General features: G+C 42.1%; 3 protein-coding genes across 8 annotated transcripts in view; 2 read left to right on the forward strand and 1 right to left on the reverse strand.

The window, feature by feature from the left end:
* LOC131006673 (uncharacterized) overlaps positions 1-2,149 on the forward strand; it is a 3,649-nt gene extending 1,500 nt beyond the window's left edge. The window contains exons 2-10 of one of the 6 annotated variants that reach the window (XM_057933836.1): positions 1-75; positions 154-220; positions 402-430; positions 515-723; positions 824-942; positions 1,017-1,112; positions 1,201-1,276; positions 1,346-1,499; positions 1,787-2,149. The exon at positions 1-75 is cut by the window's left edge and continues 399 nt beyond it. In XM_057933836.1, the coding sequence (XP_057789819.1) occupies positions 1-75; positions 154-220; positions 402-430; positions 515-723; positions 824-942; positions 1,017-1,112; positions 1,201-1,276; positions 1,346-1,499; positions 1,787-1,960 (999 nt within the window). In that variant the 3' untranslated portion in view covers positions 1,961-2,149. Of the gene's footprint in view, positions 76-153; positions 221-401; positions 431-514; positions 724-817; positions 943-1,016; positions 1,132-1,200; positions 1,281-1,345; positions 1,500-1,786 lie in introns of those variants that run through there. The other 5 variants (XM_057933835.1, XM_057933834.1, XM_057933840.1 and 2 more) reach the window with 5 other exon arrangements.
* A 23,673-nt stretch (positions 2,150-25,822) lies between these two features.
* LOC131026252 (uncharacterized) lies at positions 25,823-31,070 on the forward strand. Its single transcript, XM_057956087.1, has 8 exons — positions 25,823-26,364; positions 26,413-26,604; positions 26,647-27,059; positions 27,378-27,626; positions 27,981-28,612; positions 28,745-29,525; positions 29,658-30,362; positions 30,960-31,070. Exons 1-8 carry the CDS (start codon positions 25,866-25,868, stop codon positions 31,068-31,070), a joined length of 3,582 nt encoding a protein of 1,193 aa, XP_057812070.1. The 5' UTR covers positions 25,823-25,865.
* Positions 31,071-31,784: 714 nt separating this feature from the next.
* On the reverse strand, positions 31,785-37,672 carry LOC131026399 (uncharacterized). The gene is made up of 4 exons (XM_057956299.1): positions 37,371-37,672; positions 36,612-37,053; positions 36,131-36,569; positions 31,785-32,404 (listed from the first exon to the last, which is right to left on the reverse strand). Exons 1-4 carry the CDS (start codon positions 37,670-37,672, stop codon positions 31,785-31,787), a joined length of 1,803 nt encoding a protein of 600 aa, XP_057812282.1.
* Between the last annotated feature and the right edge of the window lie 34,417 nt (positions 37,673-72,089).

Raw genomic sequence — 72,089 nt, forward strand, 5'->3', positions numbered from 1 at the left:
CAACCTCGTTGTTCGCTCAAAGACTCTATTTTCTCCACTGCATTGGTGGCTAGGCCTGTCTGCATTGTAACTGGGGTATTTTTAGTGCATTTGAGTGTTGAAGATTATGGATTGTGCATATTCATTTAAATTATCGTGTCGTGTTCTTTGCAGGCCACTTCGGGCTTGGGTGCTGCTGCTGCTCATGCTCTCTCAAATGAGGGATTTTATGTTGTTCTAGGTAATCTCTCTATAATTTTCATCAAAGTCTATTTGGATGAATATCGGTAATTGCAGAGTTGGTATAGTCTGCATTTTTGCAAAAAGAATGCTTTGTTAGTTTATGTTTGAATTTGTATATCATATTGCCTTTTTTGGTAGTTTGCTATGAGTTGATTATGTGTTTATTCTCACACTCGCAGTTGGAAGATCTTCTGAGCTGTTATCTAAGGTGTATGCATCAGGCTATCCTTTTGTATGCGTCATAATCAGGCTTCTTTGTGATGTTTAATTGTCGAACCAATATGTGCTTCAGGCTATATCTGAGATCAAGAGTCGAAACCATGATGCTTGCCTGAAAGCCTTTGAGGTTAATTTGTCTTCCTTCGTGTCAATCCTTGAGTTCAAACACTCGCTTCAGCAATGGCTACAAGATTCAAACATGCATTCATCCGTTCAACTCCTGATAAACAATGCCGGGATCTTGGCAACATCGCGTAGGTTTACTTGTGAAGGATATGATGAGTTATTATTCCTCAAATTCTCCTCAATGACTAGCATAAGTGTAGCTTTCTTTGATATGATAGTCTAAGCTATAATTTTCTTCTGATTTTGTAAGTTGCAGGATGCTCGCTACGAATTACATTGGTGCATTTTGTCTCACCAAAGTTTTACTCCCCCTTCTTGAAAGCAGCCCGGTGCCTTGTCGCGTGGTCAATGTCACATCATTTACTCATCGAAATGGTAAGATCCTCGCAGGCGTAACCTTCACCCTAACAATGCATTTCTGTGGCTTCTTATCCTTTTTCTTCCCCCAGTTAGCTTCAGGCAGGCTGATAGGGAAACAATCTCTGGAAAATTCTTTATGAAATCAAAGGATTATCCGTATGCACGTATTTATGAGTATACTAAATGTGAGCATGCTATCTCATAGTAAGTCTGGAGTGCATTAATGTATTATTGGCTACTTCTATGCTAATTTCTCTCGTCATCCGTTAACAGTATGCATACTGCTCTTCTCATACGAGCTTCACCGAAAAGTTGGCCTAATGAAGAAATCTCAACATCTATCTATTGTGTAGGTATTAATTTTCTTTGCTTTCAGTATTCTTTCGGTGATTGTCTGATTTATTCCGTTTCCGGCAAGCGCTGCGGATCCTGGCGCCGTGCAAACGAACATCATGCGAGAAATTCCTTCACCTGTGTCAACAATGGCTTTTGCAGCAATGAAACTCTTAGGCGTACTTCAGTCCTCAAAAACCGGCGTAAGCGCTATTGTTGACGCGGCACTGGCCCCTCCGGTAAGTATTCAACGTCTTAAATTATGTCGCGTTACCTTTCTAGGAATCTGTTAATTAAGTAGTATAAAGCAAACAAGCAAGTATTGTACTTGCGTGTAGATTATGCAGTTTATGTTGTTATCTTAACTTATGACCTGAATTTTGGCGCTTTTTGCAAAAGATATGCCAAAGGTAACCCTGACTAATTGATGCCTTTCAACAATAAAGCGCTAAAGTTCAGAATATGAGATGAAAATAACCGTGAATGGTATCTCACTTGATTATTTCAAATTATTGCTTCTCTGTAGGATGTATCGGGGGTCTATTTTTTTGGAGGGAAAGGTCGAAGTTTGAATTCTTCTGCACTTTCGTATGATGCCAAGCTTGCAAAGGATCTTTGGGATGCTTCCTGCAACCTTTTTGAAGAAGAGCAGGTGGCTGCTCAACGAGACGGGAATTGTGCAGTTGGTAACGACGAGTAACCTTGAATCACTAGATTCTTTGAATGCTTGTGTTAACTTTCTATACCCGAAGAAGATAGAGTTTTATGATATCTGATATTGGCAGAGTGTTTGCATTCTTTTATGTTTTTGGTTGATTGCTGCAAAATGCATCAAACTTTGGAACACCTCTGCCATGTGATTCAACCATTTATAATATAAAGTTATGGACATCACTCTGTCACTGAAATTCACCAAAAGAAAAAGAAACACACGATGATGGAGGTCGTGCAAATAATTTATGTACCTTGCCATCAGATCAATAAGTTCAAAATCCCTTGGCTTCATACCCCATTTTGTGTCTATAAGAAGGCATACCCGCTTTAGACCAACAGGTGTCATGACATACTCTGTTACCTAAAAAGGATTTGGGACATAAAAAACGCAACAATTAGAAACTGAATGCAATCTACACCTTGACAACATATATCAAACAACGCAAAGAGTAATCACCAGCACATGAAACCCCTAAAGAAAGCTTAATCACCATAGTTGAACACGAAGAAGTTAATCTAGTTTATAGAGAAACGTATGCAACTTAAAATCTTTTGATTGCATATGAGGCATTCAACAAGAGATAAGTTTATTTTGATTATCATTTTTGCGAATGGACAAATGTAATGATAATGAATTTGTAACGTTAGATTTTCAAATCATATGGCTGATATTTACCTAGAGGAGGCGAATTTTTACCTAGGTTCAAATCCTGAAGGAAGCGGAAATTTTATCAATTAATTGAATACCGTTATTCAATCATTATAAGAAGTTTATGCAATACTATATACTAACTTATACATTATTTTCATTTCTTACAAAAAATAGCATTCTCACTATAACCTAACTCTCTCTCTCTCTCTCTCTCTCTCTCTCTCTCTCTATATATATATATATATATATATATATATATATATATATATATATATATAGGGTCAAGTTAAACAGAGAATTATTATATATTTCATTTTGAACAAGTCTATACATTTTACGAACAGATCAACATAACTAACGAACAGACGTATTTAGTAAAAAAAGAGAAAAACTCGCCACCAGCAGGATTCGAACCCGGGGCAAATTGTTGTTCATGCGGTACATTGATTTGTTCGTAAAAATTGTAGATCTGTTCGTTTTTATTTCACGAATTCTCTATTCTCTAAATATTTAGCATTCTCTGTTTAACTTTTCTCTCTCTCTCTCTCTCTCTCGCTATATATATATATATATATATATATATATATATATATATATATATATATATAGGGTTGAGTTCAACAGATCTATAGGGTTGAGTTCAACAGAGAATTATCTTTTTATTCATCATGAACAAATCTATATATTTTACGAACAGATCAACATAACTAATGAACAGACGTATTTAGTAAAAATATAGAAAAACTCGCCACCAGCAGGATTCGAACCCGGGGCAAATTGTTGTTCATGCCGTACATTGATCTGTTCATTAAAATTATAGATCTGTTCGTTTTTAATTTACGAATTCTCTATTCTCCACAATATTTAGCTTCTCTGTTGAACCCTTCTCTCTCTCTCTCTCTCTCTCTCTCTCTCTATATATATATATATATAGGGTTGAGTTCAACAGATCTATAGGGTTGAGTTCAACAGAGAATTATCTTTTTATTCATCATGAACAAATCTATATATTTTACGAACAGATCAACATAACTAATGAACAGACGTATTTAGTAAAAATATAGAAAAACTCGCCACCAGCAGGATTCGAACCCGGGGCAAATTGTTGTTCATGCCGTACATTGATCTGTTCATTAAAATTATAGATCTGTTCGTTTTTAATTTACGAATTCTCTATTCTCCACAATATTTAGCTTCTCTGTTGAACCCTTCTCTCTCTCTCTCTCTCTCTCTCTATATATATATATATATATATATATATATATATAATGTGTATTTATTTGGATGTAACTTTGTTTCCCATGTTCTAAATGCTTTCTCATTAAGACCTCACCTAGAAAACATCAAGCGAGGTAGGCATCAAACATTAACAAAAATTGATTTTTTTTTTAATATCACTTTATCCAAATTGGTCACTGATACAGATCAGTATTTAGTTATAGTTACTTAATTATATATTGTTTCTTTAATTTATTTAGTTATTTAGGCTTAAGTTATATAGGGCTAGAATAAAGTAATGGGTCAGGCTTTTGTATGGGCTTTAAGATATTTCTTGGGCCTCAAGTTTCTGTAGGTCTTTAAATAGTTATTAGTGAGTTAGGGTTAGGATTATCGTCGCAGTATTATTCTGAACAGCTTCTACTGTAGGCCTCGCAAGAGGAGTTCGGGACAGCGTTCTCGTTGTAGGCCTCTCGCAAGAGGAGGGTTACTCTCTGTTTTTCCTTGTTCAGTTTTTATTTCAATTTATTTTTCTTTCAGCTCTCCTGTTGTTTATCTCAAACCCTTCACTCTATCAATTGGTCCAACCTACCGGATCAAAAAAAAAAAATGATGGAGAAGACGATAGAGAAGGGTGTTGAGCCTGTTGACTCGAGCTTGACAACATTTGAGCGAATAATGGAGAAACTCAATCGCATTGAGGAGTTGCTGGCAATTCGATCAAGAAAAATGAAGCCCTCTCCCATTCCTTATAGCCAAGATAATGTCAAATCAGCCACACCGCATCCACCACTTGTTTCTGTGCTGACTCCACCGCATCCACCTTCTACTTCTATGATGACTCCACCACATCCACGTCCTATTTCCATAATGACTCCCCCACCTCCACCTCCTGTTTTAGCGACAAGTATGCCGCCTCAGCCGCCTGTTTCCCTGACGCCGCCTTTGCCTCTTGTTTTCATGACGACACCTACTTCTCTTATAGAGACAGTGGTCGTGGTGGCTTCTGCCCCTTCGAATATATACTTGTTGCGTCGCTCCCTACAAGAACTTCATCTCTTTCAAGGGTTGCTCCCCTCTAGGGCTGGTAAACCGGTTTCGGTTATCCGGTTAAAATCGTAACCGAACCAAAAAAACCGGTTATCGGTAAACTGATAATCAGTTTTTACCAGTTCGGTTCGGTCTTCGGTTACCATATTTCCCATTACCGGTTAAACCGATTAACCGGTTTATTTATTAAATTAATTAATAATTTTATATTTTATTATATTAGAATTAAAAAATCAGCCCATCTCTATTAAAAATTTGTCTAAGAATGCGGCCCAACTAGATAAAAAGGAAGCCTAATCAAAAGCCCAATTCTCTCTCACTCAATTCACGCTCAAACCTTTTCCTCATCTTTTCTCTCCCACGTTTCAAAGCTCACGGACAGAACAGTGTCTGCCTACCTCTGTCTCTCTCACGCCACACCAAAATCTGTCGCGCCACCGGGTGCTGGGAATTCCGGTGACTGGTCCATGTTGTTAGGCGCCACCGTCTTCTTCTTCTTCTTCTTTGCTTTCAAGCTCCTTTCTCAATTTCCCTAACTGAGCCCTAGTTCCCCTTCATCGCATATCGCCGCTGGCTTCACACAATCCGGCGAGGTTGATGCTCATCGGCCTGCACAGCGGCGGACTTGTTCTGTCGCGGCGAACACGCTTCCTTCTCTGAAGCGCCTCTCTTTTACTCTGGCTTGGACGCCAACGCACCGACGACTGGCGGGATCCGTCAAGTGAGGCTACGTGACGTCCTCGGCGTCGCGAACTCCGACGACGATGGCGGGCTGAAGGGAAAGGAGACGGTGGCTGCTTTCTAAAACTTTAATTTGAAAACCCTAGCTGCAGAAAGAGGTTGGGTTTGTGTACAGTTTGGGTTTGCAAGAGATTTGTTGGAATTAACCGGTTAATTCGGTTAACCGATTAACCGGTCCGGTTATCAATCGAACCGGTTAATCGGTTAATCGAACTGTAATTGTGTTCGGTTTTCGGTTATTAGTTCGACTGTAATTCGGTTTTGGTTAACCGGTAAAACCGGTTCGATTATAACCGAACCAGACCAATTACCAGCCCTACTCCCTTCTCTACAAAGACTCTTGCGCCAACAAGGATTTACGCCAGCTTTGCTCATCGAGATTGGAAGGAATTGAGTCAATTGACTAAGGAGTTTCTCACTACGATAAACTTAGGCAGAATATATAAAGCCTCTCCAGGGATCACGGTGCAGCAAGGGGAATATGAATTTCCTAATCAAATAGCTTGAAGACAGGGTAGATTTGGGATGTCTTTTGAAGTGCTTATAGCCTTGTCTTCAAAGAGCGAAGGAATTGATACATATCAGTATTTAGTTATAGTTAATTAGTTATGTATTGTTTTTTTTAATTTATTTAGTTATTTACGCTTAAGTTATTTAGGGCTAAAATTATGTAATGGATCATGCTTGTATGAGCTCTAAGATATTTCTTAGGCCTTAAGTTTCTATAGGTCTTTAAATAAGTTAATAGTGAGTTAGGGTTAGGGGATTATCACTGCAGTATTATTCTAAACAACTTCTGCTATAGGCCTCACAAGAGGAGTTCAAGATAACATTCTCGTTGTAGGTCTTACAAGAGGAGGATTACTCTGTTTTCTTTCATTATTTATTTCAATTTATTTCTTTGAATTCTCTGTTCTTCGCTTATCTCAATTCCTTCACTCTATCATACAACAAAACAAGAAAATAGAGAAGGTTGACGATGTCGAATATTATAATTCAATTAATAATATTAATCAAATTCTTGTCATGGTCATGCATACAATGATGTCTTAAAGAGGGCAAAGTGATACTATAAAAATAGAAGAAAAAGAGAAACTCACTGTAACAAAATTCAAGATCAATCACTGATGGATGGCTTACTAATGTTCACATAACTATCTCACGGGTCAAAATTATGATTATAGAAAACTCAACATCAGCAAATAAACGAGCAGAAATAATTAGGTGCGGGCGGCAACCGGTGGAGGCTGGCCTGGTTTAGGAAGGTCATCCTGTCAACATGGAAAAGCCAGGATATAAGCAATCAATACATACTTACAAGCCTAATTCAACAAAACAAAATTGCACTACTTCGTATAAACATGAGATTCAATTTCTGAACAAAAAGTGTTGAGAACTGCGTGCAAATTTTAATTTCTAATTGTGGGATCTCTATTGTTTTTCAGGAGCCATCTATCCCACTTGAAATCAAGAAGAACGTCCACATAAAAGACATAAGTTACTTTGTAACAAGAAAGTGCGCAGAAGCAGCAAGTTGGGACCAAACATAAGGATACTCATGCAACCAACAAAATACACATGAAAACATAAGAGACATGGACTTGAGAAAGGTAAAAATAAACAAAGCAGAATATGCTATTAGATATAGTATGGAAACTTACCCTTGGACGCCTGAAACGCGGTTTCTCTGTCAGTAACAGAACGAACCCTCACCACCTTCGAGTGAATGGCACATGAAACACAGTACATCATCTTCACGTACAACTTAGGAAGGGTGTATCAAACAAAAAAAATGCATTGCAACAACTGTCTTTAATTTATGGGTATTCTCAGAGAAAAAACCTGGGGATGTAATGACTTCGATAAGAACATTAAAGATCATAGAAAAGCTTACCGTCAAAAGCACAAGCTTCCTGGACATCCCTTACCGCTGCTTGCTCAACTATGTACGGAACCTCTTGATGGCCTTGTCCTAATATGTAGTTCAGAATAAATACCATTTCTCTTATCAGAATACATATTAATCAGTCTTTTAATAAACCAAAAGCGATGCATACACAGAACTTCATATGGATTATGGAATACAGCTTACTACACTCGATAAATCATTTGATAACTATTTTACTAATCGAATAGCATTAATGTGGGATAAGAATCTATTATAACGCCTGATGCATGCACATACTCACAAATATAGAAACCGAACTATGGATGTAAATCTATTTCAGAAGATTCTATGACCAAAAGCAAGGTGATTGAATTTCGTTGTTGTTCTACAATACTGGATACTTATAAAGACAAGTAAAGGAGCATCTCTATATCCTAATGTAACCATTTAATCTAGCTGAAAATCCATAACCAAAAATCATCAAGAAGATAATATACTACTGAAAGACATTATATGATTTTTGCATGAAAATTCAGATTCAATCAGCAAATATCTTATGGCATGCTCTATATAGTAGTTAATTCAACTCCGCAATCATCTGATGAAACTAATATCTCAACAATCAAATACACAAATTAAACACAACATTTACACAAATTCTCAACAGATTAGAAAATACCAATAACAAAAAAAAAAAAAAAACCTTCATAATAAAATTAGACAGCAACAATCTATTACACATTGTTTGCATACCGTAAAATAGGCTGACAAATACAAAAGCGAGACGCAAAACAAAGAACAATAATTCGAAAAATGAGAACCAATATATATATATATATATATATATATATATATAGGGAAGGGCTAAAATAAGAGCATTTCTTAAGATATAAAATAAGAATAATTTTTAGCCGTTAGATCATCAAGATCTACGGTTGATTCATAATTCTGTTGGATGGATTTATGGTCCTGAGTTCGAATCCCAAAGGTAGCAAAAATTTATTTTTCATAATTCATACCTTTATACAGCGAATTCATACGTGTTCTACATAAAATTCATACATTAAAAATTGCTCTTATTTCTTATTTTAAGATGTGCTCTCACAGTAGCCCACCCCTATATATATATATATATGTATATATATATATATATAGGGTGTGGTTCTAGAGAGAACTACATTATTGTGAGAACGTGAGAACCCTCAAATCTAATGCATTCACTGTAAAAGTTAATGCATTCGCTGTTAAAATTAATGAACTCAAAAAAATAAAAAAAATTGCTCCCTTCAGGATTCGAACCCAGGATCTGCATTCATCCAACAAGATGATACATCCACCGTAGATCTTGATAATCGAATGGCTGAAAATGGTTCTCCGTTCTTTTCTTATTTATGGTTCTTTCTTGAACCTCTCCCTATATATATATATATATATATATATATATATATATAATATTACCTTGGGGCAGCACTTTCCGCAGTTGGAGCAGCAGATGAATTTGACGTGGCCACGGCCATGCTTATTGCGTCCCCCGTTCCTTCTCTTAAATGTCTATAACAATGTTCAACAAATTATCAGTTTGAGGGTAAAAAACACAAATATAGTTACGGAATTTTGTGTATTTGATGAACAAAAATCTCTACCATCTTCAGCTAACTGATTTTGCTCCGTGGAAGCAGAGGCGCTTAGCTTGGATTTAGGGTTTAGTCCGTAGCGGAATAAGCAGAAGAACATGATAATTTATATGACTGACGTAGATTGGGCCTACTCCACTTCGGAAGGCCCAAAGACGCACGGGGTAAATCGATATAATTTTTTTATAAAGAATTAATTATATATTGGTTAATTATGTGTTGTGCTAAAATATAAAAATATATTACTCCCTCCGTCCCATTATTAATGGCACGTTTTCCTTTTTGGGTTGTCCCGTTATTGATGGCACGTTTCCTTTTTTAGAAAAAATAAGGGAGTGTTTAATGTTAATGAAATCCCTAATTAAAAGCCTAATTAAATGCTCTAACCCTCATTCCCTTTTACACTCTCTCTCTCCTCCGTCGCCCTCTCTCCTCCGCTGCCCTCTCTCTCTCTCCTCTGCTACCCTCCTGGCCGAACTCCTCCACCTCATTTTCCAGCACCTCCCCACCTCAACCGACGTCCTCCGCTTCCGCTCCATTCTCGCCACCTGGCGCGCCGCCGTCCCTCCTCCGCCCTCCTCTGTCGCGCGCTTCCCCGTCCTCCCCAATTCCGGGATCTCCGACACCAGCTGGGGCTTCTACCTCTCCAAACGCACAATCTATTCCCTCCAATCGCCGCTCCCCGATAAATCCTCATGGGTCATCAAAATATCTCGTCTCCACTCTCCCCTTTAATCTTCAGAAATTAGGGCTCCGGATCTGCGCCGCCTCCCCTTGTATCTGCAGAAATTAGAGCTCCGGATCTGAGCCGCTCCTGCTGTTCTCCATTGTTGATTCTTTGATTTTTCTTCCTTGAAAGATTTTTCTTTTTCGAAATATTAGTTTGAATCAATTGGACTGTTGATTTTCTGATTTTTCTTGTGTGAATCCACTGTTATTTGAAATGTCTGTAGATGGATTTGAGGTGGAAGGAGACGATGAGGGTGAAGGGAAGGTGGCGGCGCCGCCGGCCTCGCCGGTGATGAGAGCGCCGGCGGCGGCAGCAGCATGAATAAATTTTCTTTTGTTAACCATAATTAAAACTAATTAATTATAACATTAAAGATGTGGACCATCCAACTTACCTCCTAATATAACTATTCTTAATACCCGTGCCGAAAAGAAACGTGCCATTATTAACGGGACGGAGGGAGTATGTTATATTGTATGAAAATACATGATTTTTAATGAACCCAAAAATTGATCATAAAAAAATATTGTGTACATAAATAGGGGACTATAATGAAACAATATAATAAGAAATAAAAAACTAACAATTGTAATATTAACTAAAGCATGGTAATACATATTAGTACATTTATATTTATATTTTTAAGAATTTTTTTACAGACAACGTTCATTGTATTTTTTTTAAAGAACATTCATTATACTTGATATGTTATTATCATTTTTGTCACATGCTAAAATGTTCAACCAACTTCGACTTTTTACTCTCGAAACAACAACGTGGTCGGGTTTGGTTTGAATCTCAATAGCAAATTTAGGAAAAATAATGACATTGAAAAATCTGAAGAATGTGTTGAAAGCATAAAAAATGACTTAATAATTTTACACATAAGAATCATATTAATAGATTACAAAGCAAATATAACGCTAAGGTCCATTAATCGAGGCAATTGAGCCCATGTTTTATTACAATATTTTCTATCTTGGAGTGGACCATCGAGGTTGGTAGAACTGAGCCCCAAGGTTAGTGTAGAGATGACCACTAAGATTGTGGTAAGGCTAACCGCCAAGGTTGTACGAAGCTAAGCTCTAAAGTTGGCAGAGCTGACCGTCAAGGTTGATGTTTGGCAGAGCTAAAGGGCTAAAGTTGATGCGCTACTGAAACTTTTTTTTTTTGGGTCTTATTCTTTCGTCCTTGATTGAATTCCATAAGCCTTTACTTGATCTTTTTTTTATTCTTTCGTCCAAGTTTAATCCTTTGCCTTAATTCATACTCCCTCCGTCCACGAAATAAAGGCCTACTTGCCTTTTTGGGATGTCCACAAAAACAAGGCCTACCTATTTTTGGTAAGTTTTTATTCATATTTTAATTGGTGGGTCCCAATAATCAATACACTTTTTCTCCACTCAACTAATAAATAATACACTTTGTGGGTCCCTTTCTCCACTCAATCAATAAACAATACATTTTGTGGGACCCTTTCTCCACTCAACTAATAAAAATACACTTTTTGTTAAAACCCGTGTTTTGGCATGTAGGCCTTTATTTCGTGGACGGAGGGAGTAATTTTTATCTATTAGGCTTAACCTAAAAAGGGGAGCATAATATCATCCACATCAAATGTAAAGTTGACCATAAAATGAAATTGGAATGTCCTTCACATAGATTGTTATTGGCTCTTTGTTGATTGTCATGGCATCCGAAATAATAAGAGAAAATTGTCATCGTTCAAACGTGAATGCAAATCGTGGATCTAATTTAGCATAAACGAAGCAATAATTTATGCACGCACATTTTAGAAATAAATTCTAATTTGTTGATTTCCATATGCTGTTTAATTTTGAATAAGAAAATTTGTGGTGATATACAATTAACTAAGAATTGAGTTAGTATTAAAAATAATATATTGGATATATCATACTCCCTCCGTCCGCCAAAAGTATGGCACAATTACTATATTTGGCGTCCGCAAAAAGTATTCCACTTTCCTTTTTAAGCCATGGTCCCACCATCCACCTTTATATTTTATCCTTACAAACACTCTTTATTTACAAAAAACCCACCCCAAATTCAATCTCCACCACACATCTCAAAAAGTGGTGAGACCCTTTCTCCACTACATCAACATCATCACCAATTTTATTAATCTCCGTGCCCGGCCAAAGTGCCATACTTTTGGCGGACGGAGGGAGTAGTATTTTTTTTATTATAGATTTTTGTGTATGATATATGAACATCATTATAATATTTTTTTTCTATTTTCATACTCCTTTTAGTAATTCAATAGATTTGATATGGCAAAAATAATTAGAATTCACAAAATTAAGTAGAAACTTGGGTTAATTACGCCAAAACCATGAACTTTGGGTCCATTTCAAAAATTTCCATGATTTTTTTTATATATATAAAAATTCTCAGAATTTAATGTGTTGAACAATTTTTCCATGACTTTCAAGAATCCCCAAATTGAGTACTGACATGGCACCTTTTTAAGTGATCTGAAAAGTGACATGGCGTCGCCGACGGTGAACCAAAACAACGTTATTTAGTTCGGGTAAAACGACGTCGTTTTGAGCCCCAGCCATGCCTCCCAGCCGGAAAACTCACAAGACGTCACCGAGACCGCTCGCTTGGTGGTGGCAGCTTTGGGTCTGCTGCTCGCCGGAGTCAGAGACGGCCGGATTCAGCAAGAGAGAGGAGAGTTGGACTCGATTTCGAAGGGAAAATAAGACATTAGGGCTTTTTCAGTAATATCTGGTGATGGTGGTAGGGGACGGCGGCGGAGGTCCCTCTGCAATTGTTAAGCTCGCCGGAAATCGAGCAACAATGGCGGTGATTCCAGATTCGCGGAGCCCCAATCATGCCACTGCTCGATCTAGGAGGCGGCGGCCGTGGAAGGTCTGTGGGGGTGGTTGGGGGAAGAGGAAGACGGCGAATATGATGATGGACTATGGTGGTGGGGGAGGACAGTGAAGGGAGAGGTGTGGTGGGGGGGAGGCCAGCAGAAGGAGCGGCAGAGGGGGCCGGACAAGGCGGGGGAGGGCAGTGGAGGAAGGCGCCGGATATGAGGGGTTCAAGGGGAAGCACATTCAAGGGGACTTCGGCGGCAGCGGCGGTGTTCCGCCAAACCTGGAGGTGGGGGAAGGAAAGGGATTAATTTTATTTTATTTGATGTGGCCACGACCATGCTTATTGCGTCCCCGTTCCTTCGATTAAATGTCTATAACAATGTTCAACAAAAAAATTATCACTTTGAGGGGAAAAAATACAAATATAGTTACGAAATTTTGTGTATTTGATGAACAGAAATCTCTACCATCTTCGGCTAACTGATTTTGCTCCATGGATGCAGAGGCGCTTAGCTCGGATTCAGGGTTTAGTTCGTAAAAAGAAGAATGTGATAATTTATGACTGACGTCAGATTGGGCCTACTCTACTTCGGAAGGCCCAAAGTGTTTTTTTCTATTTTAACTAGTTTTACTAACTTGGGTGCGAAGAGCTTCATGGTGCAATTGAATTGCACCCGACCCAAACCCGGAATCGCACCAGCTTGATCCATATCCATAAAATTAAAAATGTTGAAATTAGGTATCGTCCCATTGAGTTGATTGGAGCTCAAATCAAGATGCGTCAACGTCGGCAATGTAACTAAGGATTTTGAAATCGGTCCAGATAGCGAATTCTACGCTAGAGAAATATTCTGCAAGGAGCTCTAGTCGCCAATGGTGGTCGGTATCGTTTCGTTGAGGGAATTGGAAAAGAGATTCAAATGCATGAGATTCTCGAGATGGGTGAGTGAAATGGGTATCTTTCCCTGAGTTGATTGGCGGATAAATCGACGAAGGTGAGGTTGGGATGCCCCGGAGAGAGATTGGTGTGAGAGAGAGTGACGGAATGCAAGAATTTCATGCCGCCGAGGATGACTGTGGGGCCGCTAGCGGTGACGCTGAAGCGCGACATGGTCAGGTCCAAACGCCGGTGAGTTTCTTGAGGCTGTTGATGCAGGTGAAACTGTGGAGATTCGAGGTGAGCTCGGCGGGGAATCTGATGGGCATGACGGGGCAAGTTCACGAAACTGGGTGAGTGAAATGGGTATCTCCGATGAAATTGGGAATTATTTTAAGTTTGTGTAAATAGTTTCTGGTGTTAGATCCACTAGGACTACTGTACAGTCTTCTCTCTCATTAAAGTATGGGTGAAGATCCTCTACATATTGCGCACTACACAACAGTTTTAGCATTTTCATGTTTTTCATTCTTCGTGTGTGTTTAGTGGAATAACACCTACTGTCGTCCACAAGCTGAAAACCGCCGGTTCCGGGCCTGAATCGGTGGTTACGGTTCACCGAAAAGGTGAACTATAATTGGCTCGTTTTTTTTTTCCAGACGGGCCGATTTTTTACTTGAACCGGCGGTTTCGGGCCGGGCAAAAAATCGGCGATTTTCGGGCTGAATCGACAGTTTTTAATTTTTTTAAAATATTTTTTTTATGAAATTAAACGACTAGTGTTGAAATTTTGAAATTACTTAATTTAAGATAAAAAAAATATATAATGAAGAAAAAACAATTCTAACATATTTACAATCAAAATAAGGCATAAAAATTCATATCTTTATTGAATTTTGTGTTAATATATATATATATATATATGTATATTACAATGATACAATCTTTAAAATTGAAATTTACAACATTGAATAAGTAAACTAACTAATTCACTATACTAATTCAAAAATAAAATTTTATTACAAGGGAAAAAATGAATAAAGGGTTTAAGCTCAATTTTAATATAAATATTACTCCCTCCGTCCCGTTATTAATGGCACGTTTCTTTTCGGCACGGAGATTAAGGAGAAGAAAATTAGGGAATAAAGGTGTATGGTCCACATGATTAGAATTGTGTTTAGGGATTGTTTATTATTTCTAATTTATCAATATATAAAAACATTTATTTCTTGATTCATTAAATAAATTTAAAATCTGTAATTAATTAATCATTTCTTAACATTAACGCTAATTTCACAAATTCACGAACTGGGAATTAGGAAGAACATGAACTAGGGTGAAAAATCAAAAAATCATGAACTCTGTGAAATTCACGAAATCAATACAAAACAGAATCAAAATACCAGAACAAAATTCACCAAGCAACAATAAAGATCCTAAAAATCAACAAATATTCACAATTCATGAAATTCAAGAAATCAACAAAAATCAAGAATAAGATTCCAGAAATTGTATGAAATCAAGAATAAGATTCCACAAAAATCATGAAATCGACGAAATCAAGAATAAGAATAAGAATCAGATCTGGAGCAGGTGGCGGAGGTGTGGAGGCGCGACGATGGAGCCGCTCAGATCTGGCGCCGCACTGGTGCTAGGGTTTCACTCGGTGACGAAGGAGGCGGCGGCGGCGTCACACTCAGACCACCGCTGGGCCGCTGATATGGTTTCCTCAGAGGGGTGGAGGCGCGACGATGGAGCCGCTCAGATCTCGGAGCCGGCGGCGGATGGAGCAAGCGCAGAGGTGTGGAGGCGGTGGAGGGTGGTGGTGGCGCTAGGCGGTGGAGGGTGGAGGCCGCGCTAGGGTTTAAGAGATGGTGGTGGAGGGATGAAGAAGAGGGTAGAGAGGGCAGGAGAAGGCGGCGGGTGGATGCGAAGTCGTCGCGCCGTCGCCGTGGAGGAGGAGGAGAGACGGAGTCACCGAGGAGAGGAGGAGAGACGGCGAGTGAAAGTAATTGGGAGAGAGAGAGTGTGTGTTAAGAGTGAGAGTATTTTTTTAAAGTGTTTAATTAGGCTTTTAATTAGGATTTTAATTAACATTAATCGATCCCTTATTTTTTCCAAAATAGGAAACGTGCCATCAATAACGGGACAGCCCAAAAAGGAAAACGTGCCATTATTAACGGGACGGAGGGAGTAAAATTGAGTGGCCTACGTATCTTCATTGAATAATGAAGAATTAAAATTCACGTAGTTCTCATACCTTAACTTACCTAGTCGAAGGCCTCGGCATCGAATCTACCGGACTCGGTGCTTTGGACCAATCATCAAGTAACATGGCGGCCTCCATGTTTCGAGGATCCGTTTTGCTTCTTCTTTCGTCCAAGATAAGTCCACCAAGGCTAAATGCAAGGTCGGAACCGTAAATAACTTTTTCGCCATGGTGGCGAGTATGGGAAATTCCTTCTTGTGTAAGTACAACCATTACAAGATGTCGAAATGATCATTAATTTCTTGCACCTTTAAAAGCAAATGTACTAGACAAATATATATCTAATTCGTTAGTAGTAAGACTCGTTTGTGTTTGCCAAAATAAATAGGTGGCTTGAGCAAAGTAGTTCGAAGTAAAAGTGCCTAAGGAGCCACTAAAAGATTGAGAACTATTACCTACATTTGAAGAGTATGATGGGTTTCATTGAAAATATTCTTGCTCATATTAACTAAATAAGGCCCTAATTGTGTTTTCTAATTCGGCATGCGGCAACTAATTCTGGAATGGAGGCGGTGTTGGTAGACGCATTATCAAATCCAACAAAAAATATTTTATTTAACAATCGATAATCATTCAAAATGGAAATAATCAATTGAGCAATATTGGTAGCATCATTTATTTCATTTAACTCTCTAAATGCAATTAAACGTTTTTGGATTAACCAACCTTTATCTACCCAATGATAAGTAACACCCATATAACAATTTTTTTTTAAAGAATCACTCCATATATCAGAACATATAGAATTTTTTTTATTTAAACGGCTAAAATATTTCATCAAATCACGTTTTTTTTTCTTCGATTTGTCTTCTTATTCTCCTAACCATAGTATTTCTACTAATTTTTTTAGCAACAGGGTTATAAGCATTTCTCATAGCATGTTCGAAAGTAATTTAATCCGTAAATTGGAAAAGGCAAATGCTCCATAGTAATAAATTGAGTCATTACTTCTTCAGCATTTGAATGATCATATTTCCATAAAACATTAGAACCCAACGTACCTTGTTGATTACCTTGTTGGGGATGTAGTTGAGTTTGAGTTGCGTGAATTCCAAACTCGGGGGGATGAGCCCTCTTCATGTGCTTTGAGAGTGTGTCATAACCTCTTCCCACTTGCCATTTGTAACTAGTCGTACAATAGTTACAATACGCCGTGAACCTCTCTAGAGTATTGGGAGCTTCATTTGGATATCTTGGTCTAGCAACTTTCCTGAAATGTTTAATAAAAATGTTAGGAGTAAGTGATTTACCCTTATCCTTACCCTTAGTCTTACCTTTACCTCTAGTCGAGATTTGCTCATCCACATTATGTTGTGCTTGGTCAACTTCCTCTTCAATCTCATGTTGGTGTTGCAAAGTCCGTGCATAAGCTTCACGGCGTGCAAAGTCCTCTTCTTGAATTTGTCGAGCATAATGTTCACCCATGAGATCGGCAGCCTCAAGGTGTGACAAGTGTGTTCATGAAACTTTTATCCTTGAGGATGTTGATGATGGAGTAGTTTGAGGATGGGTGGAAGTGCTACCAATATCTTCATTGGAGTCGACGTTGATAGACTTGCAAGATTACCAAGAGATCCAGACATGATAACAAATAAACAAGTAGAGATAATAGAGATAATAGAACAATAGAACAATAGAGCAATTTAGCAACAACAATTTAGCACATAAAGAATAAAGTAGAATTAGAAGTAGAAGAGAAGAGAGTAGAGAATTGTTAACACAATGAGATGGTTTTGAAGGTGGAAGAAGGGGGGTATATATCGATGAAAAATTTGAATTTGAATTTGAAATTTGAAAAAAAAATAAAAATCGGCCAATACTGTCGGTTTTGGGCCAAAACCGCCAGTAAACCGCCCAAAATCGGTGATTTTTGCCTGGAAGATCGTGCCTAGCCTGTCGCCTGCCGCCTCGTCTACCTTGCAGAACCGACGGTTAACCGCGAGCAAAGCCCGACGATTAACCGCCGGTTCCCGATTCCAAAAAGTTGGGCTCGTAACCGAACCGCCCTCTCTGTCGATTCTGGTTCCGGTTCAGGCCCCATTGTCAACGGGTCGGGCCAAAACTGTTGATCCCAGGCCGGTCCGGGTCAGAACCGTCGGGCCTGGTTCAAACTGGACACCTTTGTTGTGCACATCAGCACGTGATCCTAATCTGAATTGTATCTTTTTGTTGGAGTTTGCTAGTTGGAATATTCAGATTCAAATAATTAGATAAGATGAGTTGTAATAATATTTGAAAACACATTGATTGATTTTAGGTTTGATAGTATCATTTATTAATGCAGATGGTGCCATTTACTAAGAAAAATAGTGTCATTTTTAGATATATTAAAAATAAAGTTTACTAATAAAAATAGTGTCATTTATTAAGAAAAATAGTGTTATTTTTAAATATATTAAAAGTGCTGTTTACTAAGAAAAATAGTGTCATTTAAATAAATTAAAAGTATCATTTAAATATAAATGTAGTATAATTTATTAATGCATATAGTGTTATTTACTAAGAAAAATAGTGTCATTTTTAGATATATTAAAAGTGTCATTTACTAAGAAAAATAGTGTCATTTAGATATATTAAAAGTTTCATTTCTAATATAAATATAGTACTCCCTCCGTCCGCCAAAAGTGGGGCACTTTAGGTGGACACGAGATTTAATAAAATTGGTGATGATTTTGATGTAGTGGAGAAATGGTCCCACCACTTTATGAGATATGTGGTTGAGATTGAATTTGGAGTGGATTTTTTTGAAAATAAAGAGTGTTTATAAGGTTAAAATATTAAAGTGGATGGTGGGACCATCTATACTAATATTAAAGAAGAGATTTATGGGGGAACGTGTTTCCCGCCAAGAACAACATCCATTTATCCAGTGTATAATTGTTATAAGATCTGTCTGATTGAATATGAGCATGTCCGCATTTTCTGCTATTTAGTCTTTTTCTGTTTTACTTTTTGCATGTGAAATTGCAGTAAAAACTGTCATTATCTGTGGTATACAGCTGGAACAGCTGCATCAACTAATGTTGATACCAAAAAATCCCGCCTAAACTAACATTTGAAATTCAAATCAGCCACTTTTGGAGCCATTTTATTACCTATAAATATCACATTTCTAGGATCATTTTTTACAATGCAAACTTTCTTTCTGTAATCTTTGTTATTCTAATTCTTTTGTAAGTTTTATATGTTTTTGTGAGGTTCTTTCCTGCAAAATTTCTCTTGGTTATTCTTATTCTTTTTTATGTTTTTATGTGGTACTTTCCTTTTCTTGCTTTCTCTCGTTAATCTTGGTTATTCTAATTCTTTTGTATGTTTTTATGAATCTTGAATATTCTAATATTTATGAATTTTCTTGGCAGATCAACACTCAATCTTTCAATCTTTCAATGGAGCAAAGAACCTCAAATCTGCAAAAGCCACAAAAAAATTGTTTTAGTGTATATTCAAGATTTACAGAAAGTTGGCATCAAGAAGAAGAAATTTCATATCAATCCTGGTTTCCTCATGTTAATTTTTCCAAAAGCAATACATTATAATCACATGCAAATACATATATACATTTCGATAGGTTTCAAATTCAAAAATAGTGTATATTTGTAATCTACATCTTAATCTGTGGGAAATTTTGATAGAGGACTATGAAATCATTTTCATTAGTTTTTCACTTATTTGTCTCAAGAACATTATTGAACAAAAAAAATAGTTCATTATATATATATATTTATGTGGATGCTTTCTTTCATTTTCCAACCTATAGTGCTTTCAGCATGCGTTCCATAATTATGAAAAAAAAGTGTAAAATAGCCAAGTTAGAGAAACTATTTATGAATAGAATGGAAGAGAGGCGGGAAGAAGAAACGTGTGATGATGATACCAGATAAACAATGGCAGAGATGGCGAGACTGAGAATGCGTAGAAAAGGTGAAGGGTAGAAAAGGTGAAGGGAAAGGAGTGACGTGAGGGAGGGTACCATTAATCTGCAAGTTAACTCAAATTAGCTCCAAAACGACAGAAACCAAAATAAAAGACATATCACCAAGGCTACATAAGAGCACCAAAGAAACACCAGCTAAGAGTACACATATTTAGTTACATTGTAAGCCATTTGTGAAGATATCCATAGATCTAGCAAAATAATAACATAAACACAAAACATAAATAAACAACTCAAAAACGAAAAAACTAATACAGTATGCAAAAAAAATATCTTCCTCTGTAGTAACCCGCTCTTTTAATTTATTACAACCAGTAATGCAATAATTAATTATTGCATCTTTCATTGTTGATCTTTGATTAATTTCGACTTATGACTTTGAGTTATATAGTACTTGAAGCAGAGTTATTATTTTATTTCACGTGAGAAACCGCGATAAGGATTATTGAGCAGTCAATAATTATTATTTCAGATTATAACTGACTTAGCAAAGTCATGTTATTTAATTGTTACAATAGAAATATTATTATTATTATTATTATTATTATTATTATTATTATTATTATTATTATTATTATTATTATTATTATTATTCTTGCTTAAGTCGTGAATTTATTCCGAATTGTGAGGAAGATTAAATCTTCGGATTTAATTTAGATATTAGTTGTGTAAAAGAAAAGAAAGGAAATAGGAGAAGAAATAAAGGAAATAGGAGAAGAAAGAAAAGAAATAGGAGGAGAGAGAAAGAGATAGGAGGCGTGAGTTGTGTGCTAAAACAGCTCTGCCACAGCCGCCCCATTCCCCCAATCCCCTTCTCCCTACCTGTATCTATTCCTTGGCATGCTGCAAGCTACAAGCCAGCCGCCCCATTCCTCCAATCCCCTTCACTCTACACCTGCACCTATTCCTTAGCATACTCAAGTGTGCAGCCATCATCCTTTCTCTATTAGCTTCAACTTCAGCCAAAACACGCCATTCTCCCTCATTCTTCACTAAGGAGTTCGCTGAGGGACAGGAAGAGCTGCCCAGCTTCGGCCAGATCTTCAAGGTAAGTTTTGGCTTGAACGTTTCCACCTCCTGCCATAACCACCACCAGCATTTTTAAGACAACAACACCTGCTATTCTATTTCAGTTCCCAATCATCAATATCACAACAGCCAACCAACGTTTTCAAAGTATTATGCAATCTCAATCATTCAATTCAGCCCACATTCATACCATCATACATGATTAGATTTTAATGATAGATGACTTAAATATGGATAATGGACTTAGCAGCGTAGTACACTTTATAATGTAGAGCACCATTTACTTTTCTTTTGTGCGAGTGTTAGTATGATATCTATCTGATGTGGCTTTGCCAGTTATGTAATCGAATTCGGGTCCTGAACAGTTGATAGCTATCCTGCCAGTGTTAGTGTACACCAGTGACCATGAGTCATCTAGCGGGTTGGCCGGTCAAGCGACCGTGAGAGGTGGCCACCTCTCCGGCACGCAGCTTCAGATATGATAGATTATAAAAACTTAGACTGCAATCGAACTTTAAGAATCACAAATGAATTTAGTAAGCTTGGGCCTTTTAGCTAAAACTCCCTTGCTGTACTGTTTATGATGGCATGACAATTTACAGTTTTGAAGCATGTATTTTTATACTTAGGCATACGTGTCCACTGAGTACTTTTGTACTCAGCCCTGCATATATTTCTAAATGTGCAGGTTGAGCAGCTGGTGGTGGTGATGAAGTGACGAGCGGAATCCTTTTGTCTTATCCTTATGTATTAATGAACTCTGTGGATACATGTCTTCATACATGTAATCAGAACCTTATTCCGCTGCGTACTCAGAAGTTTTATGTTATTTTGGCCAAGTCGGAATTATCTGAACTTACTAGTTTATTTGAGTCAATACGACTAAACTTCCGTTATATTATAAATATTCCTTTTGTTAACAATGATTAAATACTATCCTTCTGATGAGGAGTAATATATCAGAGCAGAGGAATGATCTTGATCAGAGGAATGGACCTCGTCAGAGGAACGAATCTCGCCAGAGGAACGGATGTCGTCAGAGGAATGGTCTTCACCAGAGGGATGGCTCTTGCCAGAGAAGTCACCAAAGAACAGAAGGGTGATCTACCCATGCGCCAGAGCAGAGGAATCGCCCGCCTGCGAGCAAATTTACCATTATGCCCTTGACCACGCGGGGAGCATGTTCTTAGAAGCGAAATTACTATTTTACCCCTGGCATGTAATCTATAAATACCCATGCACACGCACTCTGTAAACTACGCTCTCTCTATTTTCAATACTATTGCAATTTATTCTCGTGCTCTCAGCAATTCAACTACTCTCACTCATTTTTCTCGATCAAACACTAGGTATAATTCACGATTCAACGATAATTCACCGATTAATTCCCCACCTGTTCATTTATAATTCACCACCTTCCTTGTTTAATTAACCCCCCTTTCTACCCCGCTTCTAATCTCCCTCCCTTAGTCACGGTTTCCCCGGCTTAATTATCCTTAATTAGGTCCGGTCGTGCCAGAGTGGTATCAGAGCAGTTCATTTGCTCTGAACCCTAGAGTTAACCCATTTTTCCAGTATGATCACTAGTATATATGAATCAGTCAACCAAAGCTCAACACTTCATCACATCGCTATGCTTAACCAGGAGGAAGAACAACAAAAGGTTTTCAAAAGACGAAAGCTTTATATTTCGCGCGAATGCGCAAATGTTTAACATCTTATTTATGTCTTTCATTGAGAAGATGACTCAATGAACTTAGATACGTTAGGGATGCATGATCACTATTGTGAGAAAAACAGTAGAAGCAACTAGCGGAAACACAATTACTTTTCACCACTGGTTAAAGTGAAGCTGCTGAAATAGAAATTTTATTGAAGAAGAAAGAAAGAAAAAACCTTGAAAGCACAGGCGCAAACAAGGAAAAGTCCCGAAAAACCAAACCGTGGAAAAGACCACAACGAACAAAAACAACAAAAAAAAAAATAGCCAAGAGAAACCGCAGAGCAAAGAAGCCGAACTCGAGCAAAAGCGAGCCGAGCTGCTCCTAAAGAGCAGAGCAGACTTCCTGGGCTGAGACTGGTCTCCGGTGCAGCGCTGACCGCTCAGAACAGATCAGGAATCCAGGACAGGGCTGTCATCCCAGGCAAACTGCCCGCCACCACCAGCGCAGAGCAGCACGTCGAACCCGAGCAGCTCCTCCATGTTTGGGATGAGAACTCGCGCGAGCAGCACGCCGAGAAGCCAGAAACCAGCAGACCTGCGAAAACCAACAACAACAAGAGAGAAAAGCCGACCGAGAGAAAAGAAAAAGTAGGAGACAAAGGAAAAGGAAAGGACGCCAAACAACTGCCAGTCAAGGTATAACCTAACCAACAGGCTCCCTCGAACCTCAACACTTCCACGGAGAAGAAGGATCCCGGAGAGGCACAACAACCAAACTGCAGCAATTGGGGGTAACCAAAGACTTCCCGCGCGGTTATCCATGCTCATAATGAAGAAACCATCAGAGGAGCAGAGACCAGCATCATACGTCAATTAAACAAACAAGAGAAGATATTAAGCCTATTGCAATGAAGACACTCCTGCTAGCATCAACCGGGCAAATCATGGCGAGTAAAGTTTGCCAAGAGGAAGCGACCAAAACCTTAGCCCCAAGCCAACTCAAGGACCTCAGGACAAAAGAGTCCAGGTCAACACCCAGAACAAGCACAAACCAGTGACCCCCTGGGAGCCCAACAAGACCAAGGGAGTGAAAAAGGCAAGAAAAGACTCGAAAGGAAGAAGTCATCACCCCTGACCGGCAGAACAAGAACAAATAAAAACAAACAAAAGAGGCGGGTGATGCAGTTCAGAGTAGAGGTCAGGATGCAGAGCAGAGCCGAATTTCAGAGGCTGCACAGAGTGAAGATCCGGTGCACGTGCCCGTTGGTCCAGTGACGAGAGCTAGGGCCAGGACGTTCAAAGCCAATTTAATGAACTTGGTGGAGGAAATCTGGAGGCAAGAGCTGAAAAGGCCAATTGGAGAAGGACCGACGGATCAGAGTTCAAAGGTGGTAAACTTTATTGCTTACCGAGTTGAACCACCAGAGAAGTCTCGATTCCTCTGGCTTTGCCAGAACAGCGGAATCATGCCGCCCAGAGAAGACTCGATCCCTCTGGCCTTGCCAGAGCAGCGGAATCGTTACCCCCGGGAAGAAGCGACTGGGCAGAGAACTCACGTTGAGTCTGCTCGAGCAGAGAACTCAAGTGGAGTCTGCCCGAGCAGAAAACTCAACTGGAGTCTGCCCGAGCAGAGAACTCACGTTGAGTCTGCCCGAGCAGAAAACTCAAATGGAGTCTACCCGAGCAGAGAACTCACGTTGAGTCTGCCCGAGCAGAGAACTCAAGTGGAGTCTGCCCGAGCAGAGAACTCAAGTGGAGTCTGCCCGAGCAGAGAAACCCGCCAGAGAAGACTTGATTCCTCTGGCTTTGCCAGAGCAGACTCGATTCCAATGCACTTTTCAGAGGAGTCCTCGCTGGGGATTCTTTTGACTTGTTGAACAAGTTCCGTTATTTCTTTAATTTCTGTTTATCGCCTTTTTACGTAGGGTTTCCCGTTCCCTATAAATAGGGCTGTTATGTGTTTGAAAAGGCAGACAATTTTGATATATGATATTTGTGAGTTTAATTCTCTCTCAAGTTTCGAATTCTTCTTGACTCAAACAAGGATTCAACCTATCGACGAATCGACGAGATCATCATCCCTCGCCGTGTGTCATTCAGCGTCTCCGAGTTACTGCGTCAAATGCACGTTGGGGTTTAGGGAATTGTTCGCCTAGATCATTTCGTGGTTTAGATTCAGGGGTTTTGAGACATTCCATCTTCTATCTGTCTTTAATTTGTTTGTCGTGCGTTTTCAGTCTTCCGCTTACAAATCATTTAGACCTGGTAATTTCCATATCGTTATATTATTGCTGGTGTTTGCCGGTGAAATCCTTAACTACCGGCGAAGATCATATCATCTGGTATCAGTTTTCCAGGTTTCGTAAGGGTTACGCTATCCATATTTTTACAAAAAAAAAACAAAACAAAACAGAGCATACTCAAAACGATCTGTCGAAAAAAAAAAAAAAAAAAAAACGAAAGCAGTACGCATTACATTTGTGTTTGCCCATCTCGGATTTTCTTGTCTTTTACCCCGTTGTGTTTTCTTCATTTTTTTTCCTTGGGTTCCATCGTTAGTTGTGGTATTTGCTTTTCTGCGCAGCACTAATTTTGGGTTCCAGTCTGCGTTTCAGAGTCTATCTTTTAGTTGTCGAGTCCTATCTTGTCTGTGTATTTTGCTGTGGTTCTTGTGGGACGTGACATCGAGTGCTCTCGTCGAGTGCGCTTGTTGATCTCGTTGTGCCGTTGGTTGGTGATTTCCCGTGATAGATTGAGGGATTTGATTCTTTGACAGAGAATTTGAGCGGAAAAAGGCAAGAGTGGTGAGATTCGTAGAGGGTAAAAGCCTTGAATTGTGTGGATACACGAGAGCTGAGTGATTTCATCTTGAGTAATACACGAGTGTTGGTGAGGTGGTGAGGTCCTTTCTTTCTTTTGTTGTTTCACTAACGTTTCTTGTTTTCTGTCCGTGTTGTTATGTCTAAGCAAGCTGAACAGGGTATAGACTTGAGTGATAGCCCTGTTATGGATCCTCAGTTTAAACTAGTGATGGAGGCTCTCCGCTCCGAGTTTGGCAGAATGCTACATTCCGAACTCGAGGGCGTGTATGACAAGATCGACTTGCTGGAACAATCTCATTCGCGTGTGCCCACTTTCACACGAGGAGGCAGACGCGGGCGAGGAGGCCGTGGTGGTGGAGACGGCCGATTCCACCGTCAGTATGAGGAGCATGTTGAGGATACCGAATTTGAGAATGAGGACGACGATGGAAGAGCGTGGCAGGACAATAATCTAGGCAACATCAAGATGAACATTCCTCCTTTCCAAGGGAAGAATGATCCCGAATTGTATCTTGATTGGGAGAGAAAGGTGGAGCTTATGTTCGATTGCCACTCCTATTCAGAGCTCAAGAAGGTGAAGTTGGCAGCGGTTGAGTTCTCAGATTATGCACTTGTTTGGTGGGATCAACTGGTAACGAGTAGGAGAAGAAACAATGAGCCATCTATTCAATCTTGGCAGGAGATGAAGGCTGTGATGCGGAAACGTTTTGTGCCAACTCATTACTACCGAGAGCTTTTCAACAAGTTGCAGACCTTGCGGCAGGGCAGTCGGAGTGTGGATGAGTATTATAAGGAGATGGAGGTGGCCATGATTAGAGCCAATGTGGAGGAGGAGCGAGAGGCGACGATGGCAAGATTCTTAGCTGGTTTACATTGGGATATTCGTGATAAGGTGGAGTTGCAGCACTACGTTGAGTTGGAGGACATGGTCCACATGGCCATCAAGATCGAGACTCAACTCAAGCGGCGGAACAACACCAGCAGCAACCAGCGCCAGAGTCCGGGCAAGTGGAGGTCTTCGCAACCTGCTACTAATGGTTCTTCGTCCAGAGGGACCCCCTGGCCGAAGGATGCCCCGCCGAGAGAGGAGAAGAGGCAGTTAGTTCGGTCCCGACCAGAGGGATCCGGTGCAGCGAATCAGGGCAGTCCGGCCGTTGCCGATGGTCGCAATCGCGATAAGAAGTGTTTCAAGTGCCAAGGCTTCGGGCATATTATGAGTGACTGTCCGAACAGAAGACTCATGATCATGCGAGATGACGGCGAAGTTGTGACGGATGGTGATGACACCGATCCTGACATGCCGAAGTTGGAGGATATAGATAATGCCACTGATGAGGAGGAGTGTGAGGAGATTTTCGCGCCCAATGGACAACTTTTTGTTGCTCGGCGTGCTTTGAGTGTACAAACCCCACCCTCGGAGCGCGAGCAGAGGGAGAACCTTTTTCACACGAGATGTCTTGTTCAAGACAAGGTATGTAGTGTGATCATTGATGGTGGGAGTTGCACGAATGTGGCTAGTAGAGCCATGGTGGACAGATTGGGGCTGACCACGGAGAAGCACCCCAAGCCATATCGTTTGCAGTGGCTAAATGAGACTGGCATTATCAGAGTGACCAAGCAAGTGAAGGTCCCTTTTCGCATTGGGACGTATGAGGATGCGGTGGTGTGTGATGTGATCCCTATGCAAGCGAGCCACATCCTGTTGGGGCGCCCGTGGCAATTTGATCGCCGTGCAATTCATGATGGTTACACCAACAAATACTCATTTACCTACAAGCAGAAGAAGGTGTCGCTTGTTCCTCTTACTCCTACCCAAGTTTATGAGGATCAAGTGCAATTGCAAAGGGAGGCGGACAATCTGAAGTCCAAGGGGCAGCTTGTGGAGAAGAAGGAGCAGGGGCTGAACCATAAGTCCTTTCTGGCTACGGCTAGTGATTTGAAGTGGTGTGTTCAGGAGGAGAAGCCGATCTTGCTGTTGCGATATCAGGAGACTTTGCTTATGACTAACGATCTCTCTTCTCTACCCCCTTCTATTCGTGGTGTGTTGCAGGAATTTGATGATGTTTTTCCCGAAGATACACCTACCGGCTTACCACCACTCCGAGGGATTGAGCATCAGATTGACTTTGTGCCCGGTGCAATTTTGCCGAACAGACCAGCCTACCGCACCAACCCGGAGGAGACGAAGGAGTTGGAGAGACAAATTGGCGAGTTGTTGGCCAAAGGGCATGTAAGGGAAAGCCTGAGTCCTTGTGCGGTACCAGTTCTCCTTGTTCCAAAGAAGGACTCGTCGTGGAGGATGTGCTGTGATTGCCGAGCTATCAATAACATCACGGTAAAATATCGCCATCCCATTCCTCGTTTAGATGATATGCTCGATGAGTTACATGGTTCTTGTGTCTTTTCTAAGATCGATTTGCGTAGTGGATATCATCAGATTAGGATTAAGGAAGGTGATGAATGGAAAACTGCTTTTAAGACAAAACTTGGTTTGTATGAGTGGTTAGTTATGCCTTTTGGTTTGACTAATGCGCCTAGTACTTTCATGCGTCTTATGAATCATGTTTTGCGTGCTTTCATTGGCAGATTTGTGGTTGTTTACTTTGATGATAAGAAGTGCATTTTTGCTACGGACAAGCTTGTGTTCCTTGGTTTTGTTGTTAGTGCACAAGGTGTACAGGTTGATGAGGAGAAGATCCGAGCAATCCAAGAGTGGCCAACACCGAGGAACATTGCAGCAGTTCGAAGCTTTCATGGTCTTGCTAGCTTCTATAGGCGATTCGTGCCTCACTTCAGCAGTATTGCCGCACCTTTGACGGAAGTCATCAAGAAGAATGTGGAGTTTAAATGGGGCAAAGCGCAAGAGGATGCATTTCAGCAGTTAAAATACAAATTGACCCATGCCCCGGTATTATCTCTTCCAAATTTCTCCAAATCTTTTGAGATTGAATGTGATGCTTCTGGTGTTGGTATTGGTGCAGTGTTGATGCAAGAGAGACGTCCCATTGCGTATTTCAGCGAGAAGTTAAATGGGGCAACGTTGAGTTATCCAACGTATGATAAGGAGTTGTATGCATTGGTGAGAGCTTTGCAAACATGGCAGCACTACTTGTGGCCCAACGAGTTTGTCATTCACACGGACCATGAGTCGTTGAAACACTTGAAAGGCCAACACAAGTTGAACAAGCGACATGCGAGGTGGATGGAGTTCATTGAGACGTTTCCCTACGTCATCAAATACAAGCAAGGTAAAGAGAATGTTGTGGCTGATGCACTTTCTCGAAGGTATGCCTTGATTTCTACCTTAGATGCTAAGTTACTTGGCTTTGAGTGCATCAAGAGTTTGTATGCGAGTGATGCTGATTTTGGTGAGATTTATATAGCATGTGCGAGAGCTGCTAGTGGAGAGTATTTTAGGCATGATGATTTTCTTTTTAGGAAGAATAAGTTATGTGTGCCTCAATGTTCTTTACGAGAGTTGTTATTGCTTGAGTCTCATGGTGGGGGTTTGATGGGACACTTTGGCATTGCTAAGACTTTGGCTGTTCTGCATGAACATTTCTTTTGGCCTCATATGAAACGTGATGTTGAGAAAATTTGTGGTCGATGTGTTACATGTAAACAAGCTAAATCTAGGGTAAGTCCCCATGGTTTGTATACACCATTGCCTATTCCTAACGCACCTTGGATTGATATTTCTATGGATTTTGTGTTAGGTTTGCCTAGGACTAAGCGTGGTCGAGATTCCATCTTTGTGGTTGTTGATCGATTTTCTAAGATGGCACATTTTATTCCTTGTCATAAATCTGATGATGCATCTCATGTGGCTGATCTATTCTTTAAAGAGATTGTTAGATTGCATGGTATGCCTAGGACTATTGTTTCTGATCGGGATTCCAAGTTCTTGAGTTATTTTTGGAAGACTTTGTGGTGTAAGTTGGGTACCAAACTTTTGTTTTCTACTACTTGTCATCCACAAACTGATGGTCAAACCGAGGTAGTGAATAGAACTTTGTCTACCTTACTTCGAGCTATTATTCAAAAGAACGTTAAGTCGTGGGAAGAGTGTCTTCCTCATGTGGAATTCGCTTATAACCGTGCTGTTCATTCTGCCACTAAGTTTTCTCCATTTGAAATCGCGTATGGATTTAACCCTTTAACACCTTTGGATTTGACTCCGTTACCCGAGATTGAGCAGGTTAACATGGATGGCCAGAACAGAGCTGACTTCGTGAAGAAGATCCATGAACGTGCCAGAGCCAACATTGAGCGCCGCACGCGGCAGTATGCTGAGCAAGCTAATCGGGGTCGTCGCAAAGTAGTGTTTGAGCCCGGTGATTGGGTTTGGCTAAACATGCGCAAGGAAAGATTTCCAGAGCAGAGGCGCTCCAAGTTACTCCCTCGGGGCGATGGTCCATTCCAAGTATTGGAACGGATCAATGATAATGCCTACAAACTCGATTTACCCGGTGAGTATAATGTGAGCGCTACATTCAATGTTACTGACTTAAGTCCCTTTGATGTAGGCGACGTTGTGGATTTGAGGACAAATCCTTTTCAAGAGAGGGGGAATGATGCAGTTCAGAGTAGAGGTCAGGATGCAGAGCAGAGCCGAATTTCAGAGGCTGCACAGAGTGAAGATCCGGTGCACGTGCCCGTTGGTCCAGTGACGAGAGCTAGGGCCAGGACGTTCAAAGCCAATTTAATGAACTTGGTGGAGGAAATCTGGAGGCAAGAGCTGAAAAGGCCAATTGGAGAAGGACCGACGGATCAGAGTTCAAAGGTGGTAAACTTTATTGCTTACCGAGTTGAACCACCAGAGAAGTCTCGATTCCTCTGGCTTTGCCAGAACAGCGGAATCATGCCGCCCAGAGAAGACTCGATCCCTCTGGCCTTGCCAGAGCAGCGGAATCGTTACCCCCGGGAAGAAGCGACTGGGCAGAGAACTCACGTTGAGTCTGCCCGAGCAGAGAACTCAAGTGGAGTCTGCCCGAGCAGAAAACTCAACTGGAGTCTGCCCGAGCAGAGAACTCACGTTGAGTCTGCCCGAGCAGAAAACTCAAATGGAGTCTACCCGAGCAGAGAACTCACGTTGAGTCTGCCCGAGCAGAGAACTCAAGTGGAGTCTGCCCGAGCAGAGAACTCAAGTGGAGTCTGCCCGAGCAGAGAAACCCGCCAGAGAAGACTTGATTCCTCTGGCTTTGCCAGAGCAGACTCGATTCCAATGCACTTTTCAGAGGAGTCCTCGCTGGGGATTCTTTTGACTTGTTGAACAAGTTCCGTTATTTCTTTAATTTTTGTTTATCGCCTTTTTACGTAGGGTTTCCCGTTCCCTATAAATAGGGCTGTTATGTGTTTGAAAAGGCAGACAATTTTGATATATGATATTTGTGAGTTTAATTCTCTCTCAAGTTTCGAATTCTTCTTGACTCAAACAAGGATTCAACCTATCGACGAATCGACGAGATCATCATCCCTCGCCGTGTGTCATTCAGCGTCTCCGAGTTACTGCGTCAAATGCACGTTGGGGTTTAGGGAATTGTTCGCCTAGATCATTTCGTGGTTTAGATTCAGGGGTTTTGAGACATTCCATCTTCTATCTGTCTTTAATTTGTTTGTCGTGCGTTTTCAGTCTTCCGCTTACAAATCATTTAGACCTGGTAATTTCCATATCGTTATATTATTGCTGGTGTTTGCCGGTGAAATCCTTAACTACCGGCGAAGATCATATCAGCGGGCGTGAACACCCCTGGAAAGCATAGCACCTCAAGTGACGATCCGAATATACGGCAGACTCCTCTTGTCATCCCGAACGAGCTGGTGAATCTCCGGGACCGCAAAATCCCAGTATCTTTCCTCCTTTACCGACGAAGCCAAGCAATCAGCAACTCGGTTCTCTTTCCTGAAGATGTGAGTGATGATAATATGAAAGCCAGCAATGGATAAAAAGAACCTTACGCCAACGGTTGAAGAACCTCCAAGGAACGGTGTCGGAACGAGAACGGAAAAGATCAACCAAGTAAGTGCAATCCGTTTCAATCCAGACATAGCCCCAACCATGGACAACAGTCTGCTCCAGAGCAATAATGAGAGCAAGAAGCTCAGCCTCGAAAGGCCAACCACGACCAGCTGAGAAGTGGAAGCAACCCAAAACACAAGAAGAGTCTCTGATGACCCCACCCGCATGAAGGAGAGGAGGAGAGCCATGAACGGAGCCATCGATGTTGATTTTACGCCACGGGACCGGAGGAGTGATCCAGAACACAAAGACATAGGAGATCGGCCGACGAGGTCTGCCAGGCACCCCCAAACCATGGAGGATCAACAGCTTCTCAACCGAGTTAGCCATCTCACCTAAACAGAAACGAGAGGACTCCAAAATAAAAGCTTTGATCTGAATCGACATAGCCACAACAGAAATCGGAGCCTCATCAAACACAGCTCTGTTACGAACATTTCAGATGCTCCAAACGGCAGACATAACCCCAACCCTCCAAAGATTATCCACCTGCTTGCTAGCCGGCCTCTTCATGGCCCAAAGGATCAAACTCCCAATATCGTGAATCAACGGAGCGTCAACACCGAACCAGAGGAAAAGATAGTGCCAGGCATGTCTAGCGATATCACAATCCCAGAAGAGGTGATCAATATCCTCATCCGCATTCCGGCAAAGGGGGCACCAGCTTGGACCAATGAAGCCAGAATGACGCAGCGAGCTGGCTGTAGAGAGACGCCCCAGAATCACGCACCAAGTCACAATGGAACGGCGCGTCGGGATGAACGGAGCCCAGATCCAATTGCCCCAATCAACCAAAGGAAAGCTGGGGCGGACATGATCCAAAGCGAGTGCGGCAGAAACTTCTCCAAAGTGAGAATGAATCCAAGCCCGATGATCCTCCCCATCACCAATAGGAACCGACACGATATCAAAAGCGAGGTCCGGGAAAGTCTGCAAGAAGTCCAGAGTAAAATGCCAAGAACCATCAAAGAAATAATTCGAGATAGGCTGCATGAGAGTCTGATAAACATTAGCAGGAATCCCGATTCTGTCCACCAGCCGATACCCTAACCAGTTATCTAGACAAAAAAGAATGGTGGAACCAGAACCAATAGAACAGTGAATGTCTCTGACATGTCGCAGCCCGCCGCCTAGCCAGTGATAGCATAGACCGGGTATCGATACGACTAAAATAAACGAAGGGAAATAAGACTTGAAACTAATCTCATCATTGTGCGGAAGCAGAAAATAACTCATAAGGACTTCAATGATGTAACATTCTTTCTATATTATAACATCGGCATTTCTATATAAGTCAAGCGTTGGAGCATTTTTAACATATACAACAGTCATAGCTCAAAATATACAGAGTTGCACAACAAAAGGTGATCGAACTATATGTGTGGAGACATATAGCCGAGAGTGTATTTCCTAAGTAAGTCAGAACATCATCAAAAACGTCAAGCTGCCTCAAAGGCGAAAAAGACTTCAAAAGGTGGTCTCTCGAAACAACGATTCCCCGCCAACACCACGCCATCCTCCGTCCATGCTTAACCTGCACATTTAGAAATATATGCAGGGCGTGAGTACATAATACTCAGTGGACAGGCGCCGAAAGACAAGAAAAGTGCTCTTAGAGCTATATGATTGAAGCTTGCCATAACATCAGCAATACACAGAAAATTAAGTTAACGTCAAAGAGGCTGTGTATACAGTTTTCATAATCAAACATCATATAAAAGTGTCTGCAGACAAATAATCAACAAGTATGTACCGCATCTACAAATTATCATCATCAAGGTACTGAGAAGTAGGCCTCCTTCTCAAGCACCGTGACCGGCCGACCCGAAGACGGCTCACAGTCACCTCTGTGTACACAACCCCGCTTGTGGCAGGATCCGAATTCGTCTCATCAGTAGAGGGTAACACACAAGTTCATCATTAGAAATATTGGCAAGTCAAACAGTTCATAAGCATCATTTTAACTCAACATTTGATAAGCTCATAACATCAATAATTCGTTTTAGAAAACTCGGTAATTTCATACTCATCATATTCTCAACATACTGCCCACCTGTAGGAACTTGGCGTAGTGCAGGTGGTACCTCGGAAAGATCTTTACTTACGTCTTCGGCTGGTCTCTGTAGTTGTATCGTCGGAGTAGTGCATGTAACAAGTGAGGAATTAGTTAGAAACTTCCTCACAAAAAGCTCAACCTTAACCTCATAAAAACACTCTTCGCTCTATGACCAAACTCTAATCTTAATCTCAACCTAACTCTTAAAGGCTAGACTAAGTACAATTTAACACATAAGCATGCACAAACACTTAAGCATATAACAAGTAAGAAACATAAGTTGACTCAGAGACCAGAGCAGAGGAATGCTCAGAGTCAGAGTGGAAAAACTCAGCAGAGCAGAGTGAAATAGCTCGGCGGAACAGTGGAGCGAAACTCGCCAGGGCAGAGGAATCAACTTGCCCGGCAGCGAAAACAGGAACTCTCTGGCGGAGCAGCGAAGAAACGCCAGAGGAATGGCGAACTCTCTGTTGCCAGAGGAATCAAATGTCAGGGGAAACGACGTCAGAGAAATCAATCATCAGAGAAGTCAGACGTCAGAGGAATCGACGTCGGAGAAGTCATGAACTCTCTGGCAGAGCAGAGGAGAAATGCCAGAGGAAAGGCGAACTCTCTGTCGCCAGAGGACTCAATCGTCAGAGGAGTCGAATATCAGAGGACTCAATCGTCAGAGGAGTCGAATATCAGAGGAAACAAACTCCAGAGGAATCACGCTCAGAGGAATCGAACTCCAGAGAAGTCAATTATCAGAGGGATCGATCATCAGAGGGATCGATCGCTTGCGGAGAAATGGACTCGCTGTCAGAGCAGCGGGGGAAAAAAATGGCTCCTCTAGCATGCCAGCGGGGAACCGAATCCTCTGTCATTGCCAGCGGGAAAAACGACTTCTCTGGCAGAACAAGGCTCAAGGCGGAACAATGCAACCAAGAGCAACTTCGAAAACTTGTCAACTCATTCATTCCCATAAATCATCAAACACTCAAAAACATCAAAACTTAGCGTGCATCAACATAACTCACTCAAGAACTCTATAACTCTAAAATCATCGAAAACACGTAAATCACTTCATACCTTCATGCTTATCATCAGAACATCATTCATAATATAAATTTACAGATTTTTCCCAAAATCACATATCAAACTCTTTTGTAAAAACTCTTATCTCCAGACTCAGTTTTGTAAAACTCATGCTCAAGTCTAAATTTTGTAAAACACATTATAACCACTTCAAAACATCACATAACATACAGAACAACACATATAACACATTTCTCATCTCTGTTTAAGAAAAGAAAGATTTTTACAGGGCATGAACCCAGTTTTTCGAAAGTGAAAAGAAAGGGAAGAAGGGGGAAGTTTCTCATGCTTAAAACATCTTAAAACTCACATAAATCACCACATACTTCTCACACAAGTCTGGACTCCAAAAACACAGAACACTTACGCAAAGAGTTTCAAGAAAAAGACGTCTCTTCTCGATTTCTTCCGGTTAGAGTTCAACAAATCTTCTTGAAACAAACGTGGAAAGTGTTTAATGCTCGATTTAGCGGAGTATTTGGTCTCAGTTGTGACTGGTGAAGCTTCAAGCTTAGTCTCCAATGGAGGAGAGAGAGAAAGATCGTGAGAGAGAGAAGAAGTTGAAGGGCTGAGACTGATGAGAAATGACGGAGAGAGAGAGAGACGCTTCGGTTTTAACAATATTCTTATCCCAAAGGATTAGAAGCATTAAATGCGTGAATAGTGAATTGTCTCTCCCTTAGCAGCAAGCCTAATCCGGCTAATTACCCACATGTGGGAAAAGATTAAAATATTGATTGTGAGTGTAGGGGTGTGCGACGGCAATTTAAATCGTATGCTAAGTTCGAAAATCATACAGACTCAAATAATCATAAATGCGCACATAACATATAAATCATATAACATCAAACAATTAACTCACATAATTTACCGCATTAAAACAGATCGTCTCTCGCCATTAATCTAATGGTCATCCTAGCTTAATCCTTTCTATAGAAATTCTCAATTACTACTTCAACTCTATCTCTCGTTCTTCATCTCAACTCGAAAACAAACATCTCCATCTCAATCTAGCATCATTCTCAATTATCATAACATCTCTATCTTACTCATATCACCATCCATCGATAACTTCCTCACGACTATAGTCCGTTAGTCTTTAACTCTCGATAGTATTTCGATACTATTGTAAGGTAACTAAATACGGGGTGTTACATGACAAGATCATGAATAGCAGCGCGGGTGCCCAGCCAGATCATGGAGGAGAACCAAGGGGAACGAGGACTCAAACAGGAGTCCAGATGACGCTGACGGAATAACTGAAAGCCTAAAGAATCTGAGGTAATCAGCAACCAACCCAAACGTAGCATGAAGCTCTGACTAATGTAAGTAAAGGACTTCACATTCAACCCTCCCTGATTCCTAGCAGCGCAGACTCTATTCCAAGCCACCGAAGATCTAGGCTTAGAAGTAGTGCAACCTGTCCAAATAAAAGACCGGCAGGCTCTATCAAGATCATGAAGCAGCTTAGCCGGCCACTTATAAATCAACATGCTATGGACCGCCGCACTCTGGATGACGAAAGTGACAAGGAAAATACGCCCCGCCATAGATAACTGCATGCCCTGCTATCTAGGAAAATGCGTAATAATGCGGTCACGAATGCAAGAAAGACGACCGGTGGAAGTACGACCCACAAAAATGGGGACACCTAGATAAACGAAAGGCAGAGATCTGATGGAGAACCCCAAATCCCGCTGCAGCCGACGCTTCAACTGAACAAGCACCCCTCTACCAAAGAAAATTGTGGATTTGGCTTTATTGCAGAATTGTCCTGAAACAGAAGCGTAGATCTGGAGAATAGAATCAATCATCCTGCAACTGCGCTTCGTAGCTTTACAAAACAAAAGGACATCATCAGCATACAGAAGATGAGAATGGAAGAGTAGGGAATGAGATATCCTCATTCGAGCAATAAAACCCCTGTCAGCAGCATCCAGGAGAAGGCGACTCAAGACTTCTTCAGCCAAACCAAACAAAACCGGCGTTAGAGGATCACCCTGGTGAACCCCGCGAGAGTAGCCGAAGAAACCATGTTGTTCCCCATTGAAGAGGATAGAAATTCGAGCCGATTGGAAGATAACTCTGATCTATTGCCGAAAAATCTGAGGGAAACCAAAACTGTGCAGAACAGTCTCCATGAAATCCCAGCTCAGAGTATCAAAAGCTTTCCTGATGTCCACTTTCAGGGCCATGTTCCTTCCCTGGATCGATCGCTCCATGCAATTAACCCCTTCAGAAGCAAGCAGAATACACTCCTGAATAGAGCGCCTAGAGATAAACCCCAACTGATTTGCTGAGATAATGACAGCCGCCACCATATTCAGGCGAGAGGCCAAAATCTTGGTAATGACTTTAAAGAAGAAATTTCCCAGCACAATAGGACGGAAATCAGAGACCAGCACAGCATCAGTCTTCTTGGAAAGAAGGCAAAGTAGATTGGAGTTGAGGCCATGAGGGAGATAGCCATGCGTGAAGAACCGACAGACAGCGGCAACAACATTCTTTCCCACTACCTCCCAAGAATGTTGGAAGAAAGCTCCGTTAAAACCGTCAGGGCCGGGGGCGCTATTCCTAACCACGGAGAAAACCACCGAACGAATATCATCTGCCGAAGGAATATCCGTGAGCAAAGCAGCTTGGGCCGGGGAGATCGAAGCAGGAATGTATCAGAAATCCACGATCTATCCACCGTCCCAAAAGTCGGCTCAGAAAAGAGATCCTCATAGAAGTGAATCACATGACCCGCCATGGTGGCCGGGTCCTCCGAGATAACCCCATCAATGCTAAGCTGCTTGATATTCTGCTTGGAACGATGCCATTTAACCATAGCATGAAAGAAGCCGGTGTTTCTATCCCTATCAGAAAGCCAAGAAACCCGACTTTGCTACCGCAAGTGCTCGGATTTGCGAAGAAGGACAGAGCCAATGCGAGCTTGCAAATTGACCTCCTGGTCAAACAGGTCGTCCGTGTAGCCCTTCTCATCAATACTCTCTTGAAGAGAGCTCAGATCCTGTTGAAGCTCGGCAAGAGCGACATTGTAATTCCCAAAGGTGTCCCTATTCCAAGTCTTGAGAATCGGCCAAAGGCGCTTCATCTTTTTCATCACCCTAACCATCGGGCAGAGACAGTCCAACGGCAAGGCCCAGGAAGCACGAACTTGATCCAGAAAACCCTCATGAGTACACCACATATTCAGAAACTAGAAACGATGGCCCATCGGGGTGGTGGCAGTGTCCAGGCATCTTAACAGAATGGGAGAGTGATCAGATCCCAGCCTAGGAAGAACCAGTGAAGACGCAGAGTACCAGAGATCCGCGAAGCCTTGGGAAAAAAGAGCCCTGTCAAGAACCGACTCAGTCAGGGAAGGAAACCTTCACCGATCAATCCAGGTGAAGAAAGGCCCCGAGGACTCTAGTTGAATCAGATCGTGATCATCAATGAAGGTGCGGAACTCACCACAGGGAGTAGAGGCCAGAACTCTGCGCCCCCGCCGCTCATGAGCCCCTAAAATAGAGTTAAAATCCCCGATCATGAGGAAAGGACCCACAGTGAAATGCTCAATGTCTAACCAGAGCTGACGGCGTTCCACATAGTCACAGGAGGCATGAGTGAAGGCCAGAGTGCAGACAATCCTGAGAATAGAGCATCTAATGACCACCACCTGAGTAGAGGAAAAAACCACCTCCGGAGTAAGAGAAGGATCAGCGAACACCCAGATATTGGAACGGCGTCTGCTCCAAGTATTCTGATGAACCGGTGCAAGATGTAAGAAACGCCAAAAAGAACTTGGAATCCCGAAAAATTGAGTCTTAAGCTCGAAAATGCCAAGGAAACACGGGCTATAGGTACGGCAATAGTGAGAAAGAAGAGGCATAGACGAAGAAATGCCTCTAATGTTCCAACAGAGAACATTCATTGTGAACTAAAATGAAGGCCATCCTCCTGAGGAGGATCAAAAAAATCATCAGAATCCTCATCTCCCCAACGTTTTGAGGAGGCACGGACCAAAACCTCGGTCATTCGCTGAAAAGCGTCAGACGGAGATGAGTCAATGGTAAACTTCTGGATAGAGGCACCAGCCAATTAAGCGTCTGAAACTCTTTTCAAGAACTCCGTCGGTTCAGGCGATCAGCCACGTTTGGCAACCATTCTGGAATTTAATGGCGAGGAAGACCTATCGCTCCTAGCACTCTGAATTTGAGGGCGAGGTGGCCGCGAAGCAAAAGTAAATTTCGGGTGAGGAGAATGCGGACCAAGGCTGCGGCCCGAACTCGTTGAGAGAGAACCAACCTGAAGAGTAGGAGCGCAGCTCTGATTTGCCTTGTTTAGCTCAGGCTTGAAGGAGTTAGCACTGTCGCTCTCTGAACGTCAAAACGATCTCTGCTGTGATCTTCAAAAGGGTGCTGCTGCTGGGACCCTCGAGAAGTGTTCACTCTTGGATCCGGGTTCAAACTGTACTGATCACACATCGTTCTCTGCTCAAGCGACCCAACCTCAATCTGGTCCGTCCCAATGACGGAAGCAACCTTGGTGTTTGAACGTGAGTCTCCCTGATCAGCCGCCTGACCCTGTTCATGCTCCTTGCGCCGCGCATCCAGCCGGCTCTGCTTATTCTCCGTCAGCTGATTCTGGCTATGCTCAACCATCCTTTTGTGCTCAGGCGTCTGGTTATGTTCAGTCGACTGAGCAGAAGTAGCATTGTTCTCGCCATCTTCTCGGTTCTGGCAAGACTCCCTATCTGCCACCACTCTAGAAACTGAGCTCAAGTTGTTCAGGTCGCCAACTTGCTGGACACAGACTTGAGTTTTCTCCGGCCTCTGAGAAGGGTTTTTGATTATGCTCATATCGTTTGGGCCCTTTCCCAACTCAGATTCCAAACCGTCCTCAAGGACCTCAAAAGCATTGAACGTGACAATGTCTGAAGAAACTGCTCTCGGGGAAAGTGAAGTTTTATCAGCATGATTCCCCGCCTCTAAGGGAACCTCCCCATTCATCCTTAGATCGTCAATTGTCTGGTCAAAATCACCCTTCTGAAGAGCAGTGTCCTCCGTAGTTCGAGACCGCCAAACCGAGCGGCTCCAAGTCCACCGGCGCCTAGCTCTATTCCTGCGACGCCGGCCTTGCCGACCAGTAACCTGTCCGGAATCCCTGTTAGGAGGGGGCGGCTCCGCATCAGTGGGATCAGCCTCCGGATTAATCTTCCGACAATTATCTGTAGAGTGGCCAAGAGAAGAGCAAACACAACAAAAATGAGGCATATCCTCATAACGAAACTCAATATCAAAAGTTCTTTCATCACATTTAACGTCAAGAAACGAAGGGTGTTCAAGAGCCACATTAAGTTCAACTAAGACCTGGCAAAGTTGCCAACGGACGCTCTAGCCAACAATCCGTTAATAAGTAAAAGAGTACCAACATGACGAGCAATACCAGTTAAGACCTCAGGATGCCAGAACTTGTTTAGCCCTATTTTCTGATGAATTTGTGGGTGTTTACGACTTATTTTAACTTTTATTTTGGTCTCTTTCACTCAAGAGTTGATTGATTTGAGCTTTTGTGCTAATTTTGTTGTCTCAGGATTTTATGCTCAAATTGATTGATATGTGGACAAAAAATAAAGTCAGAATTTAGTTGATTGGTCTTAAGAAGAATCGAAGTTCGTCTCGATACGAGTTCGTAGGCAAAAACGGATCCAAAATCTGACTTGAAACGAGGGAGAACGGACCAAAACAAAAACGCTGCGCATTGCAGTCTGTGAAAGGCATAGACGGCGGCGCCGTATCACGGCGGGCGCCGTCCACGGCGCCGCCGTCACTGGGCGGCAGTTACGTTTTTCCATTTTAAAGTCAATTTTTAGGGTTTTTGGAGGTATTCTCGACCCCAGCAGCCTCCTAGGCGATTTCCACTTGTTTTCTCTTAGTTTTAGAGTAGTTAAACCATCAACAAACATCTTTTGGCTTGTAGATTGAAGATCATGTTAGTTTTCATTACATCGGATTGAAGTTTCGGATTGTTCTCACTGTAAGAATTTAGTTTATGTTTTCTTTGGATTGAATGCTAGTTTATTCCCTTTGCGTAGATTATTGTTGCTTCGAGTTTACTTGATGAATTATTTGTCCTTTATTCTCGCCTAGATAATCGTTGTTTATGATTGATTGAATTATCTAATGCTTTCTAGATTGCTAGTTAGAACCCTAGGTTTATTAGTTCCCTGCGTTCTTAATCAGCTTCCTATTTTTCGCCTAGATAGATTTATATGCTTTATTTTAATTACGCATCAGTTAATCGGAGAGAGAGTGTCAGACCCAACCTTCTTATTAGAGTGTTTAGGTTTATTTCTTGTTTTCTATGCGTAGCATGATCAGAGCCCTGTTTAGCCTTCCTTGAGAGACGACTTGGGTTAGCTTATTACACTAGGACGACCTCGTACGATTGCGAGTCAATCCCTTAGGTGTTTTGGGTTGAGTCAAATTTTGGCGCCGTTGCCGGGGAAGGCTTTAGGCGTTTGGTTGTGCTACTTTGTTTTCCGTGTTTATTTTATTTTTATTTTTGCTCGGTTATTTTCTTTCTCCCACTGGTGCGTTTGATCTGTTTTGTTGAGTGTTGTGTTGCTAGGGAGTTAAAGTCTTAACAGGAATTTGGCATTCTACTTGACAACACTCACCGTGCACGCGAGGTGCTTGAAGCATAGGAGAGGGTACCGAGTCTCTTTTGTCTAGCGTTGGAGTTGAGAAGATGGCAGGAAGAAATTTGCAGTACATGGGGGATTTTACCCGGCCTGTCATAGAGGCCACGAACTCAGCTATTGTGCTCCCCACTGCAGTCAGGAATTACAACCTGAAGCCCAATGATTCAAGTTTGCTCCCCCTCTTCTATGGGCTGCCGAATGAAGATGCCCTACAGTTCAGAGACTTCTGCACCCAAGTGCAAACTTTTCCGCTGTTGGACCTCACAGAGGAGCAGATAAAGCTTAAGTGCCTCCCATATGCACTTAAGGATAGGGCGAGGACGTGGCTGCTATCTCTGCCGCCCAACTCCATAACCACTTGGGGAGAGGCGTGTGAGAAGTTCATGCTGAAGTACTACCCGAGTCACAAGACACAGGAGATCAGAGTTCAAATCATGAACTTCATCCAAGGAGCAGACGAGCCTTTTCATGAGGCCTGGGAGAGATTTCAAGAACTCCTCCGCCAGTGCCCGTAGCACCAACTGACCACTGTGATGTTGATGCAATTTTTCTATGATGGGCTGGTACAGACTGCTCAATTCATGGTGGACAGCACGGCAGGAGGTAACATCGCTAGGAAGACCGCCGACGAGCTTAAGGAGATTTTCAAAACCCTAGCTGAGAGCTCACAACATAAATCAGTCCGTGGAAAGAATGTTGAGGCCAGTGCAGTGGCACCCCAGTATGAGCTACGGAAGTAGGTGGCAGAAATTATGAGAGAGATGCAGCAGTTGAAGATGAGTAGGGTGGAACCACCTCGCACCCGTGAGCCTAATGTCGAGAGTTGTGGCATATGCGGCGAGTATGGCCATGGAACCAACGAGTGTCATAAAATGGGCGAGCATACCTATGAAAGAGGAGTAAAAGTCTTTGCTGCACAAGGGTATTCGAGTAGGCAACTCCAGGGTCACATGCAAGGACACGGGCAGAGTTCTCAATACTGTCAATTCCAGCAGCCTATGGGTTATCAGAACCAGCAGCAGTTCTACCCACCTCAGCAGCACCAACCTCCAGGCCCCTTATTTGAGGATCAGATGCAAGCTTTCATGCAAGCTAGCAAACAGGCGATGGAGGCTCAGAGTGCTACCATCAAGCGCCTCGAGACTACAGTGGGGCAACTAACAGGAGCCTTGAATCAGCTGCAGCAAGAACAGCCAACTGGGAAGTTCCCAAACCAGGGCAAACAACCGCATCAAGCTCATGCTGTAGCAGTAGTCAAGGAAAATGCCCCAATAACCATGGGGAAATGGAGAAGCAAAATAGTGGAAGCAATCAAGGCTACCCAATGCCCCAGTGAGCCACTGCCACCTGTCACTGTTGCACCAGACCAACCACCACCCAAGCAAGGAGATCCAGGTAGCTTTATTTTTGATATTAGCTTAGGTGGGGTTGAAAAGGTTTTTGAAATGCTTGATCTGGGCGCGGCAGTCAATTTGATGCCACTTGATATTTTTGAGAAATTGGGTAATAAAGAGCTGAAATGCACGAATATTAAGATAGAGCTAGCTGACGGCTCCATTAGCAGCCCACGAGGTCTTGTTGAGGATGTTGAGGTGGTTGTGAGGGGGATTAGGATCTTGGCTGATTTTGTTGTCCTGGATGTGGGAAAAGGGATTAGAGGCGAGAATGGGCATCTAGTGCTACTTGGCCGACCCTTTATGGCTACCACCCATACTCGCATCGATGTGGGTACGGGAACTGTAAGTATGGTAGGGGCAGGTAGAGCGGTAACATTCTCAGTTTTTGATAAAAAACCTACTACCCCCACTCCCTTAATTCAAATCTGCTCTTATGTTGAAACATTTGATGCTTTGGATGAGGATTGTATTGTGCAGGACTTCCTTAATAAGCTACAGGAAGAGGACGAGATCGTGGAAGAATTTCTTGCTAACTTGCAAGATGAAAGTGAGATTGAGAGAGAATTCCTGGATAAGCTACAAGAGGAAGATGATAAAGAGCAAGGCCTTCTGTGTGCCTTGCTACTGGAAGAGAAGCTAGATGAGGTTGGGTCACTAAATTTCGTTGGATGTGTGGATAGAGGGCCATCCCAGGATATGAGCATGGAGCACTCATTTGGAGGACCCGCAGCTGCAATTCAAGAAGATGAGTTTACAAGGGCGTTAAGGCAGCTGGAGCTTCAATCGGATTTTGGTTAAGGGACCTTCTTAGTCGGGCTGGCGACTTAAAAACTAGCGCTGTATGGGAGGCAACCCATGTTTTCTTGCTTATTCTGGTTTCGTTTTTCTGTCGTTTTGTTTGTGTTGTGTTTTGTTGCATCTGTTGTTTGGTGCAGGTTGTTGCGTTGGAGACTGCTTGTTCTTTGGATGAGAGAGAGGCAGATATCGTGGGACACTACAGACTCACCACTGGATCGGTATTTAGGGAAGTTTCCTCCTTCACCCCTCTTTTTGTTTGCACTGAGGACAGTGCCAGAGTTTAAGTGTGGGAGGGGGGGGGTGTTTGTTGGTAGTTGTGAATCCTGTGGGTGTCTTCTTGCTGTGTTCTTGGGCTTTCTTGTGTGGGGCGAATGGTCCCCTTGTCTTGATTTCTTGTTTATTTTTTAGTGCACCTCGCATGTTGATGGTGGTTCACTAGCGATTCTGGTTTGTGTTTTGAGTGGTTTGTTGTCCTTGTTCTTTGTGATTGAGTTGTTCCCAATTTGGTGTAAGTAGTTTAATGTTTGGATGCAACACCCTGATGAGCAACTCTTGATGTGTTTTGTTCGATAGAGGCTAGGGGGAGTGTTTTCATTGCAATTTCCTAATATCTTTCTCTGAGTTGAAATGTTTGGTTGGTTGTTGAGTTTTTGATAGCTCTGGGTCTCTGCTCCTCTAATGGCATCATTATGAGCATGGGAAACCACGTGAGAATATTTTGGATCTCCTCCAAAAGTGTCAATCTCGTGAATTACGGCCCATCTATTAAGAGCGAAAATAACTTGAACCAAAAAAAAAAAGAAGTGAAATGTGAAAAAAAATGAAAGAATGTGAAAAAGGAACGAGATATGATTATAAAGGAAATTGCATTAGGAAATTCACCCCTAGCGGAGAATTGGGTCTGATCGGATTGAGTTGTATCACCTTGTTGTTGCATTATAAACCTTAACTTTGAACACCTGATTGGGGACATTGATATCTTGGAAGACTTGGATTGGTTGGTGTTTTCGCTTGGTGAGTAGAATCGCTTGTGGATTTCCATTTTATGTTGTGACTGTTGCTTGAGGACAAGCAAGGATTTAAGTGTGGGGGGGTTGTTCAGCCCTATTTTGTGATGAATTTGTGGGTGTTTACGACTTATTTTGACTTTTATTTTGGTCTCTTTCACTCAAGAGTTTATTGATTTGAGCTTTTGTGCTAATTTTGTTGTCTCAGGATTTTATGCTCAAATTGATTGATATGTGGACAAAAAATAAAGTCCGAATTTAGTTGATTGGTCTCAAGGAGAATCGAAGTTCGTCTCGATACGAGTTCGTAGGCGAAAACGGATCCAAAATCCGACTTGAAACGAGGGAGAACGGACCAAAACAAAAACGCTGCGCATTGCAGTCTGCGAAAGGCATAGACGGCGGCGCCGTATCACGGCGGGCGCCGTCCACGGCGCCGCCGTCCGTACGGCGGCCGCCGTCACTGGGCGGCAGTTACGTTTTTCCATTTTAAAGTCAATTTTTAGGGTTTTTGGAGGTATTCTCGACCCCAGCAGCCTCCTAGGCGATTTCCACTTGTTTTCTCTTAGTTTTAGAGTAGTTAAACCATCAACAAACATCTTTTGGCTTGTAGATTGAAGATCATGTTAGTTTTCATTACATCGGATTGAAGTTTCGGATTGTTCTCACTGTAAGAATTTAGTTTATGTTTTCTTTGGATTGAATGCTAGTTTATTCCCTTTGCGTAGATTATTGTTGCTTCGAGTTTACTTGATGAATTATTTGTCCTTTATTCTCGCCTAGATAGTCGTTGTTTATGATTGATTGAATTATCTAATGCTTTCTAGATTGCTAGTTAGAACCCTAGGTTTATTAGTTCCCTGCGTTCTTAATCAGCTTCCTATTTTTCGCGTAGATAGATTTATATACTTTATTTTAATTACGCATTAGTTAATCGGAGAGAGAGTGTCAGACCCAACCTTCTTATTAGAGTGTTTAGGTTTATTTCTTGTTTTCTGTGCGTAGCATGATCAGAGCCCTGTTTAGCCTTCCTTGAGAGACGACTTGGGTTAGCTTATTACACTAGGACGACCTCGTACGATTGCTAGTCAATCCCTTAGGTGTTTTGGGTTGAGTCAGAACTCATGTGGTAAGTTGAAAATTCACACCCATACCTAAGCCAAGGAGGATTCCAGCTTGTGCGGATTGAAATTCGGAGTCCAAGCCTGAAGGAAGAGAGTTCCGGTACGAAGTCTCCAAGCGTTCTTAGCAAAAATAGTGGTAAAGTCAGTTTGTGTTGAGAATTTTAGCGTAAAATATCCCTTCCTGAGAGGGATAACTTCCCAGTTCGCCGACGACTTCCAAATGGTTGAGAGCTCTGAGTAGAGGTCGGCAGCGAACCTTGGTGCCTGACCTTTCTTGAGGAAAACCCAGCCATGAATGGCATGTTGAAAAGACTTAATTTGTCTTTGACGAAAGGCAGAAGAGAGAATGAGGCAGGGACGGTCTGCCACTAACGTCGGCTTCAACACCGCATAATCGTGGGCAGGGACATCGGCCGGACGATCAGTAGAGGACTTAAGGGATTCCGCAAACATTTTCCTATTATGAGGAAGACCTTGCGGCTGCTGTTATGCTGACGACGTAGCGGGAAGAACCCTAGCTTCCAGTTGGGGCAACTCCGAAGAGCTCGTGAACACCAACAGCGGAGAACTCGCCGATCGTGTAGTGCCGGAGGTTAAGACTCCAGTAACATCCCCAATCTGTGCCGGAGCCGAAGCCATGATTAAGGAGTCTAAGGAATAGAACATGGGAGTTTTCGCAAACCCCGCGGCAGACGTCTCCGAAACAGAAACCCTAGGACAAAAAACAACAGCCGCCGACTGTGAAGGCTGCGATTGAACGATAGCTTTGGTAAAGAAAGAGCTCCAGTCAAACACCGCTTTTGGCAGCCCGATAGAGGTTCCATGCAGCACAGACGGCTGAACCAAAGAGATAAACCTAGCGGTGCACGACGGGAGCAGCGAGGACTGAGAAACCCTAGAAAGATTTTCATGAGCCTTCGGGGACAAAGCACTGTTCCGAAAGAATCCCGCCCCAGCCAAATGAAGATCCATAACAGATGAAGGAGATGTCACCCGATTCGAGTCCAAAACATGAGGTGGCCGTGCGGTGCCATTGGAGGCAGCACGCAAGGGAGGGAACCAAGTCGCGTTGTTGATTCCCAACAGAGGGAAATCCGAGAGCACAGTAGAGGTCATCACGGCGGCCGGAGAAAACCAAAGTCGGCCGGCCAAACAAGGAGAAGACGACCGCCTAGGGAGCGGCGGCGGGAAACCCTACCGAGAGCATCTTGGCGTGGCGAGAAATACCGTGCATATTGTGTCAATAAACCTTCACTGGTTAAAGTGAAGAGTAAGCTACAAAGAAGTGGGAGTCAAATGTAAAACAAGGGGACACAAGAAGCTAGCAACCAAGATACAATGAGGTGTAAAGAAGTGTGTCATGCTAGTTAATGACACGGGCATAGTTCTTCGTTCGAACTATTCACGCAAGGTGGGACACCGAATCAACTATGGCCTTAACCAAACGGGTATCATGAGCATTTCTCATAACGATGAGTATGTTATATATACGTGGCTAGCTAGTCGCGACATAATAGAATACCTCATTCGAACCCTAGTCAGTACTACTTACAGCATGATAGCGACTACACGATTTATACCCGAGTATTGTGTTAAGATCTTATGATGTTGAGGTGCGGTAGTTCAAATTGTGATCACCCGAACCGCAGGGCATTCCGTGACTGAATACCTTGTAATGGTTTCGCCAGATGGCTAGTATGTCAGGCATACCACTTAGATAAATCTTTAGATCCAGGCTCTCATATCGATGTGAAGTCCTCATTGAGGCAAATTTTCTTATGGGGTGCATATAGTGACCTTATTGGTCTTTAGCAGGAGCAGTACTCGATGAGTTAAGGAGCGACTATAGAAATGATAGTGTGTCTTAATTGTATTTTTCTTTTAATGCGCTGTCAACTTGTGTCTTGACTCATTAGAATGCCACCAAGGCGAGGACATCCGAGAGGAAGAGGAAGGGGTCCTCGAAATGAGAAAAGAGGTTTGGAAGCTGGGCCAGAATCGAGAATTGTCCCACCACCTGTGCTGCCGGAACGAAGAATCGAAGAATTATTCCTACGCCAGAACCCACCTACCTTTAACGGAATAGGGGACCCAGCAGAGGCCGAAACCTGGACACGCGCTATAGAGCGCATTTTCAACTTTTTGCGCTGCACTGATCAAGAACGCCTGAATTGCGTGTCCTTTCAACTGACTGGGTCAGCTGATTTCTGGTGGGAAGCGAGGATGAAAATGATGACCGCCGAGTGATGAGCCCAGGTTTGTGCTCTGTTTTTGTGCTTGTTTTAGGTCTAGATCGAGTCTTTTTCCTTTAGTTTGTGTTGTGTTGGTCGCCTGGAAGGGCGTAGTTCTGTGGCAGGACCGGCTTGTGGGCAAGAGGTGCTCCAAGGGTCAAAGCTGCTGTCACCTTTCGTGAAAGAGGTATGCGCCGGAAGCAAAGGGGATTTGGAGGCAAAACCATCCCTTATGCCCATAAGTACCGCACGAAAGCTGGCAGGCAAAAGGAGGAAGGCAAGGGAAGAAGTCAGAGGCGCAACAGGCGGGCGAGGCAGGACTGCAAGTAGGAGCTTGATATGGGCCGAAGGCGGCAGCTATCCAAAAGAGACCGATAAGGCCAAACCACCACCTTATCCAAAAGAAAACAAATCTTCAAGATATTAGGTCTGAAAAGGAATAGCATCTCCATGCCTTGCATGGATCCGGCCGCAACACCATGGGCTGGGCCTTACGTTGCCCTAATCGCACCTATAAATACTCGAAGAGCTTTTGAAGCCGGGGGTGCTGAAAAAAACCGACCTGTTGTGCAGTTTATTTTGAAGTTCAAGCTTGCCCAGGCTGTGGGCATAGTCTAGATTATTCGGTACATGTTTTGCACGGCACTTTTGGCCATAGATACTCGTATTTCTCTTTAAGTAATTTCAGCTTGCTTTAATCATGTCTTTTGTTTTCGCTATTCACTTTATGTTCGGCTAAGTTTTATATTCTGATTTGGGCAAGATGATCTAAGCATGAACACTTAACTCGAGAGGTCTAATTTGGGCATAACAACTGTATAAGCATATTCCCGATACACTAGGTTTGATTCCAATAAGGTTGTAACAACTTGATTAATTAATTGATCACTAGTTAACTAGGGAGTTCTGGCCTCAAGTAATACTTTGGGCACAAGGTGAAACACCATCGTCCTCCAAAATAGTACAACGAGTGTTGGAGCCGTGACTGCTGTGAAATATCGGCGTAAGAGTCAAGTGGGTCTATCTAAATCTTAAAGCATTCTGGGCAAAGCACAACTAGCGATAGGCCATCGCAGAGAGCGTGGATGTTGCCCGGGGTAGTTGATTTCCATTAGCTGAACCTTCTAAGGGATCATAAACTGAAAGGATAGATTGGGCAAGGAATTTTTTTTGCGTGCGTGACGAGTGACAATAGGGGCGCAACAATTCTTATGCCTATAACCACTGGTATGCGAGTATAATAATTTATCTTTGCACCAATGATCGAGTGTCCAGTTCATGTTTAGTGATTCGAACCCAAGTCAGAATTGTTTGTTATTTGATTTATCTACTTTTGCTATTTCAGTTTAGGTTGGAAACCCCGTTCTGCCCATAAGCACGTTGTGGTCAGAACACTGCAGAATACAAATCCCTTTTAGTGACACCCTTGCAGGAGGAGTACTGCTCAGTTCCCTGTGGATTCGACTCTGGATTTATCACTAGCTAGTCTAGTTGTGGGCACAGGATATTTTATTTGCACAAAGCTCAAATGACAGCTTCGTCAAATTAGCATCGTTGCCGGGGAACTGAGAGCGCTAGTAATTCCTTTTGTGATTTTAGTGTGAGTTTTGCCCTAATGTATGTTGCTTCGTCGTACCAGGAGTGCAGGTAACGAAGACCTTTTGTTCAACGCGGAGATTGAACGACTAGTCCGACTGAACAACGGTAACAGACGCAGGACAAAACAAGAAACACGAGCAAGAGAGAGGCAGTTAGAAGCAGAGAGAGAGATGACATAAATTCCAGAACCAGCAAATGACAACACCAACAAGACCCTCCGGGACATGATGTTCCCGAACAACCTGAACCTCCGGCCGTCAGCTATAGGACTACCGGAGATCACTGGAAATTGGGAGCTGAAGCATGCACTAATTCAAATTTTGCCCAAGTACAGTGATATGCCTGGGGAGGACCCTCAAAGGCATCTCCAGGACTTTGAGATGGCATGTGGAACAGTGCGCACCGCTAGTCAAGCCCTTGGCGAGTACATCCGACTCCTCACTTTTCCGTTCTCTCTTTTAGAAGTAGCGAGGGAGTGGTTGTACGATTTGCCCGAAGGAAGCATTCGGACCTGGCAAGAGTTGCAGAGCAAGTTCTTGGAAAAGTATTTTCCAGCCGCCCGAATCCAAAACTTGAGAACTCAAATAAGCAACATCAAGATGGGATCGGGAGAAATCCTCTACGAGTATTGGGGAAGGTTCAAGCAGATGTTGGCCAAATGCCCGTAACATCAAATACCGGATCATGACCTTATTCGGTATTTCGTGGGGGGACTTCGAAGGCAAAACAGGCAATGGTTACACGCCGCATGTGGAGGATCGATCCTGAACAAGTCCGTAGCTGAGGCTTTCAAACTCATAGCCGATATGGCCGAAGAATCAAAGGATGTGGAAGGTACTATAGATAGAACTGCTCCGGTACCAGACCCTTCAGCCCAAGACGACAAGTTGGACAAGCTATGCAACATGTTCGAGAAATTCATGATGAACCAAGGAACATCCAACCAAGGGACCCCCAACTTCCAGAAACCTGTGAAGGCATGCCAACTCTGCATGGCAAATTCGCATGCAACCGATGAATGTCCACAACTTTTCGAAGATGAAGAGCTAAATGCTATTGGTCAACAGCCAGGAGGAAATAATGGGGGACAGCATCAAAAACCCTTTGAACCTTACAGGCAGCAGTACAACAATCAAGGTTGGAGACAGCACGAGAACCTTAGATACGGCAACAATAACTTTTGGGGCTAAACCAAGGGCAAACGAGCAATCCACCACAATACTCGCAACAACCCCAACAGGCAAGAGGATCCTTCCTGTCAGAACTTGTGCACCAAATGGCCCAACAACAAGTGAAATTCCAGCAAGAGACCGAAAAATTCATAATGGAGACAAGAGGAGGGATGCAGAATGTGAATTCCCAACTGTCACATCTTGCCCAAGCGGTAGCTAGACTTGAAAGCAAACAAGGGAAACTTCCTTCCCAAGTGGAGGTAAAGAAAGTGAATGCTATGACACTTAGAGGTGGAAAGGAATTACCCGAGGTTGTTAGAAAATAAAATCGAGAGGAACCAGAGGTTACCGAGGAGGTTGGAATGGGATCGGTAGATGAGGAAGAACTTGCCCAGGAAAGAGAAGCCAAGAAGAAAGCAACAGGGAAGGGCAAAGAGAAATTGGGCCAGGCTAAGCCCATAATCCCCTTCCCAGGCAGAATGGCCAAGGAATAAGAAAAGGAAGAACTATCTGAATTGGTGAAAATCTTCAAAAAGGTGGAGGTCAATATGCCCCTTCTGGTCGCACTACGCTCTATGCCCAGATGTACGAAATTTCTCAAGGAACTCTGCACTCGGAAAGTCAAATACACTGACGATGCAAAATTTCAAGTGGGCGAGTCCGTGTCTGCGGTCTTACAAAGAGATATGCCCATAAAATGTGGGGATCCTGGCATGTTCTATATCCCTTGTGTAATAGGAACCATGAAGGTGGAGAAGGCAATGCTTGACCTGGGGGCTTCCATCAACGTTATGCCTTTATCAATGTATCAGGACCTTGAGATAGGACCGCTGAAGCCTACCCGAGTGGTGATTCAACTGGCAGATCGGTCAAACGTATACCCAGAAGGAATATTGGAAGACGTTTTGGTCAAAGTGGAGAAACTCATTTATCCAGCGGACTTCTACTTTCTCGACATAGGGAAGTCGAAAGCACGTGATCCAGTTATGCTTTTGGGGAGGCCATTTCTAAAGACTGCCAGGACACGCATCGATTGTGATACGGGCAAACTGACGTGTCAGTTCGAAGGAGAGACAGTGACATTCGACATATACAACGCCATGAAGCACCCCGCTGATACAGAGATAGTGAAAAGTGTCGACATGATCGAGAAAGTTGTTGAGGAGGTTTTGCCCAGAACAACATTCAAGGAACCTTTTGATGTGATAATCCAAAATGGCATCACCGAGGAAGATATGCAAGATGAATCACTGCAAGAGGCGGTGAAGATGCTAAATGCGTGGAGCGAAGGAGTCAACCACACGGAGGCTCTGAAAATCCCTACCCTGAAGGAGGAAGATCGATTGGTACCATTAATCCATAGGGCCCCCAAGCTCGAACTAAAATCTTTGCCCAAACATCTCAAGTACATTTTTTTGGGCGATAATGACACTTTGCCCGTAATCATCAATTCAGAGTTGACACTCGAGGATGAAAACAAAGTCAAAAAGACCTTGGGCAAGTACAAGGAAGCTATTGGGTGGACCCTGGCCGATATTAAGGGCATAAGCCCTATCGTATGCATGCACCGCATATTGCTAGAAGAAGATGCAATTCCAGTCCGGGACCCCCAGAGGAAGCTAAATCTAGCCATGAAGGAAGTTGTGATGAAAGAGATACTCAAGCTACTGGATTTCGGCATAATATATCCCGTGTCTGATAGCAGGTGGGTAAGTTCAGTACACGTTGTGTCCAAGAAGTCAGTCATACAAGTGGTGGAAAATGAATTCCAGGAATTGATTGCTACAAGGTTGCAAACCGGCTGGAGGGTGTGTATTGACTACTGCAAGCTCAATCAGAAAACAAGGAAAGATCACTTTTCTCTGCCTTTCATCGACGAGATGCTTGAAAGACTTGCGGGAAATCAATATTTTTGTTTTCTGGATGGATATTTGGGGTGTATGCAGATTTGGGTTGCAGAGGAGGACCAAGGCAAAACCACGTTCACCTGCCCTTTCGGCACGTTTGCTTATCGGAGGATGCCATTTGGGCTATGCAACGCCCCGGGCACGTTTCAAAGATGCATGATGAGCATATTCTCGGACCTTCTTGAAAACTGCATCGAGGTGTTCATGGATGATTTCACGGTCTATGGGCAAAGGTACTCGAAAGGTGCGTTGACAAGAGTTTAGTTTTGAATTATGAGAAGTGCCACTTTATGGTCAAGGAAGGGATTGTGCTCGGACATGTGATCTCAGGCAGAGGAATAGAAGTAGACAAAGCCAAGATTGAAATCATAGCCAAGTTACCATACCCAACAAATATCAAGCAGTTGCGAGGATTTCTTGGGCATGCTGGTTTCTACAGAAGGTTTGTCAAGGACTTTGCGAAAATCGCTGAACCCATGACAAGGCTACTCCAAAATGAAGTGGAATGGAATTTTGATGAAGATTGCAAGGAGGCTTTCCAGATCTTGAAGAATAATCTGATTTCCGCACCCATAATACAACCTCCAGACTGGGGAATGCCTTTTGAGGTGATGTGCGACGCCAGTGGATATGCCATAGGGGTAGTTCTTGGGCAAAAGCGGGAAAGGAAAGTCATGTCATCTACTATGCCTCAAAGACCCTGAATGGAGCTCAAATCAATTATTCCACAACAGAAAAGGAGATGCTAGCAGTAGTGTTCGCCTTCGAGAAATTAAGGTCCTACTTACTTGGGGGAAAGACCACAGTCTACACCGATCATGCGGCCTTGATGTACCTTTTGGCCAAAAAGGAGTCTAAGCCCAGGTTGATTCGATGGGTTCTACTTCTGCAAGAATTCGACGTGGAGATAAAGGACAAGGCTGGAGCACAGAATCAAGTGGCAGATCATTTAAGTAGGATCGTGAGGAAAGAAGAGGGGGAACCAATCAAGGAGATGTTCCCCGACAAGCAGCTGTTCTATTCTCCAGGAAGAAAGGAAGACCCTTGGTATGCAGATTTGTGCAATTACCTATGTTCTAGATATGTGCCCCCCGGGTACACTTATGCCCAGAAGAAGAAATTAGCCAAGGAAAGCAGGGAGTACATTTGGGACGAACCATATATGTGGAAGCAATGCAGGGACCAAATGTTACGAAGATGCATCCCACGAGAAGAGCAAGGAAGCATCCTAGAATTCTGTCATTCAAAGGAGTGTGGGGGACATTTTGGGCACAAGAGGACTGCAGCCAAAGTATTGGAATGTGTATTCTACTGGCCAACAATTTTCAAGGATAGTTACACTATTTGCAAGAACTGCCCACAATGCCAACGAGAAGGGAACATAACCAGGAGGAATGAAATGCCCATGATTCCCATCATGCCGGTGGAGATATTCGACATTTGGGGGATGGACTTCATGGGACCCCTTCCAGTTCGAGAGGAAACTTGTACATCCTACTTTTGGTGGATTATGTCTCCAAGTGGTTGGAGGCAAAGGCGTCCCCGACGAATGACTCAAAGGTAGTGGTGAGTTTTTTGAAAACTAATATTTTTTGCAGGTTTGGTGTGCCCAGAGCAATCATCAGCGACCAAGAATCCCATTTCTGCAATTTATCGGTCGAAAACCTGTTCAAAAAATATGGCGTCCAACATCGGGTCTCAACAGCCTACCACCCACAAGCCAATGGACAGGCAGAACTATCAAATCGCATTATCAAAACGATCATGTGAAAGACCGTTGGCCCTACAGGGAAGGACTGGAGCTTAAAGCTGGAAGATGCCTTATGGGCATATCACACCGCATACAAAACTCCATTCGGGATGTCACCATATAGGATGGTGTATGGCAAAAGATGTCATTTACTGGTGGAATTGAAGCACAAGGCCTTCTGGGCAGTGAATAAAGTGAACTATGACTGGAACAAGGCAGGGCAAGCAAGAAAGCTAGAGATCCAAGAGCTCGAAGAAATCAGAAGAGAAGCATACGACAATGCTGTTCTCTACAAGGAAAGAATGAAGAAAAGCCATGATGCCTTAATTACAAACAAGCAGTTCAACTTTGGGCAAAAGGTACTCTTGTATCAAACACGGTTCAAATTTGCAAAAGGCAAGCTGAGTACCAAATGGGCCAGACCTTTTGAAGTACAAGTCCAATTCCCAAATGAGGCCGTCGAAATCAAGAATCCAAAGTTAGGAGGAGTGTTCAAGGTGAATGGACAAAGACTGAAAGCCTATTATGGGCATGAACCCAACGTTGGGGAGGAACTAGATCTCTCCCCAACCACAAACCACCTTGTTTAATTTGGAGGTACCACGTCATGCTCAGGACGATAAATAGAGCACTGGCCAGGAGGTAACCTGGTGCTTTTGAGTTTTTCTTTCTTTTCGTTTATTTTCGTTTACTTTTTGTTTGCCTAGGAACTAGGTTGTGCCCACAGCAGTGGGCGAATTTGAGTTTCCTGCCTTCGCGGGAGTTTGAATTTGTCTGCGCAGGAATAAGGGAAGCAATTTTGGGCAAAAGAAGTCCAAATGAGGGGCATTAACCCAAAGGCAAAAGGGGGTTCTCGGGCAAGATGCGGCTGAAACCGCCTGACGCACGTCACATCAAGTGACAGTTGTCAGCCCTACCTCCAAAACCCTAAAACCCCTACCCACGACGTCATTACCCTAAACCATCCAACTTTCCATAATCACTACCCCCCTTTCTCGGCCCTTGTCATACAAAACCACCACCCCGCCACCATGGTTTCCACCAGACCAAAGAACAAACTCAGAGGAATACCCCAAAGCACGAAAATCGACCTCATCGGAGAAAGTCCCACACCACCAAAATCCAAAGCTTCAAGAAAAACCCCACGTCCAAAACCATTTCCAATGGAAACCACACCAACCCCATCGTCCAAAACCCTGCCGTAAGCCGAGTGTCACTCGCCGATGGATGAAAATGTCATCGAGCAACTCACGGCGGAGATAGACGTCCCAACCTTCGGCACCGATGAACAACATGCAGCCGAAGGCGAGGGCAAGGCCACGCCAAAAATGGCGAATAAAAGCGAAGAAGAGCCGTCTAAAAGGAAGCAGACTCCCGCCGCCCCGAAGAGGAAGAAGCCAACAGCCGAGAAATCGGCCACGCCGGCCGAAGGATCTTCAAACGAGAGAAATGAACCTTCGGGTTCAGTGCTGCAGGAGCAGGGAGAATCCAGCGAGGAGCCAGAGGAAACACCAGCCAAACGAAGGAGGAAAGTGATGGCCCCAACCCCAATCTGAATGATCAAGGGAGAACCGGCGTCAGCCCCGAGAAGCAGGAAGAAGACGGCGAAGGGGATTGCTGTGCCCAAGATCCCAGATATGGAGTCGCTGGAGCCGTTGGGCGTAGTGGGAAAGATAAAGGAATACTTTGACAACATCGGATGGAAGGCATTTCTGGAGTGACCAGGGCACGCGTATGAGGAAAAGTGGTCAGAGAGGTTTTTGACTCAATGCAGGTGGACATCAACCCAGCTTGTGGGCCATTGGGCATGAGTTTCTCCATGAAGGGAGAGACTAGAGATATGTCCGTGAACGAGGTCAACCTCAATTTGGGAATGGTAAAGCTGAAGGATTTACAGAAGAAGGAGTACAAGGACGTAAAAAGAGGAATCCCCACCTTCACTGCACAAGAATGGGATGTCATGTGGGCAGATATCGGCGATGGAGGGCAATTCAAGACCCAAAAGGTAAAAGGGCATAGAATCCGCGATTCTGCCCTGAGGATGTGCCACCGCATCCTCTCATACTCCCTCTTTGGAAAGCTGGACAGCGGGAATGCAATGTCCAAAAAGGATCTCTACATCCTTTGGGCAATGCACAGCAAGGTGAAGCTCAACTTCGGAGCCTTCCTGATCGAGCACATCGAATCCATCATCAGCAAGCCTAATCAGAGGCTCTCCTGCATCCAGTTTACCACCGCTTTTGCCCAGGTAAACGAGATTGAGATCGAGGAGGGGAACACCAAGATTGAGGCAGAAAAGTTGAACATTGAAGCTTTGATCCGTATGAGGGATGTAAGGATGGATCGCAGTGTGACCAAGTTTACCAACCCAGAAGAGAGAGAAGTTTCGGCCGGCCGAAGGCCAAAGCCCTGCTGTGGGCAAAGAAAAAGAGAAGGTGGAGGAGTCGGAGTCAGAGGATGAGGAGAACCAGTTGGACAGGATCGAGTCCAGGATCGTGGAGACCCAGGTTGCACTGGCAGCAACCCAAAAGGCCCTTCTGGCCTTCTTCAAGCACCAAGGGTTCAGGTACCCACCTGCACCTGCCCCTTGAATTATCACCCTCCCTAGGTCGTAGTTAGTTTTTTTTTTAGTTTGTTGTGTCTTTTGTTTGTTTCGTTCTTGTGTGTTTTGTTTGTTTTGTTCAGTTTGTCTGGCCAAAGCTGAGGGAAGGGTAACCTTCTGCCTGCACCAGTGTTTTGCCCTAAAGGCAACACACTCGGTGTAGGCACCCAGAGCATTGGCCATTTTGTTGTTGTCGTCGTTTCTTTTTCTGTTTTGTGTTTAAGTCTGTTGTTTTCCTTGACCCCCTCCACACACCTACTTTGCTCAAAGCAAAGTGTATGTGGGGGGAGGGGGGCAAGGCCTCTGATGTTTCTGTTTTGGGTAATCCTTGTTCTCGCACCCTTTGCCTCAAGGCAAAGTGTGTGAGTGGGAGGGAAGACCCAGTTTCTTTTTAGTTCTTTTATAGAGTCTTGTTGTCAGCATGCTGTATGATTAAGGTTATTCAAGTGTTGATGGTTTTTTAAGTTCGATTTTGTAAGTAGGATTTTCCAAGCTTTGTGCCGTATGTAGTTGAGGACGATGGACAGAGATTTGGGCATACCATGTGAGGATTTGAGCTTTTACAAATGCTATTTTATGCCCATAACAATTTTTCTTTCATTGTGTGAATATTGACATCTTGATCTGGGATAATGCTAGAACTTGCCTTGATTCTTAGTCGAACCCTGTGTACATAGTCTAGGTGTGTTAAATGATTTAGGCATTTCTTTCTTTAGCCCACAAAGCCAAATTGACCAACCCTACATCTATCACTTGCAACCCCTTTTGAGCTTAATAATTCACTGGAATTCATTTATAGATTTGCCAGAATTGAGCCGTCCTGGTCAAACTGAACTTAAGGGCAAAAGAGGGAAAGATAGTGTAGTGGACCTTATGGGCATGACTAGTGTAAAAATTGCAAAAATGGGAAATCTGATCCCAAAATAGAGAAAAAGTCTGTAAATAAAAAAAGAAAGAGAAAGAGAAAAAGAATAAAAAAAAGAAGAAGAATAATGGGAAGAATGTGCTTAGGCCCGCAAGAATAGGCAAGGAATTAAAAAATCTGGGAAATCTATTGCCCAGAGTGAAGTTCAGAATGACCTTAGCCTCGTACCAAAAAATTCTCACCTTATGCCTTAAGCCACATTACAACCCATAAAAGACCTAATGAGATGCACCTAAGGCTTTTGACTAAAGGAGGAGACAATAGAAGATAGGCACGCTTATGGTTAGAACCCAACAAGATGTCTAGAGTGAAAACACGAGCCAAAACACTTGAGAGAAATAGCGAATGGGGAGGAACATCCTTATGCCCAGAACCTGATCTTGACTCAATTGATAGCACTTTGTTTGTTTGATCTTGCTGCTAATTGTTCTTTTTGATCATCATTTTACTGTTTGACTAAGAGAGTATAGCATGCTTTGTTTTTTTTTTTTTTTTGTCTTTGTTTTTTGTTTGTCTGTTTCGTCCGTGTCAGTGTTTGGGCTAAATCATACATGCACGCTTGAGGACAATCGTGTTTAAAGTGTGTGCGTGTGATGAGCCCAGGTTTGTGCTCTGTTTTTGTGCTTGTTTTAGGTCTAGATCGAGTCTTTTTCCTTTAGTTTGTGTTGTTTTGATCGCTTGGAAGGGCGTAGTTCTGTGGCAGGATCGGCTTGTGGGCAAGAGGTGCTCCAGGGGTCAAAGCTGCTGTCACCTTTCGTGAAAGAGGTATGCGCCTGAAGCAAAGGGGATTTGGAGGTAAAACCATCCCTTATGCCCATAAGTACCATATGAAAGCTGGCAGGAAAAAGGAGGAAGGCAAGGGAAGAAGTCAGAGGCGCAACAGGCAGGCGAGGCAGGACTGCAAGTAGGAGCTTGATATGGGCCGAAGGCGGCAGCTATCCAAAAGAGACCGATAAGGCCAAACCACCACCTTATCCAAAAGGAAACAAATCTTCAAGATATTAGGTCTGAAAAGGGATAGCATCTCCATGCCTTGCATGGATATCCGGCCGCAACACCATGGGCTGGGCCTTACGTTGCCCTAATCGCACCTATAAATACGCGCTATAGAGCGTATTTTCAACTTTTTGCGCTGCACTGATCAAGAACGCCTGAATTGCGTGTCCTTTCAACTGACTGGGTCAGCTGATTTCTGGTGGGAAGCGAGGATGAAAACGATGACCGCCGAGCAGTTGGATAATCTGACCTGGGAACAATTCAATGCAGACTTATATGACAAGTATATACACAAGAGCTATCGCAAGAAAAAGGAGGCCAAATTTTACAATCTGAGACAAGGGAAGATGTCGGTAACTCAATACGACAGGATGTTCTGCGATATGTCTAGGTATGCGCCAAGACAGGTTGACACGGATGAGAAAATGGCTGAGAAGTTCTGTGCCGATCTGAGGCACGAGATCAGGATGGCTTTGGCAAGCCATGGAGGATTGTCCTATACTGAGTCGCTCAGCCGAGCATTGGACATTGATGCAGCAATGCCGGGAGAAAGACCAGCATCTATACCTACGCCAGCACCTCCACATAATCAGAATCATGATCAGAATTTCAAAGAAAAGAGAAAATAGGACAATAGTAACTCGGGCCAAGCCGAGAAGAGGCCATGGCAGGGGCAAACTTTCTAGTCACAAGGCTATGGGGACCAGAGCGCATCGAAATAGATAGGAAATAGCCAGCAAAGGACTCCACCTTGCCCAGATGTAACAAAAGTCATGTGGGAATCTGTAAGGCTGGCAGTGATAGTTGTTATATCTGCAACCAGAAAGGGCACTATGCCAACTGGTGCCCGAATAAGCAACACGGGACGGGTCCAAGACCGAACCCACCTATCCAGGCTTCGCATCTGCGAGCAATCCAAGCTCTGCCCTAGCCACACCCAGGGCAGCAGCCACAGTATCAGCAACCACAGCAGCACCAACAGTTACCGTATCAACCACAACCTCAACAACCGTATCAGCAACAGGCTCGCCAGCAACAGGCTCGACAACAGAAATAACATGAAGGGCCTCGTCAAGCTAGAGTCTATGCTATAAGGCAGAAGCAGCCCGAGAACAACCAGGGAAACCTGGCAGGTATGGGCATGCTACTCAATACTCCTGTCGTACTCCTATTTGATACGGGCGCATCGCATACTTTCATTGCAAGTGCATGCGTTGATGCCTTAAGACTAAAAACGGAAGGAGCTGATCAGGAGTTGAGTATATCATCACCAATAGGGGGATGACGACAGTAGAACATGTGTGCTTGAGCCTAGAACTGAACATAGGATCTCTCAGGGTTTTAGTGAACAACTCATATGTTATACCGATGGGAGACGTGGACATAATTCTAGGAATGGACTGGCTGGTTGAGAACTACGCCACCATCCTATGTAATGAAAGATGGATATCGTTTCGACCCCCAGGAAGGGAGCCGTCATATTTCCACAAAATTAGCATGGGGAGAAGAAAGACGATCATCTCTGCTCTGCAAGCAACGAAGATGATGACGAAAGGATACCCAGCCTACCTCGTGTATTTGCACGGAGAACCAGGAACTGAAAGGAGCATAGAAGATGTAGCAATTATACGGGACTTTTCAAATGTATTTCCAGAGATTCTGCCAGGGCCTCCACCGGACAGACCAATTGAGTTTACCATTGATTTAGAGCCCGGGGCAGCTCCCATTTCAAAGGCACCGTACCGAATGGCTCCTAAAGAGTTGGAAGAACTCAAGATACAACTGCAAGAACTTTTGGATCTTGGATTCATTAGGCCAAGTGTCTCACCTTGGGGTGCACCCGTAATTTTCATAAAGAAGAAGGATGGCACATTGCGAATGTGCATAGACTATAGGGAACTGAATAAAGTGACACTCAAGAACAAGTATCCTTTACCAAGGATAGACGACCTCTTCGACCAGCTCAAGGGAGCAAGTGTGTTCTTGAAGATTGATTTGCGGTCTGGGATAACCAGCTAAAAATTCGACCAGAAGACGTACCTAAGATGGCATTTTGAACTAGGTATGGCCATTACAAATTTGTAGTTGTGCCATTCGGGCTAACCAGCGCGCCAGCCGTGTTCATGGACCTCATGGACCTCATGAATCAAGGAATATGTGATCTACATAGACGCGTCCAAAAATGGACTTGGTTGCGTATTAATGCAAGAAGGAAGAGTGATAACATATGCATCGCGACAACTTAGACCACACGAACTTAACTACTCGACCTATGATCTGGAATTAGCTACGGTGGTGCGCATACTAAAGATTTGGAGACACCACCTATATGGAGTTAGGTGCGAGATATTCACGGACCACAAAAGCCTGAAATACTTTTTCGAGCAAAAGGACCTTAACATGAGACAAAGGAGATGGCTCGAACTAGTGAAAGATTATGATTGCAGTATTAACTACCACCCAGGCAAGGCCAACGTAGTGGCTGATACCTTGAGTCGTAAGACTCAATCTAAATTAGGATATCTTACCACTCGAGAGGATGAGCTCATAAGAGAATTCGGTAAAATGAGCATAGAAATGGTCAAACCACCAGGAACAATAGCAAGCATTGTTGCAATGATACCTAGCTTGAGAAAGATGATCGTAAAAGCACAAAGAAAAGACGAGAAAATGGAGAAGCTACGAGAAGCGGTAACAAAAGGAGACCTCAAGAATTATCGAGAAGCATCAGATAATACTATCTTCTTCGAGGGAAGGATATGCATCCCCCACTATGATGAGCTTAAGAATAAAATTATGAGCGAAGCTCACGATACCCCTTATACTGCCCACCCCGGGAGTACTAAGATGTATCAAGATCTAAAGAAGCATTTTTGGTGGGAAGGCATGAAAAGAGACATAACATCCTTTGTAGAAAAATGCCTAGCATGCCAACAAGTGAAGGCCCTATACCAAAGGCCATATGGAAAGCTACAACCATTGGAAATCCCGGAATGGAAGTGGGAGCACATTGCAATGTATTTTGTGACCAGTTTGCCCAAGACAAGGAAAGGAAACACTGCCATTTGGGTAATAGTGGATCGACTCATGAAGTGTGCTCATTTTATACCAATACCGATCACATACGGGTCAGACAAGCTAGCTCAGTTTTATGTTTGAGAGATTGTACGCTTACACGGCGTGCCCGTGTCGACCACTTCAGACCGAGACTTGAAGTTTACTTCTAGATTTTGGATGAGCTTACAGAAGGAGTTAGGCACGAGGCTAAATTTCAGCACCGCCTTCCATCCACAGACAGATGGGCAATCTGAAAGGACAATTCAGACCCTTGAAGACATGTTAAGAACAGTGGTGTTAGATAGAGGCGGAAATTGGGAATCAATGCTGCCATTGATCGAGTTTGCCTACAATAATAGTCATCAAGCAACCATTGATATGGCACCTTACGATGCGTTGTATGGAAGGAAATGCAGATCCCCACTTTACTGGGATGAAGTGGGTGAGAGAAAAGTTTTAAGACCGGACATGGTCAATGAGATGGTTGAGATAGTCCGCCAGATCAGAGGACGAATAAAGGAGGCACAGGATAGATAAAAATCTTATGCTGATGCACGCCGAACTGAGTTACATTTTGAAATAGGAGACAAGGTCTTCCTAAAGGTATCTCCCACCAAGGGGATAACTAGGTTTGGTGTCAAGGGAAAGCTTAGACCCCGATTTATAGGACCGAATGAGATTCTAGAGAGGATAGGTCCAGTGGCCTATAAGTTGGCGTTACCGCATAAGTTGGCGTTACCGCCAAGTTTTGGAAACGTCCACATCGTTTTTCACGTATCACAACTCAGGAAGTACGTTTACGATCCAAAGCACGTGATCCACCAAGAAGAGATGATCCTTAGCCCAGACTTGAGCTATGAAGAAAAACCCGAATCCATTTTAGATCGGAAAGTGCAACAACTTAGGAACAAGGCAATCACATCAGTGAAAGTCTTATGGAGACACCACGGACAAGAGGAAGCCACGTGGGAGCTTAAAGACAAGATGAAGGAGAAATACCCGGAACTATTTTAGTAGAGAAGAAAGGAAATAGGAGAAGAAAGAAAGGAAATAGGAGAATAAAGAAAAGAAATAGGAGGAGAGAGAAAGAGATAGGAGGCGTGAGTTGTGTGCTGAAACAGCTCTGCTACAGCCGCCCCATTCCCCCAATCCCCTTCTCCCTACATGTGCCTATTCCTTGGCATGCTGCAAGCTACAAGCCAGCCGCCCATTCCTCCAATCCCCTTCACTCTACACCTGCACCCTATTCCTTAGCCATCATCCTTTCTCTATTAGCTTCAACTTCAGCCAAAACACGCCATTCTCCCTCATTCTTCACTAAGGAGTTCGCTGAGGGACAGGAAGAGCTGCGCAGCTTCGGCCAGATCTTCAAGGTAAGTTTTGGCTTGAACGTTTCCACCTCCTACCATAACCACCACCTGCATTTTTAAGACAACAACACCTGCTATTCTATTTCAGTTCCCAATCATCAATATCACAACAGCCAACCAACGTTTTCAAGGTATTATGCAATCTCAATCATTCAATTTAGCCCACATTCATACCATCATACATGATCAGATTTTAATGATAGATGGCTTAAATATGGACTTAGCAGCGTAGTACACTTTATAATGTAGAGCACCAATTACTTTTCTTTTGTGCGTGTGTTAGTATGTATAAGAACTCGAATGAGCATAGTATGATTCTTAAGCGAAGCAAGGATGAGACTGCATCTTGGTTAGGAATCGATAGATGAAGCAAAGTAAGATTTGGCTTAGCTTTAAAGAGCAGAGCTCGAGAGAGTAGAGAGAGAGCAGAGCAGGGCTCGAGAGAGTAGAGAGAGCAGAGCAGAGCTCGAGGAAGTAGATAGAGCACAGCAGAGCTCGAGAGAGTAGGGGAGAGCAGAGTTGGAACAGCAGAGCTGGGAGAGCAGGGCTGCACTCTGACAGGTCTGGCTCTGGAAGCACTGCACTCTGGCAGAGCTGCACTCCAGTAGGTCTGCACTCTGGCAGTGCTGCACTCCGGTAGCGCTGCACCCTGGCAGGGGCTACACTCTGGCAGGTCTGCACTCCGGTAGCACTACACTCTGGCAGGGCTGCACTCCGGTAGCGCTGTACTCTGGCAGAGCTGCACTCTGGCAGAGCTGCACTTCGGTAGAGCTGCACTCCGGCAGAGCTGCACTCTGGTAGGTCTGCACTCTGGCAGCGCTGCACTCTGTCAGAGCTGCACTCTGGTAGGTCTGCACACTGGCAGGGCTATTTTTTGGCAGGGTTGGCTCTGGTAGCGCTGCACTATAGCAGTGCTGCTGCACAGAGCTTCAGGTTCTTTAAGTTGAGCGGGAGCTTCAGGTATCTTTGACTGCGCAAGCACTTCCGTGACTGCGCATGCTCTTCGTATTAGGCAAAATGTCCCCGTATTGCTAAGCACAGCGCTGATGGGTATTACAGTCCTCATCAGTGATGTATATTAAATTATCAAGTAGGTTAGAACACTCTAGATAGGTGGATTAATTATAGTTATTATCTGACCTCATGCGACGAGCCTTATTTAAGTTATTTATTTTACATAATTCGAGAGTTAGGATTAATAGTAGAATTTCCCGGACTATTAAGTTAGAATAATGAACCATGCATAAGAGAGTCATGTATATTTATTTTCGCATTCTCATTAATCGAGGATCCTCTTCGAGCAAATATCTTATTTAAATTTCCCGCAATAAAGGTCAAGCGCGCGAGCAGTAACTAGATTGAGAGCTTAGGCACCACAGCAGTAGTGTTGTTAGGTGGGCATTACTTTCATATATATCAAATGAGTTTCATATTACAGTTGAACAAGTTATTTCATGACAAAATTTTTGAATTGAAGTTATTTCAATTATTGTCTTGCCATAAAATGTTTCAATTTCAGTATGATATCTATCTGATGTGGCTTTGCCAGTTATGTAATCGAATTCGGGTCCTGAGCAGTTGATAGCTATCCTGCCAGGGTTAGTGTACACCAGTGACCGTGAGTCATCTAGCGGGTTGGCCGGTCAAGCGACCGTGAGAGGTGGCCACCTCTCCGGCATGCAGCTTCAGATATGATAGATTATGAAAACTTAGACTGCAGTCGAACTTTAAGAATCACAAATGAATTTAGTAAGCTTGGGCCTTTTAGCTAAAACTCCATTGCTGTACTGTTTATGATGGCATGACAATTTACAGTTTTGAAGCATGTATTTTTATACTTAGGCATACGTGTCCACTGAGTACTTTTGTACTCAGCCCTGCATATATTTCTAAATGTGCAGGTTGAGCAGCTGCTGGTGGTGATGAAGTGACGAGCGGAATCCTTTTGTCTTATCCTTATGTATTAATGAACTCTGGGGATACATGTCTTCATACATGTAATCAGAACCTTATTCCGCTGCGTACTAAGAAGTTTTATGTTATTTTGGCTAAGTCGGAATTATCCGAACTTACTAGTTTATTTGAGTCAATACGACTAAACCTCCGTTATATTATAAATATTCCTTTTGTTAACAATGATTAAATACTATCCTTCCTTGTTTAATTATCCCCCTTTCTACTCCGCTTCTAATCTCCCTCCCTTAGTCACGGTTTCCCCGGCTTAATTATCTTTAATTAGGTCCGTTCGTGACATCCTCATTATTAAAAAAAATCTAATCTGCAAAAAAAAAAAAAAAACTTTATTTTTAAATGATATTCAGATCTACAAAAATGATGCTATAAAAATAAAAAAAAATTAAAAATTAAAAAACGCAAAACTAATAAACGAAAAAAAAAATAGATCTTATGCAGATGAGGGAGAAGGCCGAGATCTGGAGGGCGACGACGTCGTTTGAACCGTGGACGACGGCGGCTGGATACGGGCTGTGCAAAGGAAGGCGACGGCGAATTTATAGTTGTTGAGAAGGGAGGCACTAACGAGGCAATGCCACCACATCTTCGTGGTGGAGGAGCCCGCCTCTAAGGTTACATCATATGAAACCGGACGGCGGCGACTGCGGGCTGTGTAGAGGGAAACGGCGGAGCATTTATTGTCATCGAGAAGGGAGGCAACGACGCGTGGAGTGGTTGCAGTTGCGTGGCTTGTGGAGAAGACTTGAATTGTTGAAGATGTATGGATGGTTGGATCTGCAAAGTGAGAACGGCGGATCTAATGAGAGAATTTCGGGAGAAGTGGAGAACACTCTAGAATTCAAAGGCAGCGGCTGAAACCCTAAAAATGAATGCCTCTATGTATTTATATTATGTTGTGTTTATTGAATAATAAATATTGTGGTTGGGGCTCTCGAATTAGCAGTAGGTTTTTATTGAATGTTGTATGGAGCTATATATCTGCCATATATCTAAATTGGAAAAGATTTTTGGACACCAGATGTCTTAGACACCTTCATAAAAAATCAGTTTTTTCTTGATATTTAATTTGACCGATTTTTTGCTATTTAGTGATTTGTCTAAAATATTATTTTTAAAAATATATTCAACCGATTTTGTTATTATTTTTTATCTTTATATTTTTTTAATATTTTTTTTTTCCAAATTCACTAATTTTTTATATAAAAATATATAAAAATTGAAAATACTAACAAAATCGGTTGAATATATTTTTGAAATGATATTTTACACAAATCACTAAATAACAAAAATTCAGTCAAATTAAACATCAAGAAAAAACTGATTTTTTATGAAGGTGTCTAAGACACCTGGTATCCAAAAATCACTGCCCATATTAAATATATTAAAATGTTAATAAGTAGTAGTATAATATATTTTGTTGGGCTCGAAAACTAGTATAGTTGTTTGGGACCTTCTTTAAGTGTGGCCCAAACAAAAATAAAATTACACTTATTTAGTGGACTTTGTGAGTTTGCTATAAGTTATAAAAATTAATTTCAAAGTACATCACGTATAATTTTTTCACTGAAATCATATAGCCCCATCCTGAACTAATATTAAAAATACTGATAAAATTTTTGCTCCCTTCAGGATTCGAACTCAGGTTCTGTATTCATCCATCAAGATGATTCATCTACGGTAGATCTTGATGATCGGATGACTTAAAATGGAACCGTTATATAAAATTGTGTCAAACACTTATCCACTATATATTGATGATGGTTCTTACTTACATGATAAAGATATAACTCTTGCTACGTTAGACATAGATGATATGATGAATCAGTGTATGTTCAATTTTAATTAATTTACATGATATTCAAAATTATTTTAGTTCAGATAGTGCATGTAAATTTGACTTAAGTAGCACATTGTTGGATGAAATTTATGTGTCTGAGTTTGTAAATGAAATCAGGTCTTCAAATGCACCTAATCATCAATTATTTAAAAAAAATGAAACTCCAGTTATGTTATTGAGAAACTTATATCACCGTAATGGAATCAAATAGATTATTATTGGTCTTCGAGTTCTCAATGAAATATTGTTGAACAGACATAATGTTGGGCATAAGATTTTAAAACCTCAATTATCGTTAATGCCATATATATATATATATATATATATATATATGTGTGTGTGTGTGTGTGTGTGTGTGTGTGATGATGAAGAAGTTTTGTTTATCAAAATCAATATCAATATCAAAAAATTGATATTGGTCTAATTGAAAGGGAATGAGAGAAGGAGTAGAAAAATATAAATAACATGCTTGAGGGGAGAGGGGGGGGGGGGGAGAGAGAGAGGAGTAAACTTAAAATTGAGGTGAATGAGTGATGATGAGATATCGATTACTCTGTTGCACATGTAAAATTAAATTAATATATTTTTTATGCTTTTGAATTTATTTATTATTTATATTATAGAATATTTCCATTGAATTTGTTTTCCATATATTATTTTGAGGATATCACTGGTGATTTGAAGGATGTCATAGTGTTGTTTTAAATCATTGGTGATCTAAAGGATGATCGTAGTGATAGAGCTATACTTGCAATTGAGATGATGCACGTAAATCTAACTAAAATAGCAATTTGTTGGATGAAATTTACATGTCTAAGTTTATAAATGAAATTAGGTGTTCGGTGAATGTTGAAACTGCAATTATGCTATTAAGAAACCTAGATAATTGTAATGGAATTATACTAATTATTATTGGTATGCAAATTTTGAATGAGAGATTGTGGAGTGGACATAATATTGAACATAAGGATTTAATACCTTGATTATCGTTGATGCGGTCAAATCCTAAATTATGTTCAAATTCTAATGTCGATAATTTTCGTTTGTTCTATTTTATGTAATGACGATTAATACAAGTTAGGGTTAATTTGTATTAAGAGTTACTAATCATCGAGGTATGAAAAATATGATATATGGAGATAATGATGATGAAAATTGTACTCAGAATATTGTTCATATGTAAGTTTTCTAGAATGTTTTATGTAGATATCTTTAGTATACTACTTCCCCCGTCCTGCTATTAATGACCTATTTCTTTTGGGCACGGGTATTTAGGATATTGTAGTGTAAAAGTGTGTAAAGGTGTGTGAGGTACATTGTTTGTAGTGTAAAATCATTACCAAAAAATAGAAACAGACCATTATAATTGGGACACCCCAAAAAGGAAAAATATGCCAACAATAATGGGACGGAGGAAGTACTTCAACCGTCCACAATTTTTTTTGAAAACTACTCATTATATTTTATATCCATCCACAGTCAATATTCACAATAAAACGCTACTATTTAACACATCAATTTTGATTTCTCTCTTGGCCCACTCAATTTTAGAGGATGCATTTTTTTACTTTATACATATATCGCAACAATTTATTGAAACTTGTGTCTCAAACTACTCTATAATTTTCGTGAATGTATATATTATTTTATTATGTATGTATATATATTTATATATATTGTATTTGTCTTTTTATATTTTTTATATGTTTATATCATTTTATTTACTAATTTTGCAAATAAATATTAAATATGAATATATATTTAATATAATATTTATGTATATTAGCTCTTTATTAACTTGAAAAATAATGTAACAAATTTACACAATCACTAATTTATTCTATGTATGTCATTATATTGTACTCCCTCGTCCCGCTATTCATGGCACGTATTCCATTTCGGGTTGTCCCACTAATAATGGCACCTTTCTATTTTAGGAAATAATAAGGGATAGATAATCTTAATTAAAGCACTAATTAAATACCTAATAAAACCTACTTTAATTAAAAACTCTCTCACTTTAACTCTCTTTCTCTCTCTCCCTGTTTCAAAAAACTCTCTCTCTCACTCCCGTTTACTCTCTCTCTCTCTCTCTCTCTCTCACATGCTGCACCATCGCCGCCTCTTCTCATCCACGGCGACGGCGCGTCGACTCCACATCCACCCACCGCCTCCGCATCCAACCACTCTCCTCCGCGACTTCTCTCTTTCTTCTCTGCGTGTCACCTCCACTTTCGCCGGATCTCTCTATCACAGTCGTCTCGCCTCTCTCTCGCTCCAGCCGCCTCCACCATCACCTCCTCCACCGTAGCGCCACCTCCTATACTGCGTCGGCCCCCATCCACCCCCCTCTGCCTCCGCCCTCCCACCTCCACCCTCGCGTTGCCTAAGCGCCTCCGCCCGAGTGCCTTCACTGGTGGCTTCTCTGTGTCGACCAGATCCGAGAGAGAGAATAGAGGCTTGAGTTGGGGATCTGAAATCGGCCGTGGTGGCGGCCTTATGGCCGTGCAGTCGCCGGAAATCTAAGAGGAATTCAACCACAATTTGAAGCCTAGGGTTTTAATTGCATATGACTATTTCTTGAGTTTCTTGAATTTTAGGCGGCTGAATTTCTTTTTTGTTGTTGATGACGATTTCTTAGTTTTTTTTTTAAATTTCAGGCAGCTGAATTTCTTTGTTCGTTGATGATGAGGATTTCTTGGGTTTTTTAAAACACTACTGGATTTGAATGATGGTGTATTGAGGGGCGCCGGCGCTGGCGGCGCCGGCTCCGGCGTTGGACTGGCCGGTGTTGAGTCAGCCTTAGGGTGTGTTACTTTATTAAGATTAATTAAATCAATTAACACATGTGGGCCATACAACTTTCCTACTAATATAGCTCTCCTAAATACCCGTGCCGAAAAGAAACGAGCCATAAATAGCGGGATGGAGGGAGTATAATATTGATATTCCTTCAAATATTATGTTTTTACTTTGTAAAATATGTTTGTGTTTTATTGTCTTATGATATAAATTGTATGATATGAAACTCTTTTCTTTTTTGAATTCTTAAGTTATTTATTATGTAATGTAAATTTTCTATTTCATTTAATTACTTTATATTTTTAGTTGTGCCAGTTTAATTAATTACTTTTTTCAATTCTTAAGTTTTTTTTATTCGTGTTAAAGATACGTATGAATACTCAAACCGTGCGAAGCACGGGTATAAAGAAAAAAGAAATTGTTGTTGAGATAGTTAAAAAAAATCATGTTTGGTGAGATATATATATAAAATACTAAAATTTTATTTGATTTATTATTTAAATAAAAAATTTGTTAATTAAAAATTTTGGAGTTAGTTATTTGGTGAAAAGCCCAATAAAATATATTTTCTGAGCCCAAAACATGAGTTAGAATACAAAACATGAGCATCTTATTTACTTCTGGTCCATTTATAAGTTAGAATTATGAAATATATAGTGAATTTGTCTATGTATGTCATTTTTAGTAATTTTATTTACAAATTTTAAATCTAAATATATATTTAATCAATGCTTATGTATATTATCTCTTGATTAAATTTAATAATAATGTTGAAATTTTCGTAATTTGTATTTCTCTTGCTTTATTATGTCTTGCTTTGTGTTTTAGCATCTCATAATATATGTATTATGTTTTTTCAATTTCTACTTCTGTATTATGTAACTTTAATTTTCAATTTCATTTAATTACTCTAAATTTTATCTTTTATCACTTAAAAATATTTTCACAACTCTATAGTACTCTTGCTATATATATATGACAAATATATATTGTTAAGTCCGGAGGGTCTCGAATAGGTGTATGAGGGAGGGGGGTATGGACTATTTTTCTCCTCTAAAAATAGAGGGATCTCAAGATAGAGATCAAAACGAAACTTTACTAGCAAACAAAACACCTGTTAACAGAAAGGAGTTTTGACCAAACAGGGTTGACGACTGATACTGAAAAACTCTTCAGTAAGGAGTTGTCAGTTAAGTCACAGGAACTTAACTGATGCATGTTAAGACAGAGATGTTACAAGTCTTCCTGACTATCAGAGGATAGATCAGTCAGACTGATAACATACGCAGCGGAAATAACTTTGTTTCGTAATAGCCTCGGTTGAGCACGTTGTTAGTCTTAGGTTTCTCTTTCCAGTTAATCATAATTCAGTTTATCAAAAGTAAGAACACAAGTAAGAATGTAAAACTGAAAGCTGTAAATAACACAGAGAATTTTACGTGGTTCGGAAAACACTTCCTACATCCACGGTCGGTTGATCAGACCAACAATCCACTCTGCAAGTGCTACACTGGTGCACTGCAAACCGAACCGTGTGCTTGCGGGGTGCACACAACCGTACCACTGAAGATTCCACTCTTCAGTACCAATACTTCACTCGCGTTGGATTTCTCACTCCTAGCACGACCTTGCACTAGGATCTCACGGAGTCAGAGTACCTTCCTGAACTCCTATTCACTCAAACACTCGATTCAGTATCTCGAAGGGAGGTTTGAAATCCTGCCAACTAAACTTCAAAGAACAAGTTCTTTGGAGCTAGTTTGACCTAGGCTTCTGGGTAAACAGATGTTTGCCTAAGGTCTAAGAGAATGTGTGTAATCATGTAACACCCCGTACTTTTATGAGTAGTAGTAGTGTCGAGACACTACAGAGAGTACTACGATACTAAGATATGAGATTATAATTAAGATGAGATGGAGTTATGATGATAATAGAGGTATTACGAATTAGAGTTACATTATTTTGATGAGACAAGTTATTATTTTGGATGGAGATATGAGTCTGATAAAATCAATGATGAAGATAGAGAGTGAGCAGTTTGAGGAAACGAGTTGAGATAAAGATGCTAATTGAATTGAGGAAAGAGCATAATTTATTTTTTCCGATGACGGATACAGAAGTATCTGTGAGATTAATTGTCCTATTATTAATAGGAACATCTGATTAAGAATAGAGTTGAGATAAGTGAGTGAGAAACCCTATAGAAGGGAGAGTCGATCCGAGAGATGATCTAATTGAGAAATGATTGCTGATTACTTTGATGTGAATTGTATCCGTGTTTTATCTGAGATATATTGTTTGAGTGAGTGCACTAATATTAGTGCTATATTTATTTTTATTAAGATCACAAGAGTTTTATACTCTAGCATTT

Source organism: Salvia miltiorrhiza, chromosome 1 (assembly GCF_028751815.1).
Source record: "Salvia miltiorrhiza cultivar Shanhuang (shh) chromosome 1, IMPLAD_Smil_shh, whole genome shotgun sequence".
Classification (NCBI taxonomy): domain Eukaryota; kingdom Viridiplantae; phylum Streptophyta; class Magnoliopsida; order Lamiales; family Lamiaceae; genus Salvia; species Salvia miltiorrhiza.

Excerpts from the sequence above, each read along its gene's own strand:
- LOC131026399 (XM_057956299.1), bottom strand. The coding sequence starts at position 37,672 with ATGTGGTGTACTCATGAGGGTTTTCTGGATCAAGTTCGTGCTTCCTGG. Across the intron at positions 36,570-36,611 it reads GCTGGGATTTCATGGAGACT|ATCAGAGTTATCTTCCAATC; the intron begins GTTCTGCACAGT and ends TTTCGGCAATAG. Across the intron at positions 32,405-36,130 it reads TCTGCCTTTCGTTTATCTAG|ATAACTGGTTAGGGTATCGG; the intron begins GTGTCCCCATTT and ends TTTTTTGTCTAG.
- LOC131026252 (XM_057956087.1), top strand. The coding sequence starts at position 25,866 with ATGTTCGATTGCCACTCCTATTCAGAGCTCAAGAAGGTGAAGTTGGCA. Across the intron at positions 27,060-27,377 it reads CGTGGCAATTTGATCGCCGT|GAATTTGATGATGTTTTTCC; the intron begins GCAATTCATGAT and ends GGTGTGTTGCAG. Across the intron at positions 30,363-30,959 it reads TGCCCGAGCAGAGAACTCAC|TCTTCCGCTTACAAATCATT; the intron begins GTTGAGTCTGCC and ends GTGCGTTTTCAG.